Genomic DNA, 72,089 nt, shown 5'->3' with positions numbered 1-72,089 from the left:
TAAACCCCGCAATACACGAGTGTACAGACCCGTGTGATTGGAGGATAGAGATCATTTGTACTATCTGTTTCTAAAGTTGACATGCAGACCAACAAGCCATCTGAGGTCACTCTCACACATGGAGCCTATCAGCAGTAGGTGGCGGGGGTAGCCCAATGGGAGCACCACCCTACCTTGCACACTTCATGACATGAATTTTCTTATGTGCATGCAACATGCCACTACAATGGCAGTTTCATAAGAAGAAGTGTGCAAGGGGCGTGCCCTCTTTAAAAAACACCAGCACCTGGTGATTTTTGCGTAAAAGATGATATCAAATTACTCTCATATGGATCACTACAGTCTGTCCTGTCATCATGACTTCATGTGGAAAAGACTCTCGACCTGACATGTGTGAGTGTTCATTTAAAGTGTTATCTGTCAGCTGAGGAGTGAAATTCTACCAGAAACTAAGTTTCCTTTTCTAAAAGTCTTTTGTAATAAAATGTTATTCTTGATTCTAAACATTAGTTCATAGAGAGACATATGAGACACATGATGCCAAATATAAGATTGTTTGTGGTCATTTGCACTTGGTTTCTCATGTTTTTGAGATGTAGACCAGGCCTGGCCAACCTGCAGCCGCATGCGGCTCTTTGCCTGGTTTCATGCGGCTCTTATGTTCATAATAATCGCTTCTTTGAGCTTTTGGATGCCGGAACTGTTCACGGAAAAGAAAGACAAGGACTATCCCGATCGGTCGGACTCCAAGTAGAGTGTGGATCTGGCCTTTTTGGTCGACATGCTGTGTCACTTATACAGACTGAACCTGAACCTGCACGGTAAGTTCAAAATGCTGCTTGACTTGGTGCAAAGCGTGTTTGCATCTGTCAAAAAACTGAAGCTGTGCCAGATGCATATGCAGAAGGGAAATTTAGCGCATGTTCCCGCTCTGCCAAAAGCCAGCAGGTAAATCACCAGCACCTCCCTGAACAAGCAAACAGCCAGATATGCAACACTGGACGAAAACCTGCATGAAAGATCTGTGACCCGGTTCTGTGATGAACAACTGAAACTGAAAGCTCCACTAGTTACAGATGAGACTGCGGCTGAGTTAGAGATGATCAATCTTTGTAAAGAAGTCCTTGTGTGTAATGAGCTGGATATCAAAAACAAAGGAGTATTGTAAAGACTAAAGACAGACTGTGTGTGTTGGTTGTGGTACATGTGAGGACTGAACTGTGATCACATGACTCTTCACCTCTGTCTCCTCTCACAGGGAGAAGATGATCTGCAGGATCCTGCTGCTCATCAGCCTCAACTGTGTCTGTGGTTAGTTTACAGCTTCACTTTATTACACTGTGATTCAATCAATCAGTTATAGTCGCCCACTTAAGTAGAACACCATGATTCACACAGTGCCATCCTGGTCATCATTAAAATGGCCCCCAACGCCTGCAGCCTTAACCACTGTGGTGTTACAAGTCATAGTGGTGAAGCGTGTGGCACCTGTGGCTCAAGGGTAGAGCCAGCATCTTGTTAACGCAAGGTCGCTGGTTTGTGGCTGCCATGCAAGATGCCGTCCAGCACATCACATCATCTTACATTTTGCTTATTATTATAAATAATTTACTTTAAAGCTTCTGTAAAGAGTACAAGTATTTAACATAACTGTTCATATAAAAGCAGGACACAAGAAGCAATAACAAGTGAGACCGATGAGACATATGAGACCGATTAAATGACTTTTTAATCATGTTAACAAACATGGGCAAATCAGCATAAAAGAGACAAACATATTTTGACATCTTCTCAAGGGGGAATTGTACACATTCAGTGTCAGCACATCATTTCTCCTGTGTACACTGATCATCAGAGGATTCTTCAAGAATGTCAATTAAAGAGAGGAGGTGGGCTGTTGGATGTCTGAGCCAGTGGATCCTCTGATTGGTGCTTTGCTAGCAAATCAGCGCGGTGTGTGGGAGGGGCGGAACTGACGATAGAGATGGCTTTGTATCAACAAGCCAGAAAGCACACAATGCTACAGTCATCTCTCAAATATGCCAAGTATTTAGTCCTCAAACATCTTCTCAGGTCAGACAAATACTGAATCAATACTTTGTGCGCTTTGTTTTTCTATGCACTCTGTTCCTCACTTCGTTCAGTCATTTCCTGTTTTTGTGTGTTGGATTACTGACACGAGATGAGCGCCACTCGCTGTTGAGGAGCCTTACTGCATCTTGCACAGGCGCAGAACATACACGCTACAGTGGAGTCAGCAGCACGTTGAAGCAGTGTGTTCAATGCAACTTTTCTGCCGAACGGGTCAGACGAGGGGCAACAGAGTGGTCGGATAAGGCAGTTGGACGTCTGGGCGGTGTGTGGGGGCCTTTAAGGCACTGCAATGCCTGCAAGCCATCCCGCATGTCCTGCAATAATGCAGCTTTTCACCTGTGAGTTTTCATGTGATTGGCTAAGGCACTGTTTTGCTTGAAACTCTTCCCACATGTTTTGCAAGAATACGGCCTCTCATCGGAGTGGATTCTCACATGTTGCTTCAAGTCATCATGAGACTTGAAACCTTTCCCACATGTTTGGCAAGAATATGGCCGCTCATCTGTGTGGGTTCTCATGTGGACTGTCACGTGTGTACGTCGGCTGAAGGCCTTCCCACACGTTTTGCAAGTGAACGGTTTCTCGCCGGTGTGGGTTCTCATGTGTAGCTTCAATTCACCACAAGACTTGAAACCTTTCCCACATGTTTGGCAAGAATATGGCCGCTCATCTGTGTGGATTCTCATGTGGACGGCCATGTGTGTACGTTGGCTGAAAGATTTCCCACACGTTTTGCAAGTAAACGGTTTCTCGCCTGTGTGGGTTCTAATGTGAGCTTTTAAGTTACTGGATAGTGTGAAAGCTTTCCCGCATGTTTTGCAAGCAAACAGTTTCTCGCCTGTGTGGATTCTCATGTGGACGGCCATGTGTGTACGTTGGCTGAAAGATTTCCCACACGTTTTGCAAGTAAACGGTTTCTCGCCTGTGTGGGTTCTAATGTGAGCTTTTAAGTTACTGGATAGTGTGAAAGCTTTCCCGCATGTTTTGCAAGCAAACAGTTCCTCGCCTGTGTGGATTCTCATGTGTAGCTTCAATTCACCATGAGACTTGAAACCTTTCCCACATGTTTGGTAAGAATATGGCCGCTCATCTGTGTGGGTTCTCATGTGATAAGTTAAATGACAATGGCTCTCGAAAGCCCTCCCACAAATTTCACAGGGAAACGGCTTCTCACCTGTGTGGTTCATCATGTGACGTGTTAAGTTACAGTTTTGCGTGAAAGTCTTCCCACATGTTTTGCAGGGAAACGGTCTCTCACCTGTGTGGGTTCTCATGTGACGTATTAATTTATTGTTTACCATGAAAGCCTTCCCACAAATTTCACAGTTATACGGTTTCATACCTGTGTGGGTTCTTAGGTGTGAATTCAATAGGGACTTAAACTGAAAAGTCTTTCCACATGTGTCACAGTTGAAAGACTTTTCACCTGGGTAAGTGTTCTGTTGAGAGCCTGATGAAGTAGAGTTTTTTGCATTATAACTGGGACTTTTGCTTCCGTGATGTCTTTTCTTTTGTTTCCGCTCTCCATTTCCAGTTGATCCTGAGTCTCCATGTTTTCCTCCTTTCTGGTCTCGGCTCTCAGCTACATCAGAGTGGTTAGAGACGAGCTGGTGGTCACTTGTTGGTTCTGCTTCACTGTGGTCACTTTCTTCATAAGCTGGAGTCAGCATGACGGTATCCACCTCCACCTTCAGTACAAGCTGCTCTCCCTCCCGGCTGATGCAGAGCTCCTCCTGTTCCTCTTTAATCTGTGGAGGCTCTGGGTGCTCTTGGTTCAGACTGGAGTTCCTCTCCTGGTTACAGAGCTGCTGGTCAACAAGAACCTCCTCCTCCTCCTTCTTACAGACATGTTGCTGTGGAAGCTCTGGAGGGACAGAGAACAAAAGACAGAGAATATTCAAATCAACCAATTAACCTGTATTTATCCTCCAGAGATCATTGAGAGGCAACCCTCATTTACAAGGGCACTGAGGCACACAGAACAATGGCAGAATAGCAAAGAGTAGAAATACCCAAAGTTTCAATAGCTTCCAGGTCACGTGACTTATTGACTCCAAACCGATGCCGAATTGTGTTAATAGACTGGGTGATTCGGACACAAATTGTTAAAAGAACTTTAGTGCTCTTCGTATTGATGTGTTTAATGTAAAATCTACATTTTTTACAGTAGCTTCCATCTCATCTGACCCACTGCCTCAAAATCAATGCCGAAATGTCTTCCCAATAGGTTGAATGAGACACGCTTCTTTCTGTTGAGTTTAAGTGCTCCTCACATTTTTCGGTAAGTTTTGTGTGTGAAATCATCATTTTCTGAGCGGAGTTTCGCCGCGGTCTTCTATAGAACGGAGCTCAATCGTGCAGCGGACACTCAAAACTTCCGGAATGAATGAATGAACCAAAACGAGGGAAACAGTCGTATGTTCGCTCCTTGTAGTGAAACGTGGCTGCGATGCATATGTCCACCTCTGTGGCCACTCCAGGGCTCCGAACATTAGTGTTATTAAAATAACATACGTTTACTCACCTATCCTGTGTAAGTTTACTTGGGGTTTCCAGCAGATATCCAGCATGACGCGCTGCCGATCGATCTCTTCCTCGTACTGGACGATAGTTGTTTTAAAAACTCTGAATATTTCTTCAGCAGCAGCATTTAGTCGCTCGTTGACAAACTTTCTCAAACTCTCAGCTGAACTCATCGTTCTTTTATTATTCTTTCAATTATGAGCTGCGCTGTGACTCAGTAACGTTACCGCCTTCACTTCGTTCATTACACACAGGTAGCTACTGCTACTCGCTGCTACTGTTTACATCCGCTGGGTGCCACGCTCTTACGCTCCGACAGCGGAAGTGCGGAGGCTTTTAGTTCCGCTTGAGACAGAACATTTAATTCAGAACTTGTTTACAGAGAGCACTCTATCACTGGCTTGATCCACATTTTCACAATAAGAGCATCATCTTAATCCAATTATTGTCGGGACGGTCTAGAACAGATGGTGTAGGATTCTGATGACCCAGTTTGTGCTCCAGCTGCCAGTGAGTGTCAAACAGCAAGTATTGATCTGTGGTTGTAGGTTTTCTCTTCATCTCAGTGTTGAAGCGTCTGTCAAACAAAATAAGATTAGTGGCTGAAACCAAAGATGGATCAGCTGCAGGTTCTGGAGCCAGAAGGACATTGAGGTTACTGAGAAGAAGAACCTGTTCCGTTTGAACCCAGTTCTCTGAAAAATGGAGAATCGTGACCTTCCTCTGTTTAATCAACAAGGTTTTGACAGTCAAAACGAGACTTTTAATATTTTATTTATTTGTTTGTTTGTTTGTTTCTCAATTTGCACAATCTTATTGCTAGAATAATTATATTGTCTACTTATTCTTAACAATACAGCATTTAATGTGTAAATATCTTTTGTTTCCGTTTTTAATCTGCCCATCTGATTAAACACTAGCACTGTCCTGAAGCACCTTCAGCTTTTCAGCGGTTGCCCATTGTTCACCTTCTTAGTTTGGGTTTTGTTTCGAAGATGGCCATTATCTTACTTGCGTTAAAGTGTTGTGGGTTTTTTTGCTTTCCTTCAATTTGCAACTTAACTTCCCTTGTTTTTTTTCCATTGTTATTTCCAGTGGTGTGGTATTTGGAAGCGTGCAAAAGTGCAAATGCAATGTTTGAATATGATTACCTTACACCTTACCTTACATTTTTTGTTGTTAAAATCTTTGCAGGTGGTTAAATTGTTCCTTCTGACATTGCAGGCACTACAAGGACAACACAGTGGAGCTTGACATGCTGATCTGTTTGACTTCTTTGGATACTGTTTTTAAGGAATTCCTTGTGGTATTAATTGCATTGGGAAAATGAAGACTGTGTGTGATGTATTATGCATCAATGAGTAGAGAAAGTTTGGGATAAGTAAGAATAGTTAACAAATGGTGATAGAATTCCATTGATTTGAAATTAATTCAAATCAGATTGAATTTATTTACACTTCAGAAGAATTCAGAGATTCTTCTCTTCATTACAATTAAAACAATTAAGCACTGACAACAGACTACTAAACCGTATCTAAGCACCAGTGACTTCATTAAAACGTAGTATGGGTGGAATGTTTTAGGTTACATTTAATAACAAAACTGTCTGCACGGCTCCGAAAGCTTCCGACGCAGCTGAACACACCAGACAATTTGTTCCTGACCTTGTCCGAGTCTCTCCAAACGCATCAGACGTCCAACGGTTGGGCCGGTGTGTTCCTGCCTTTACATTAAAGGCACTACACGTTGTACATATGGCGAGTTGTTGCTCACTCTGCACAGTGACTTTGTGGTTGTGGACCGCTGAACGGAGCACTGGCAATTCCACAAATCTTCTTATTGGAGTGGGTCTTGGGGCAGTCAGTTCAAAATGTGGAAACGCTTCACGAATTTGCGTGTCATCCTTTTGCAGGGGCCATGCTAATCTTCTCTGTATCGATTCCAATTTATCATACGTGCTGCCTGAGCAAGCACATGCAACCCCTGCTCTCTGCCTACATTTTAATCTCCTGTTTGCAGGATGATCCTTGTACGGCAGTGCAGGCTAGAGGTTCCTAGTAGGCGGTACCCTGAAGAATCCCAAGTCAGGGTAACCAGGAGACAGTCCTCATCCCACTGCCTTGTTTATTTCAACATGTTGGAAATTAGTATTTGCTGGCTGCCAGTTCATTCCGCACATTGACAAAATTCAGTAAAAGGGGGCGAGGCCAAAAATGCTCTGACAATGAAAAGGGGGCTGTGCCCAAGTTTTGCCCTCAGACAGGAGTTTGAGCTTCCTGTTTAGCGCAGAGCGCTCATGTCTGTAGCAGTGCAGGTGCTAGATGTTGTAGATGAGGCGAGTTGTTGCTCGCACCACGCAGTGACTTTGGTTGTGGACCGTTGAACGGGGCACTGGCAGTTACAGACATTTCCATATCAGAGTGGGTCTTGGGGCTGTCAGTTCAAAATGTGGAAACGCTTCACGAATTTGCGTGTCATCCTTTTGCAGGGGCCATGCTAATCTTCTCTGTATCGATTCCAATTTATCATATGTGCTGCCTGAGCAAGCACATGCAACCCCTTCTCTCTGCCTACATTTTAATCTCCTGTTTGCAGGATGATCCTTGTACGGCAGTGCAGGTTAGAGGTACCTAGTAGGCGGTACCCTGAAGAATCACAAGTCAGGGTAACCAGGAGACAGTCCCCATCCCACTGCCTTGTTTATTTCAACAGGTTGGAAATTAGTATTTGCTGGCTGCCAATTCAGTCTTCACACTGACATAATTCAGTAAAAGGGGGAGTTGTCAAAAATGCTCTGACAGTGAAAATGGGGCTGTGCCCAAATTTTGCCCTCAGACAGGAGTTTGAGCTTCCCGTTTAGCGCAGAGCGCTCATGTCTGTAACATTGCAGGCGCTAGATGTTGTAAATGAGGCGAGTTGTTGCTCGCACCACGCAGTGACTTTGGTTGTGGATCATTGAACAGAGAGCACTGGCAATTCCAAACATCTTCTTATCGGAATGGGTCTCTGGGCAGCCAGTTCAAAATGTGGAAACGCTTCACGAATTTGCGTGTCATCCTTTTGCAGGGGCCATGCTAATCTTCTCTGTATCGATTCCAATTTATCATATGTGCTGCCTGAGCAAGCACATGCAACCCTTCCTCTCTGCCTACATTTTAATCTCCTTTTTGCTGGATGATCCTTGTATGGCAGTGCAGGCTAGAGGTACCTAGTGGGCGGTACCCTGAAGAATCACAAGTCAGGGTAACCAGGAGACAGTCCTCATCCCACTGCCTTGTTTATTTCAACATGTTGGAAATTAGTATTTGCTGGCTGCCAATTCAGTCTGCACACTGACAAAATTCAGTAAAAGGGGGCGGGGCCAAAAAATGCTCTGACAATGAAAACGGGGCTGTGCCCAAGTTTTGCCCTCAGACAGGAGCTTGAGCTTCCAGTTTAGCGCAGAGTGCTCATGTCTGTAACATTGCAGGCGCTAGATGTTGTAAATGAGGCGAGTTGTTGCTCGCACTGTGCAGTGACTTTGTGGTTGTGGACCGTTGAACGGAGCACTGGCAATTCCAGATATTTTCATATTGGAGTGGGTCTTGGGGCAGCCAGTTCAAAATGTGGAAACGCTTCACGAATTTGCGTGTCATCCTTTTGCAGGGGCCATGCTAATCTTCTCTGTATCGATTCCAATTTATCATATGTGCTGCCTGAGCAAGCACATTCAACCCTTCCTCTCTGCCTACATTTTGATCTCCTGTTTGCAGGATGATCCTTGTATGGCAGTGCAGGCTAGAGTTACCTAGTGGGCGGTACCCTGAAGAATCACAAGTCAGGGTAACCAGGAGACAGTCCTCATCCCACTGCCTTGTTTATTTCAACATGTTGGAAATTAGTATTTGCTGGCTGCCAATTCATTCCGCACATTGACAAAATTCCGTAAAAGAGGGCGAGGCCAAAAATGCCCTGACAATGAAAAGGGGGCTGTGCCCAAGTTTTGCCCTCAGACAGGAGTTTGAGCTTCCTGTTTAGCGCAGAGTGCTCATGTCTGTAACAGTGCAGGCGCTAGATGTTGTAGATGAGGCGAGTTGTTGTTCAGTTGTTGCTCGCACCATGCAGTGACTTTGGTTGTGGACCGTTGAACGGGGCACTGGCAGTTATCCTCCAGAGATCATTGAGAGGCAGCCCTCATTTACAAGGGCATTGAGGCACACAGAACAATGGCAGAATAGCAAAGAGTAGAAATACCCAAAGTTTCGATAGCTTCCAGGTCACGTGACCTACTGACTTTTTTTTTTTTTTTTTTGCTCTCCTTCAATTTGCAACTTAACTTCCCTTGTTTTTTTTTTCATTGTTTCTCAAAAATCTTGAACTTTCCAGTGGTGTGGTATTTGGAAGCATGCAAAAGTGCAAATGCAATATATGATTATCTTACACAAGTTTTTGTTGTCAAAATCTTTGCAAGTGGTTAAATTGTTCCTTCTGACATTGCAGGCACTACAAGAACAACACAGTGGAGCTTCACATGCTGATCTGTTTGACTTCTTTGGATACTGTTTTTAAGGAATTCCTTGTGGTATTAATTGCATTGGGAAAATGAAGACTGTGTGTGATGTATTATGCATCAATGAGTAGAGAAAGTTTGGGATAAGTAAGAATAGTTAACAAATGGTGATAGAATTCCATTGATTTGAAATTAATTCAAATCAGATTGAATTTATTTACACTTCAGAAGAATTCAGAGATTCTTCTCTTCATTACAATTAAAACAATTAAGCACTGACAACAGACTACTAAACCGTATCTAAGCACCAGTGACTTCATTAAAACATAGTATGGGTAGAATGTTTTAGGTTACATTTAATAACAAAACTTAATATAACAACAGCAGACAATGTCTGCACGGCTCCGAAAGCTTCCGATGCAGCTGAACACACAAACACATTTGTTCCTGACCTTGTCCGAGTCTCTCCAAACGCATCAGACGTCCAACGGTTGGGCCGGTGTGTTCCTGCCTTTACATTAAAGGCGCTACACGTTGTACATACGGCGAGTTGTTGCTCACACTGCACAGTGACTTTGGTTGTGGACCGCTGAACGGAGCACTGGCAATTCCACAAATCTTCTTATTGGAGTGGGTCTTGGGACAGTCAGTTCAAAATGTGGAAACGCTTCACGAATTTGCGTGTCATCCTTTTGCAGGGGCCATGCTAATCTTCTCTGTATCGATTCCAATTTATCATATGTGCTGCCTGAGCAAGCACATGCAACCCCTGCTCTCTGCCTACATTTTAATCTCCTTTTTGCTGCATGATCCTTGTACGGCAGTGCAGGCTAGAGTTACCTAGTAGGCGGTACCCTGAAGAATCACAAGTCAGGGTAACCAGGAGACAGTCCTCATCCCACTGCCTTGTTTATTTCAACATGTTGGAAATTAGTATTTGCTGGCTGCCAATTCATTCCGCACATTGACAAAATTCCGTAAAAGAGGGCGAGGCCAAAAATGCCCTGACAATGAAAAGGGGGCTGTGCCCAACTTTTGCCCTCAGACAGGAGTTTGAGCTTCCTGTTTAGCGCAGAGTGCTCATGTCTGTAACAGTGCAGGCGCTAGATGTTGTAGATGAGGCGAGTTGTTGTTCAGTTGTTGCTCGCACCACGCAGTGACTTTGGTTGTGGACCGTTGAACGGGGCACTGGCAGTTATCCTCCAGAGATCATTGAGAGGCAGCCCTCATTTACAAGGGCATTGAGGCACACAGAACAATGGCAGAATAGCAAAGAGTAAAAATACCCAAAGTTTCAATATTTTTTTTTTTCTCCTTCAATTTGCAACTTAACTTCCCTTGTTTTTTTTTCATTGTTTCTCAAAAATCTTGAACTTTCCAGTGGTGTGGTATTTGGAAGCATGCAAAAGTGCAAATGCACCACGCAGTGACTTTGGTTATGGACTGTTGAACGGGGCACTGGCGGTTATAAACATTTCCATATCGGAGTGGGTCTCGGGACAGCCAGTTCAAAATGTGGAAACGCTTCACGAATTTGCGTGTCATCCTTTTGCAGGGGCCATGCTAATCTTCTCTGTATCGATTCCAATTTATCATATGTGCTGCCTGAGCAAGCACATGCAACCCCTTCTCTCTGTCTACATTTAAATCTCCTGTTTGCAGGATGATCCTTGTACGGCAGTGCAGGCTAGAGGTACCTAGTAGGCGGTACCCTGAAGAATCACAAGTCAGGCTAACCTGTTACCTTTATAACACCATATAGCCATTTTAACTTGATGATGGATACTCTGCAGTGGCTGGAAGGTATCAAGGTCTTCATGGACGATATTCTCGTGTATCGGGTCACAGAGGGGGAGAATGACACCCACCTGGATAAAGTGATGCAGCGCATACAGGCAGTCGGCCTAAAGCTCAGAAGAGAGAAGTGCTCCACCAAACAGGGTGAGCTGCGGTTCCTTGGGCACCTCATCGATCGGCCCGGGATCTGGCCCAATCCAGACAAAGTGGAAGCTATTTGGCAGATGTCTCCACCAGCGAATGTACAGCAGTTGAAGATGATTCTGGGAATGATAAGCTATCTTGGAAGATTCATCCCGAACCTCTCAACAGTGGGACAACCGCTGTATGAGCTCCTGAAAAATAAGACTGCATGGTCCTGGAGTCATACACAACAAAACGCCTTTGAGCATGTTAAAGAACTATTAACAACTGCACCAGTGCTCGCCTACTACGACATGAGCAAACCTACTGCAGCGTCAGCTGACGCTAGTAGTTATGGACTAGGAGGTGTGCTACTTCAGCTCCACGGTGGCCAGTGGAAACCCATAGCATATTGTTCCAGGCGCCTTACTGAAGCTGAAACATGTTGCCTATGTGGACTGGAAAATTTCAAGCTAGTAAATGACCACAAGCCACTCGTGCCCCTCATCAACAGCCACAGCCTGGACGATGTACCTCTGCAATGTCAGCGGCTTCTCATGCGGTTCATGAGATTCAATTCAATAGCAGAGTATGCTCCAGGTAAAACCCTGATCGTAGCAGACACACTGTCACGCAGCCCGCTGACCAGCACATGCACTGAGACCGAAAAGGACACAACAAAAGGAACCTCTCATCTCCACACCACTTCCTGAGAGACCCTGGCGCCATCTTGCGTCAGCAGTACAATACAGCAGCTTAGCGTTTTACGTCTACGGCCATACGCTGGGATTTGGATCAACCAATAGGCCTAAAGCTGACTCACTGACCACCTGGTATGCATCATGAAGCAGAAATGTATCCAAAAAAAGTGTAAAAAGACAATACAGATATTAATTGTTTGTGGAAATTCATAGTGTAGAAATACAGCAGCCACAGCAGTAATAACAGCTTTACTAATTTAGGTATGACTATTGATAATACTAAAAGTGTAATATGATACTATAAACATATTATTATTATGATTATTATGATTATGATTATTATTATTATTATTATTATTATTATTATTATTATTATTATTATTATTATTATTATTATGCTATTATATAATTTAAACAAATAATATATAATAACAACAACAACAATAATAACAATAACAATAATAACAATAATAACAATTATTATTATTATTATTATTATTATTATTATTATTATTATTATTATTATCATAGTAGAAGTCAAGCAGGACTGCAGCAGCTGGGCGGACCACCATCCATGGGAACCTGTCAGATGAGGGAGCATAGAGACTCTGGAGAAGAAGCCAAGTCAGTGACAGATGATGAATGAGAGAAAAGCTTGGCACATCATGGGAAATCCCCCAGCAGACTGAACCTATGGCAGCATAGCTAGTGCATGCCCTAAAAATAGGTTCATCAAAAAGGAAAGTTTTAGGTCTACTGAACTCACACTGGTAGATGGTTCCACAGTTTTCACACTGACAGAAGTCAAATTCTGATGCTGAAGAAATCCTGTGCATTTATTTTTATTGGTTGTCTTTTGGTTCAACAGGTGTTCCCATAACTGAGACTTAATTAAATTATACATAAAAGGGGCTATACTGTGCAGAGGAAAGATCTTCTCAATGGTATTTTGAAGTTACCCTTTTCTTCTCTCAGAGTACTATCACTGAGTCACGAGCTGTAGTTCAGCGGGTAGAGCAGGTTGGCTACTGATCGGAAGGTTGCTGGTTCAAATCCCAACTCCAGGATAAGCTGAGCCGCATGTGAAACGACCTTGACCCTGCCCTCGCCCAGAGTCGGCTGGGATTATCTCCGGCAAAAACCCTGCAAACCCATAAAAAGGGCTGAAGCAGTTACTGACAATGACATGACATTTTCTACAATGAGAAAGAAACATCTTCATGTTTTAAATTTACTGCCGAGTTTACTGATTACTGATGTTAACGTCCCACAGCTCACACACTGCAGCTGCTCTAGAGTCAGTCACTGTAACAAGAAGTCATGTGACCATAAAGCACAACGGGGCCTCCATGTTTAATTCTGCTCACGTTATAGTGGTAAAAATTAACATGGTCAAATAAAATCATCTAGTTACATTTAAACATAAAGAAAACTTAAGATATAACTTCCACCAGGAGAAAAGTTGAGTGTTTCCCATAATGCACTGTGCTCTGTTGGTGGGAAGAGAAAAATCTGCAGCTGTCTTCATGTTTCAATTCTGATGTTTCAAACACATTTCGATATAAATTAGAGGAAGGTTCTAATGCTGTAAAAGACATAAAGCTGGAAGGAAACAACATAAACAAGTCTGATTTCACTCTGAACCTGCACAGGAAACTGCACACCAGAATACAATCATGTACTCAGACCATTCTGATGGAGGAATTAATTTACTGCATTAATCTTACTCTGCTGGGTTGTTGACCAACTGATTAAAGAGATGCATGTTTTGTTGTGCATGGATCATCACAGGTTGTTAAAATAGATGAGGAATGAAAATTCAGTGCCAACGGTGTGATTCAGTTATTCAGCTCTTGTAGTGTTTGAGAGAGTAGTTCAACAAGTTATATATCAGATATGGCAAAACTGAAAGGCAAGCATGTGGCATGTTCGACTTGAATATGTCTGTCCCCACAGGGCATGGCTGACATGGCGTTGAGAAGACTTGTTGTAGGATAAATTTATTATGTCTGTTATACTGGTCTGACTACTTTACTGTGTTGTGATGAGTAGGCTGTCAAGTTAAAATTGTCAGAGTGTCTGCTCCTTACTTTCCTTCTCTGTGTCTTCAACGGGAACATTTGCAGTGAATGTGACACAGACCTCCTATCAGGCAGAGGAGAACCACAACATCACACTGGAATGGACGTTCACAACCACAACTGACACTTCCCCGGGCTTTCTTTTTATCTTCTCTGAGATGAAAACTGATCACAAAGTTTGAGTCCTGTTTGAACTATGTAGAGGTGTTGTGGTCCCAGAGTCTCCAGATCAATAGTTTGTAGGACGAGTCCAGTTGGACAAAGATGTCCTCAGAGACGGACGACTCAGACTTCATGTGTCCAGACTCAGGACTCGGGCTGGTACCTGTGTGATGTGAGGACAAACTATGGTGTGGACCTCTTGACAATGGAGTCAGCGAGCGTCAGGTCTCATCATGTTGTACAGCAGCTGTCAGATCAAAGTGATTGATGTGAAAAGGATCCACTGCATTATGACTCACCTTAACTGAAACATTGCCAACAGAAGCAGTTCACCAGCAAATGAACCACTTAGTTTTACAATCATTTTTATAAATCCAGTTATATTTTGTGGGTATAAAACCACAGAATGATGAAACTTCACATTTGAACCTTTTGGTCATGTATTTTTCAAACTTGTTTTAACAGTTCACATCTGAATGTTTTATTCATGTGTAATAACGCACTTGGTGAATGTGTGTAATCCAGGAGTTGACTGCATTTCCAATGAAGATAAACATTTCTAATTTTTTGTTGTGTTTGATCTCTAATAAAGTCCAGCAGGTCAGCAGGCAGCATCGCCTCTTTGTGTCCTTCAGACCTCAAACACACAGCTTCTGTACAGAGATGGTTCATATGAGGAGTGTCCAGGGTCAAACACACTTCTTTTGACAGCCAACAGGAGTGTTTGATCGTAATAATACCTTAAAATAATGACCTGCCCAAAAACTGCTGGAGGAGAAGACAAAATCATGAAGACGCATCCAGTTCACTTCAAAATATCTTCCAGGCAAACCGCCAAATAATGAAATATAATGAACTCTGAAGTCACAAAAAATGACAGCATACATTTTATGTAATTTAGCTTTTTTTTTTTTTATGACTAATTAATACTCTGAACTGAATATTGGATTTCCTTATAAACAGACCACAGACAGTTCAGGTGTAGGAGTCCAACAAACCAAAAACTAGGCTGAGTATAATGTGATTGTTTTAAATTGAAGTTAAGTTTGTGGATCATAGGTAGCCTGTAAATATCAACACACTTCTTTTGACAGCCAACAGGAGTGTTTGATCGCAATGATATCTCAAAATAATGACCTGCCCAAAACCTGATTTCTTTAATTTGTGGGTGACAGTCCTGAATGTGGATCAAGTGATAAAGTCACCTGTAATGGCAGTATACCTATGAAATAAAGGTAAACATTGAGTGTTTCCCATCATGCACTGTGTTCTGTGGAGAGAAGAGAAAAGTCTGCAGCTGTCTTCATGATTTAATTCTGATGTTTCAAACACATTTCGATATAAATTAGAGGAAGGTGGAAGGAAACAACATTGTGATTGCACTCTGACCTGTGCACGAAACTTTACACCACATCAGTCAAGTAGTCAGAACAGCCTGACGGAGGAATTTCTCAAAATGAGGCAAGACTGACATGCAGTGAACTCTGAATGTTGGATGTGTGCCATGATAATTTGTGTACAAGAATTTCCTGTTGTGACAAACTTAGACACCAGAAGGTAACAACAGTCTCTGTGTGCCTACACACTCATTGTAGTATGTCTTCTGCTATTTTTAGAGTCGTCGGAATTGTGCCATCCTCTCACAGCCAACAGGTAATTCCATCAACGGGTGTTCTCCGATACGGTTATCAATGGTACTTTCTGATGTTCAGGCCACATGCCATCAGGATGACTGTTTCCAGATCATTATAATAATAGTCTGACTACTACTGTGTTCTGGTGTTTACTGCGCAGGCTCAGAGTATAACCACAGTTATTTATGTTGTTTACCTTCCAGCTTTCTCTCATATATATTGATATGTGTTTGAAACATCAGAATTCAATCGTAAAGACAGCTACCGTCTCTACTCTCCACAGGGCACAGTGCATGATGGGAAACAGTCGACTTCTCCCCTGATGGAAAGAAGCTTGATCGGAAGTTTTCTTCATGCTTAAGTGTAACTAAATGATTGTAATTGACGTATTCAGAGATTACCATGTTAATAAAAAACGAATTCCCTCATATCAAATGTATCATTTACAGAATGTTCACATCAAAAACAGAACATCAGGTAAAGGCATCAGAAGACAAATATTAAGATGAAATAAATAGAGAAGATGATATTCATATCAAAGAGATTCATATTATGTCATGAAAACAATAATAGTAACAAACTTTATTTTCAAATATAACAGTAATAAACTGATTTACAGGTCACATGAATTACTAGAATATGGAGAGACAGACGAGATACATTTTTATTGCATCAGTTTCTTGAATTAATAAAAATTGTAAACAGTTATAATATTGAAAATATTAAACAGCTGTGTAGTAGTAGTAGTAGTAGTAGTATCTGAGAATAAACTGTGTTGTTTTGTGTAACACCATAGTGATAAAAACTGTATCACAAGTCACTCGAATAAAACCCGCAAAAAACGAGTGTACAGACCCGTGTGATTGAAGGATACAGATCATTAGTACCATCTGTTTTGAAAGTTGACATGCATAACAGCGAGTCATCTGAGGTTACTCTCACACATGGAGCCTATCAGCAATAGGCGATTTGTTAATTTTTAACAGGGGGGATGGCCCAACGGGAGCACCACCCTACCTTGCATACTTTAAGAAATAAAGTTTCTAATTTGCATGCCACATGCCACTACAGTGGCAGTTTCTTGAGAAGAAGTGTGCAAGGGGCGTACCCTCTTTAAAAAACACCAGCACCTGGTGTTTTTGGTGTAAAATACGGATCACTACTGGCTGTCCTGTCATCATGACTTCATCTGGAAAAGACTCTCGACCTGACATGTGTGAGTGTTCATTTAAAGTGTTATTTGTCAGCTGAGGAGTTAAATTCTACCAGAAGTTTCCTTTTCTAAAAGTCTTTTGTAATAAAATGTTATTCTTGATTCTAAACATTAGTTCATAGAAACACATGTTAGACTATGAGACACATGATGCCAAATTTAAGGTTGTTTGTGGTCATTTGCACTTGGTTTCTCATGGTTTTTTTTGTTTGTTTGTTTGTTTGTTTGTTTTTTAATGTGTATGCAAATGCGTTTGGTATGGAAGCAACATAAAACTGCCCGCTCAGCTTGGAGGGAGGGAAAACCTTATTGATGAGTTAACAATTTGTGTCAAGCTCGTTCTGAAAATGGGCAACTCGGGTCCAAATCACTGAATTTAGACAACGTCATGTGATGGAAATCGTAAACCACATCCGCACACACAACCACAGGCAACTGAAGAATCTCATCGCCGAGCTGGACCAAAGGGCCTCCAGGTGACCACTATGAGGTGGCTGTTAAAAGGCGAGGCACTGAGACTTGCCATCTGTTAAGCTGTTTGCATGAGTGATTGTAAATGATGAATCTCCGACTAGAGCTTACCAAATTTCACATACTAATGCATGTATCTCGCAGTGAAAGTACAGAATAAGGTTAAGTCATTGACTTGTGGCATTTAATTTATCAGAATAAAAATGTTTTTTCACTATACACATTTGTAAGAGCTACTATCGACGTTATAAACGTACATGTTAATAAAGTAAAATGTGGACTAGAAACATACACTTAGTGCACTAGTGGTAAATAGATGAGTGTACTTGTTGTATACCTGAAAATGTACTTCTGGAAACTTAAAATAACCTTATAAAGTATACTTAGAATATAGTTTTATAAACTTAAAATCTTCCAATTTAGTCCGAAGAAGTATTAAATTAGTATACTTTCTATACTTATACTCAAGCATACTTAATAAAATGAACTTCAAGTATACTACTTTTTGCTAAGGGTCGACTGTGCTGTGTCACTTGGATAGACTGAACCTGAACCTGCAGGGTAAGTTAAAAATGCTGCCTGACCTGGTGCAAAGAGTTGTTGGCGTCTGTCAACAAACTGAAGCTGTTCCAGACGCATATTCAGAGAAAAGATTTAGCGCATGTTCCCCACTCTGCCAAAAGCCAGCGGGTGACTCACCAGCAACTTTCCGAATAAGCAAACAGCCAGCTACGCAACACCGGTTGAACGCCTGCACGAAAGATTTCTAACCCGGCTCCGTGATCTACAACTGATCTGCCACAGATTACGTTCCTCGTCGACCTGTTGAATGCGGAGACGGACTGTTTGAAAGCCCCACTAGTTACAGATGAGACTGCGGCTGAGTTGGAGATGATCGACCTTTGTGAGGAAGACTAACTGAAATCTGCTTTAAGGGAAGGGACCATTGAGTTCTGGATAAGTGTGCCAATGGATAACATACCCCAATGTCAAACGGGATGCGCTCAAGATACTGTCGGCATTTGGGTCAACATATGTCTGTGGGTATGTGTTTTCTACCCTGAAACACGTGAAATCAAAGCATCGATCTGTTCTGACTGACACACGTGAAAGAATTGCTTCAAGTGCCAACTACGGAATACAAGGCAGATTTGAAGAGGATTGTTCAAGGCAAGGAATGCCAGAAGTCCCACCAAGCAGAATGCATAGTAAGAGATAAACGCCATTGTAAATTGTTATATTTTTGTCTCCAGGCTTGGTTGAACTGAGTGTTTGTGTGTGTGAGACAGTGCAAACAATGTTCGATGTTGAAAATGACTGGGCTGTGGTCTTAGTAATGTCGGAGTCCTTCTCAGTCATTGTTGTATATTGAGATGTCTACACACTTTGTGGAACATGTTTTTATTATGAAGTTCAATTATTTTCTATTCTTTCAATTTAATCTGTTGAATCGAACCACTGCTAATGTGTTTTACTGAGTTGCCATCAAAGCTGTTGGACTGAAATCTGCACTTTCATGGTTGAACCACTGACTCCATCTTGTGTCAGAAGTACAACACAACAGCTTAGCATTACATTCAGGAAGTCCTCGTGTGTAATGAGCAGGATAATAAAGACAAAGGAGTATTGTAAAGACTGAAGACAGACAGATGTTGGTTGTGGTACATGTGAGGACTGAACTGTGATCACATGACTCTTCACCTCTGTCTCCTCTCACAGGGAGAAGATGATCTGCTGGATCCTGCTGCTCATCAGCCTCAACTGTGTCTGTGGTTAGTTTACAGCTTCACTTTATTACACTGTCATTCAGTGAATCAGTTAAAGTCGCCCACATGTGAGCAGACAGTTGATGTTGATGAGCCTCTGCAGCTCTGAGACGTCACTAAACTGTCCACAGAAACATGTAGATGGAGTTTAAAGGCTGCCATGTTAAAGCTGTCAGTGTGTCTGCTCCTCACTTTCCCTCTCTGTCTCCTCAACAGGAACATTTGTAGTGAATGTGACACAGACCTCCTATCAGGCAGAGGAGAACCACAACATCACACTGGAATGGACGTTCACAACCACAGCTGACACTTCCCCCGACTCCCTTTTTATCTTTTGTTATATGAGAAGTGATTACAAAGCCTCAAACCTGTTTGAACTGCGTAGAAGTGTTGAGGTCCCAGAGTCTCAAAATCAACAGTTTGTAGGAAGAGTCCAGTGGGACAAAGACGTCCTCGGAGATGGACGACTCAGACTTCATGTGTCCAGACTCAGGACTGAGGACTCAGGCTGGTACCTGTGTGATGTGAGGACAAACTATGGTGTGGACTTTGGTGAATGTTGGCTCAACGTCTCTGGTAAGTTGGTTGAGTAGAAATCAGTAGAACTTTATTAACAGGTTCAATTCAGCTTTTTTTTTTTTTTTTTTTTATCAATAAGAACCTGAAGAAAAGTATTGAAGATGACCACAATCCTTCACTTCATTCTCACAGTATCTGAGAAATATGTCACAACTTCAGCTGTTCTGTTGTTTGGTCTCTTTACAGCAGCGAGGGATTGGCCCGAACCTGAGAGACCCAACACAGCAAGTCGAGGAAGGATCAGCCTCTACTGTGTACTGGGACTCAAAGCAGCAGTTGTAGTTGTGTGGTTTGTTCATCGCCGTTTATTTATCACTGTCTGTCTGAGAAAGAAAAGTCCAGCAGAGGATTTAAGAAAAGCTCCAGTTCAGCAGGATCAGAGGAAACAGTTTCATCAGGACTGTAAATGAGACCGTTAAAACACATCCTGCCTTCATGTTGTTCAGTAAGTGTTTATGATATAAGAGTCAGAGGTAGATAGTTACAAGTGTATATATATATACGTTACATTTTTAATTTGCATGATGTACATTTTATCCATAACAAAAGAAGACATTATGATTCATCTCTCCTGTACTGGACTCCTACAGGAAGTCATGAAGCTTCAGGTTGAGCTGCTCTGCTTGTTCTCATGTGTTGTATGTTACAGGACACACATACAGGAAGTGATGTCTTGATCTTAATTTTTGTCTTCTAATGAACATTGTTACAATGCACTGCCTTTACCTGATCTTCTGTTTATAATGTGAATATGTGTCATGTCATTGTCCGTAACCGCTCATCCCTTTCCATGGGGTCGCGGGGTGTTGCTGCTGGAGCCAATCCCAGCCTTGTCTCAGGGCGAGGGCAGGGTGCTCCCTGGACAAGTGATGAGCAATGCGGGGTTCAGTATCTTGCTCAAGGACACTTCGACATGCAGCTCAGCCCTGCCCGGAGAAGGGCAGAATGTGAACATACTGTGAATAAATCCTTTGATATGATAAGCTATTTTTATTAACATGTTGGGCAAACAGTTTGGTCACTGGTCTCAATAAGATCTGCAGATAAGTATTTGTTTGCGTGTGAACGGATCTGGCAATGCCTGATTTGTAAGGGAATGTTTTGATTACTTTCCCAATCATCCAGGGATTTCTGGGGGCATTGGCACGTGCGATCAAAATGATGTCTCCTGTTGGAAGATTACGTTCTGTTTCGATGCACTTTTGTCTCTCCTTTAATGCAGGAGGGTATTCGTTGGGCTGTTTTTTTCAAAATAAATCTGAAATGTAATGTGCCTGTTTCCATCTTCTTCTTACCTACTGATCCATACGATCAAACAAGCTTAGGGGGGAAATAACAGTAGACGGTTTGGCGTCAGAGGTTCCATGTCATTAAGGTCCTCGGAGACTTTGGTAATTTGTCGGTCATTCAACATTTCCTCAGCTTCGCATAAGACGTTGATCAGGGCTTCATCAGTTGGGGCCTGTCGATGCCACACAGATACCAGCACCGTTCTGACCAGCCGTTCTGAAGCTGTGGGTGGGTTGAAAGTCCACTTGATGACATCATGCGGTAAAGCTCTCTCAATGGTCCCATTGTTCATTTCTGCAATCGCTTTTTTTCAGCTCCTTCTTTGCCCCCATGAAGTTTGTGCCATTATCTGAACAAAAGTGAATCACTGAATGGCACTGACGCAAGATTCTGTGGCCAGTAATGTACGTGATGCAAGCTAATGTTGCTTTATTAGTAAATGTAGAAACAATAAAGTACTATGTACAATACAATGCTTAAGCAGTTACAAAATGATTTAAAATATTGAGGTAGATAAAATAAAATGCTTAGCTGAGTGGAACTCAGAGAAATAAGGTCCAGTTTTATTTACAGAGATAATAATCTAAAGCTTAATAAATTATGTGTGTGTTTTTCGCACGAGTGCTGTAAAGTCTGATGGCACCATTTCCTTTACCATCCTTAAGGCAGCGAGGTTGGATTGGCCTGTAGCTGAAGCTGCTCTTAAGCTTGTCCAGAGTGTTGTGGAGGGGGTCAGAGGCACGGTCCGTGATCGCCGGCAGTTTTGCCAGCATCCTGTCCTCCACCACCTCCTCCAGGGTGACAAGCTCAGAGCCAACAACGGACCCTGCCTTTGAATGAGTTCAGTCAGTCTGCTTGCGTCCTTCGCTTTGATGCCCGCACCCCAGGACACCACAGCAAAGAACAACAGCGTCAATGTCAACTACACAAACCTGCCTCCTGTGAAAGCTACACAGCTGTTTAAGACTTTCACTCGTGCAAAACAAAATCCAGTTAATACAAGAACTTCTGCTGACCTTTACCTTTAACACCAGCGGTAACAAATCACAGCTTGTCTTTCAGACACACACACACAGAGACAGAATGACTATCAGTAACAGACAATGAATACCAAACACCAATCAAACAGCAGCACTTCATTTCAGTTCAAACTGCACATCACAACAAGAAAAGTTCCATTTACATTTAGCAGCTTTTGTCCAAAGTGACTGACAATAATTCATACATACACTGATGGTTGTGGCTGCCATGCCAGTTGCTGTCCAGAACATCAGCAGCAGTTTGGGGTTCAGGAGCTTGCCCAGGGACACTTTGACATGCAGAAGAGGGGAATTGAACTAGCAACCAGCCAGCAACAAGACACTGACTCTACCCCTGAGCCACAGTTGTCTCAACAGGAAGCTCCTGCAGGAGACCAGTACAGTGGAACCCCGGCTGACGAAGACCCCATTTAACGAAAAAATTCAAGTTACGAAGGCACTTAACGGCAATATTTCTGCCCGTGGTACGGCAAAATGCCCGCGTAACGAAATCCCACAAATACAGGAAAATTCACGTTAATTTCAAATTTCCCGCAACCGAAATTAAAAAAGAATTATAAGTTTTAAAAAAAATGTTTAAAAAATATCATTGCACTGTGTACGTACGTACATTAATTAACGTAAATGTAAGCTTTAGTTTAATGCTTAGAATTAAATTCCATAATATTATGTACATGTACATGTACACGTACGTATGTATGCATGCATACGTATGCTTTCTCCAGCCTCCGCCACCTCCTCCACCTCCTCCTCCACCAAGAACTTCGCCTTCAGCCAGCATCGCCTCACTCAAAAGGTACATACATAATTTATTTTATTGATATTTATTAATACATTTATAAATTATTTTCTTCATTTCAGATTGTAATTTGGAACATTCTTAGTGTTTTTTTTCAAATATCAAGTCATATTTGTTGAAGAAATACACGACTGGTAGGGGGCCTAGAACGAATTAGGCTATTTATAGGGAAAAAGGTGCTGCGACTTAGGAAAATTTTGACTTACGAAAGACCCTCTGGTACGAATTCATTTCGTAAATCGGGGTTCCACTGTACAGGATATAAGGGACATACTGTCAATGTTAATGTCATATCTTATGAAGGGCCAATTCAGAGCTATGAATGAAAAACAACATAAAATGCAGAGTCGTTACACGTGCTGTACAAGGTCAACATGTTTCTTAGACAGTGAATAAATAAAAGGCAACAAAGAAACCACACAACACCCACTGCTGCTGTCAGTCCACAGCAACTGACCCTGTTCAGCTATCATTGTTGTTAAGAATCATTAAGTTGTGGATCAAACAACTTGCTGCTGAGCTGTAACTTTCCTCAATGGACTTTGTTTCTTAGAAAAGACAGTGAATAAACACAGGTGATAAAGAAAACACACAATGACCACTGCTGTTATAAGTCCCAGTAGACAGTAGAGGACGATCATTCCCCAACTGACCCTGTTCGCTCTCTCACTGTTGGGTCTCTCAGGTTTGGGCCAATCCCTCGCTGCTGTAAAGAGACCAAACAACAGAACAGCTGAAGTTGTGACACATTTCTCAGATACTGTGAGAATGAAGTGAAGGATTGTGGTAATCCTCAATACTTCTCTTCAGGTACTTATTGATTAAAAAAAATAATAAAAAAATCTGCCGAAATGAACCTGTTAATAAAGTTCTCCTGACTTCTACTCAGCCAGCTTACCAGAAACATTGAGCCGACATTCACCAAAGTCCACACCATAGTTTGTCTTCACATCACACAGGTACCGGCCTGAGTCCTCAGTCCTGAGTCTGGACACATGAAGTCTGAGTCGTCCGTCTCTGAGGACGTCTTTGTCCCACTGGACTCGTCCTACAAACTGTTGATCCCGAGACTCTGGGACCACAACACCTCCACGTAGTTCAAACAGGACTGAGACTTTGTCATCAGCTGCCATCTCACAGAAGACAAATAGGGAGTCAGGCAAAGTGTCAGCTGTGGTTGTGAACGTCCATTCCAGTGTGATGTTGTGGTTCTCCTCTGCCTGATAGGAGGTCTGTGTCACATTCACTACAAATGTTCCTGTTGAGGAGACAGAGAGGGAAAGTGAGGAGCAGACACACTGACAGCTTTAACATGGCAGCCTTTAAACTCCATCTACATGTTTCTGTGGACAGTTTAGTGACGTCTCAGAGCTGCAGAGGCTCATCAACATCAACTGTCTGCTCACATGTGGGCGACTTTAACTGATTGACTGAATCACAGTGTAATAAAGTGAAGCTGTAAACTAACCACAGACACAGTTGAGGCTGATGAGCAGCAGGATCCTGCAGATCATCTTCTCCCTGTGAGAGGAGACAGAGGTGAAGAGTCATGTGATCACAGTTCAGTCCTCACATGTACCACAACCAACATCTACAGTCTGTCTTTACAATACTCCTCTGTCTTCCATATCCTGCTCATTACTAGGGGTGGATATCGTTAGGATTTTATCGATACTGATACTAATACCAATACTCCTTATCGGTATCGATACTCTTATCGATACTACAACATGTAATTTTGTGTAAAAAAAATCTGTAACTGGCCCTCCAGTATCTGTATCAATAAAACAATAATTAAAGACAAAAAAGTTGATATGTGATAATAACACATACTCTTCCACGCACGCACACACACCTGAATGTGCAAGTATGTTCTTGACATTGAATCATTATTGAAAGATGAAGATAATACTTACATGTAAAGTGCATGGTCCAAAATAAATAGATTCCTCTCAGCCACAGTTGATAAGAATCTATGGAAGCTTGGGGTTGTAATACACAAACTACAATTTTTAAAAATGTATAAAAGGTAAATTAAAATTTTCAATGGCATCATATCAACAACAACAACAACAAAAAAAGAATAACGGAATATGAAATTATGACAAATTTCAAAGCAATGTTACTGGATCATTCTTTACCCACATCTAAGGATTTCTGTTTTCTCCATTTCATTTGTTGGACCACAGAGCTGCTCATGTGTTTTTACTTAGTCACCATCGAAGCTGATGGACAGCAGGATGATAAAGACAAAGGAGGATTGTAAAGACTAAGGACAGACTGTAGATATTTGGTGTTGTATCTGCACAATCAGTGTCTTTGTTTTCAATTATTATTGTTGAAAATGTTTGAACATGTTTTTAAATGTTAAAAAGTGACGAATCAGAATAACTCGAGCATGAAATAATCTTGTGTGTACAATACGAAACATAACATAAATGATTATTCTTAATTTATATAAGAGTGTAGGGTCCAATCGCTCATATACAGACATGACGTGGTCAAAAAAATAAATAAATAAATAAATTGTGGCCACAATATAGCTGGTGTCCCTAAGGTGATAACTGCCTAAATGCGGGCGCTCGATTTGCTTACCCAGCTGTCCAGGAATGATATCAATATTAATATCCTTAGTTAGTATTTCGTGCGCACGCCTTTTTTTTTTTTTTTTGACCACGTCATGTCTAGGGCTCCGCACTCATGCATCTATGGGTCATAGAATGAAGCTGACGTATAAAACTAATATCATGATGTGAACATGTAACACTGATACATTTGACAAACATATAAACACTGTCTGCATAAAAAGCCATGAGAAAACAACTGCAAATAAACCCAAACTCACGTTAGTGTTCATGCAGATGAAAGCCGAGGCGAATATCTGATTCTGTTTAATTTCAACAATTAGTCTTTACGCACACAAGAGTCACACAAGCAGAAACGGAATTTCTGGTTGAAGATTTCGTCATGCAGATGTATATTTTATTATTTTTTACTAAACCAGACTGCTTTTAAAGAGAAAGGTCAGTTACGTTCTGATGCTCCTTGAAACCTGCGAAAATCAAAAATTACCTGGCTCTTCCGTCCGATCGGACAGTGGCGACTCAGATGCTTCTCATTGTATAAACCAACAGTGGCAAACAGCTGACAAATCTATGTGACTGTCGACTGTCTCAGGGACACAATTTTGTCACACCCTGTCCCTCATCTCCTCTTCCATTCGGGCATGACTACTGAGTGCGTTGTGGTCCACGTTTTCTGCGTTTTCTGCGCATGTTCAGAGTGAAATCACATGCGGTTGTGTTTGTTCCTTTCCAGCGTCCTCTCGCATTTATCATTATGTGTTTGAAGCATCAAAATCGCAGCATTAAGACAACTGCAGATTTTTCTCTTCTCTCCACGGAGAACAGTGCAAGATGGGAAACACTCGACTTCTCGACAGATTGAAAGATGTTTGATCTCAAATTTTCTTTTCGTTTAAATGAAACTACATGATTTATTTGAACTATTCTTTTTTTTTCTTTTTTCTTTTCTTTTTTTTTTTTTTACCACTAGCCGAATTAAAGACGAAGGCAGAAAAAGATGAGAATATGTCATAGACAGCGTTTCACAAAATGTATGGAGTTTCTCTCACCGCTACAAGGCTCAAAATTGAGCGTTTTTCTAATGAAGTCTGGTGACATTTTCCCTGGACCACGAGAAGCAGTGTATCGTGGTAAGTTTACTGTATCTGTGAAATGTGACATGTTTCCAGTCAATATGTTTTATTCTTTGGTGCATGTAGTGTAATTGCTGAGGTAAAAGCCGCTGGGATGGAAGAAACTCTTCAGACAGGCAGCAGACAGGCAGCAGAAAGGCTTTGACGACGATGAGGTGGCAAAAATGACATTTTATTTTATTTATTTATTTTTTTTTTACAAAGAAAGAGATATCTTTTGCATTCAAACAAAGTTGTGTATTTAACGCCGAATTTACAAGAACGTATCAGTGATGTAGAATTGTCGTGGCCGTTTGACAACTTGTAATTATTTACTTTCTCCTCATGTACCGACTCTTAAAATCACGAAAACTTTCAAGGGAGCCTGGTGATGGTCTCCTGGTCCTGCTCCTCCGCTCTGCGCTCGGGGCGCCCTCTGCTGGTCAAAGTTTTCCAGGACCTGGAATAGGGTCACACTGATAGTGGTGAAGTTTAAACTCTGAACAAACCACTCATGAAGTGAGAGATGTATTGATGGAAAGCAGATTAAAGACAGACAGAGTTGTTCTCCTTGTGACAGGGTGAAACACCAGAACTGTCTCAGTAATAAAACAGAGCTGTGCAGTGGGTATGTGGAGCTGTGTGTGATGAATTCAATGTAAATAAAGTATTCTGTGATTCTTCAAACAGTGTTCTGGGACGTTACTTTCCAACTTATTTATTCACTTATGGAAAACAAACACATTGCCAAGTTTGTCATGACCTCACTGAATACAGCCAATACAGCTGATTCAACTTCACTTTCACTTTCACCAAACCAAAAAACACTGTAGCCTCATCATCACAAGTTGAGCTCATGCAACAGCACATAACAACAACTCCTCCTCATTTCAGACACGTGGTGCTGTAAAGAGAAGCAGTTCTTCCGTCCAGCTCAGAATTAAATACTTCAGGTGACACAAAGTGGAGACAGCTCGCTGACTAAGTAACTAAAAACATGCTGTGTGGTTTAGTTTGTATTTTTGTGTTTAGTCCACAAATACTCAGCTAACATTTTCACTATCTTCACATTCACATTCACATGTTCAATAGATTAGAAATGCAGGGCTCAGGGGTCACTAATACATCACCTGCAACCATTATTTTAGTCGCAAATGATGAACTTTTCAATGTAATGAGCCATTTTCACAGTGCAGAACACACCGCCCCATCCGTTGAACGTCTGAAGCGTTTGGGAAGATTCATCATATGTGTGATTCATGACAAAATTCAAACAGGATCACTAAGTATGTGAATGTGTCTGACAGCAGGCAGCCTCTTGAAACTGGAGTCAGTGAACATCAGGTCTCATCATGTTGTACTGCAGCTGTCAGGTCAAAGTGCAGATTGATGTGAAAAGGATCCACTGCATTATGACTCAACATAACTGGAACATTAACAACAGAAGCAGTTCACCAGCATGAACACATTCAACACTGTTTAAAACAAATGACTCACTTAGTTTTACAATCATTTGTGTAAAATCACAGATATATTGTGTAGGTATAAAACCACAGAACTCTGAAATTTCACATTTGAACCTTTTGTCGAGGTATTTTAAGATTTGACATCTGCATGTTTTTCTCATGTGTAATAATGCACTTGGTGAACGTGTGTAATCCAGGAGTTGACTACATTTCTTATTAAGATAATCATTTCTCAGTATTTGTTGTACTTGATCTCTAATAAAGTCCAGCAGGTCAGCAGGCAGCATCGCCTCTTTGTGTCCTTCAGGCCTCAAACACACAGATTCTGTACAGAGATGGTTCATGTGAGGAGTGTCCAGGGTCAAACACACTTCTTTTGACAGCCAACAGGAGTGTTTGATCGTAATAATATCTTAAAATAATGACCTGCCCAAACCTGCTGGAGGAGAAGACAAAATCATAAAGATGCACCCAGTTCACTTCAAAATATCTTCCAGACAAACCGCCAAATAATGAAATATGATGAACTCTGAAGTCAAGAAAAATTACAATGTAAACTTTGAGTTGATCTAATCAAACTTTGTTTATACCTATTAACACTCTGAACTGAATATTGGATTTCCTCATAAACAGACCACAGACAGTTCAGCTGTAGGAGTCCGAAAAAAACAAAAACTAGGCTGAATACAATGTGATTATCTGAAGTGAATTAACTTTGTGGATCATATGTAACTAATAAACATCACAGCAGACTGCTGTATTGTACTTCTGTCACAAGATTGTGCTGGTAGTTGACTTGTCTGCCAGCTGCTAATAGCATCTAGCTGCCACATGGAAACACTGCAGAACTGGTGCTGCTCCTGCAGACAGATGGAAGCTGTGAATCTGGGACATGGTGACATGTTGTCAGTGTTGTAACACTGATACATTAGAAATACATAGAAACATCCATATAAAGTCATGAGAAAACAACTGATAATAAATACACACAATCTTGAATGCAAACTTATCAAGACAGACTACTTAGTGTTTATTATTAAAATCTTCTCATATGCAGGACTTCCACAAAGGGCAATGATGTTTTTTACTTACATGATTTCTACTAACCTCTTCTGTGATTACATTGCTTAAAAGTGTCCTCAGTTGGCTGAACAACACTTTACCTTCTTGTTTAACCTTAGCTTTCCAACAGCAGACTTCCCATTAAAATATTACAAGACAACTGTTTCTTCTTCTTTTCATCCTTAACTGTCACTATTGAGCTTCTGTTACCACATAGGACTTCCCTGTTTATCCTGAGCAGACTCTTCAGTGTGTTGTGGTCTAAGTTTCTGTTGCACATTTGTCAAATGACATTTTAAGTTGTCCCCTTCCCAGCTTCCTCTCTTCCATACTGGAATGGACGTTCACAACCACAGCTGACACTTCACCCGACTCCCTTTTTATCCACTGTGAGATGAAAACTGGTCACAAAATCTCAGTCCTGTTATGTCCACATGAAGGTGTTGAGGTCCCGGTGTCTTGGGATCAACAGTTTGTAGGACGAGTCCAGTGGGACAAAGACGTCTACAGAGACGGACGACTCAGACTTCATGTGTCCAGACTCAGGACTGAGGACTCAGACCAGTACCTGTGTGATGTGAGGACAAACTATGGTGTGGACTTTAGTGAATGTCGGCTCAACGTTTCTGGTAAGTTGAAAAGAGTAAGAGTAAAAAGAGTCAGTTTGTGGCCTCATGGCTGTCGAAGCCTGTGTGAAGTGTTTGTGTTGTCAGTCTTTTACTGATATATCACATTTTCACCATAAACGTGCAATTTTACAAATTACAGCGAACAGCAACTAATATAAGCAGCTTCTCTTTCCATCAGGGGAAAAGTTGAGTGTTTCCTATCATGCACTGTGTTCTGTGGAGAGCAGAGAATAATTTGCAGCTGACTTTATGGTTTCATTGTGATGTTTCAAACACATCTGGATATAGAGGAGAATAAATGTTAAATATTTGTTAAATAACTTAAATGCCTGTGGTCTGAGTTGCTAGAGGTCAACCATGACACAATCAGATGTTGAAAAAATAAAATAGGAAGCTGGTGATTGCATAACCAGCAAGGCCATCCTTTTTCTTTTGAAAAACAAGTATTATACAATTTCCCTTCCAAGAAGCTTTAACCTAAGAATTGCAAATCTACGAGTAACAAAGAAGTCAGCTGGTGTAGAGCTCCTGAAGGTAAGTACCTTAACATGTAACCAGCTGGTCCGTCCAATGTATTTACGACAATATACGTGTGACATTACTTCTAGTTGAAGTAGTCAGTTGTTTGTCTAGATTAGACTTGTGAAACTTACCAGGCAGAGCGTTGCCTCGACCTTATTATATCTACCTCGATTAATTCGTGTGACGTCATCATAGCAGCAGATACATTCAAATACAAGTACAATCAAAACACAAGGGCCAAAAGAAACAATGACCAACAATTAAGTATTATATACGTATTATATACCATATGCAAAAAAGCAATAAAGTACTGTATACAATAAAATGCTTAAGCACTTATAAAATAAGTTAAAATACTGAGGTAAATCAAATAAAATGCTGAAGTAAGTGGAACATAATGTGTAACAGTCAGTTGTGAGCTCCTGATGTCCTGTGTGACAGTGACGTGAATGATGTATCAGTGTCATATGTTTACAACATAATATAAGTTTTATACATCTTGGATCACTGAAGAAGTGAAATATAAATGGGAAATGTATGTGGTCACCATCGCAGACATATGTAGCACACTGTGCTGTAGTTTCTGTTCTTCACCACTAGATAGCGCCATTGTTGCTTTTGGAGTTGTCCACGTATTTACTTTGTTGAGCCACAGAGCTGCTGATGTTTTTTTTTACACCGTCAAAGCTCTTGGACTGAACTCTTCATCTCCACAGTTTGATCACATGCGCCATCCTGTGTCAGAAGTGCAATACAGCAGCTTAGCGTTAGTAGCAAGACTGAGTCCAGTAAAGAAGTCCTTGTGTGTAATGAACAGGATAATAAAGACAAAGGAGTATTGTAAAGACTAAAGACAGACTGTAGATGTTGGTTGTGGTACATGTGAGGACTGAACTGTGATCACATGACTCTTCACCTCTGTCTCCTCTCACAGGGAGAAGATGATCTGCAGGATCCTGCTGCTCATCAGCCTCAACTGTGTCTGTGGTTAGTTTACAGCTTCACTTTATTACACTGTGATTCAGTCAATCAGTTAAAGTCGCCCACATGTGAGCAAACAGCTGATGTTGATGAGCCTCTGCAGCTCTGAGACGTCACTAAACTGTCCACAGAAACATGTAGATGGAGTTTAAAGGCTGCCATGTTAAAGCTGTCAGTGTGTCTGCTCCTCACTTTCCCTCTCTGTCTCCTCAACAGGAACATTTGTAGTGAATGTGACACAGACCTCCTATCAGGCAGAGGAGAACCACAACATCACACTGGAATGGACGTTCACAACCACAGCTGACACTTCCCCTGACTCCCTTTTTATCTTCTGTGAGATGAGAACTGATCACAAAGTCTCAGTCCTGTTTGAACTACGTGGAGGTGTTGTGGTCCCAGAGTCTCGGGATCAACAGTTTGTAGGACGAGTCCAGTGGGACAAAGACGTCCTCAGAGATGGACGACTCAGACTTCATGTGTCCAGACTCAGGACTGAGGACTCGGGCTGTTACCTGTGTGATGTGAAGACAAACTATGGTGTGGACTTTGGTGAATGTCGGCTCAATGTCTCTGGTAAGTTGGTTGAGAACTTTATTGACAGGTTCAATTCTGCAGCTCTTTTGGATCAACAAGAACCTGAAGAAAAGTACTGAGGACGACCACAGTCCACAATCCTTCATTTCATTCTCACAGTATCTGAGAAATATGTCACAATTTCAGCTTTTCTGTTGTTTGGTCTCTTTTCAGCAGTGAGGGATTGGCCCGAACCTGAGAGACCCAACAGTGAGAGACCCAACAGGGTCAGTTGGGGAATGATCTTCCTCTACTGTGGACTGGGACTGACAGCAGCAGTGGTTGTTGTGTGATTTCTTCATCACCTTCATTTATTCACTGTCTTGTCTAAGAGACAAAGTCCAGTGGAGGCTTTGAGAAAAGTTACAGCTCATCAGGATCAGTGTGAACAGTTTTAAGCATGACACACCATTAAAACACACCCTGCCTTGATGTTGTTCAGTAAGTGTCCATGACATAAGAGTCAGAGGAGGTTAATGGAGTTGATGAAGGAAACCTTGTTCTTCACCTTTGTTGTCCATTATTTTGACAGGACGTCTCATCAAACTTTGTCACTTATTAGACAGATCTGAAATCTGCTCTGTTGTACGGCATGTGTAACTCTGTGCATTTGTTGCATCTGATTGATAAGATATGACAACTGTCAACATTGACAGTATAACCTGTATATTCTGTACTGCAGGATGTAAAGAAGAATTAGGTGAAACTTAGAGCAGAGAACATTCACTTTGTGTTGTATGTTTGTTATGTTCACATTTCTGTTTGTGTTGTTTTATTATCAAGATTTTATTTACTGTCTAGATTTTAAGAACAGATTTAACTTTCCCTCGTGGAACTTTAACGTCTTCTTGTTGTAATGCTGCAGTTCAAACTGAAATGAAGTGCTGCTGTTTGATTTGTGTTTGTCCATTCAACATCCTTCACTGTCACATCTCTAAATGTCACAGCTGGTTCAGTAAATCACTGTATGGAGAGTTTTCACTCTGTGCCTTCTGATCGTTACAGTACACTGCCTCTCCTAATGTTCTGTTTATAATGTGTACATATTGTAAATAAATCTATATTTATATGAGAGATGTTGTTTTGACTCCTCTCTAAGTCTGTTAATATCCCAGGAGATGTAAAGTCAAAGAGTTTATCAGCAACAAAGTTTAAATAATAAACTTTATTAACACTCTGAAACAGTTACAAACTGACTTTCAGGCCACATTAATGAATAGAATATAAAAAGACAGACAAGAGATGAATCAATGTGCTTTTATTGCTTCAGTGTGTCACAAATCACATAATGAAAAGTACAAATGGTAACATATTTTCAAATGGCGTCTTTGAGTTCTTGGAGACATTTATTAACTTAATATAAATCTGATATACAATGTTTTCTACAGGACGCACCAGGAAGAAGAAGAATTACACTTAAGCTGTTTTAGTGAGACGTTATTAACATGTTGACTGCAGACAGTCTCCAGATGATTCTTAGTGTTGCTGCTTTACATTCGTCTGGGTTAAACTTTACATTTCTCTCTCGTCACAACGCTGTGCTGATGCTCCGGTGAGGTTCAGGTGCCAAACTCACTCAGTCAGGATTCAGAAAACATCTCGGTTTGGTTTAAAATATCTGTTTTAGTCGACCATAAAACAGCTGATGTGCCCAGGTGTCCTGACAGAAACACCTTGTTCTCCCACAGACATTTAGGTAACTGTGTTAAAACTGTGTTCGCCATGTTGTTTCTGTCGGATGTCGATGTATCCGGTTTGCAGACACATGAACTTCTAGCAATATCTGCTGTTCTGTGACATTTAACACATCAGCTGTCAGCACATTACTTAACACTGAAATAAGAACAAACTAGTTTAAGTGGACAAGAAAAATGAAAATATACAATATGTTTTTCTAATTTCTCACAATATCTGAAAATGATCCAGATGCAGATCTGCAGTTTTTAGGTGTAATAATATTTATAATTAGCAAATATTGACCATATACAATGTTCATTTTCCCATTTACTTACATTGTAATATTATTTTTTTGAAAAAGCTGAATATTTGAAAAGTACAAGGCTGAAAGAGCTTAAAACGCTGAACATTTTGATTGTTTCTCTAGCTGAATGTATGCTGAATTAGTAGCAGAACGAAATTTGAAAAATTCCCCATAAAAATAAATGGGAAAGATTTTTTCGCTCGTCATCTCTGGAAACACAATTTTCAAACTCAACCGTTCACTGATTGGGTTGAGAAATAAACTGCTGCTCCGTGCAACACAGGACGTATCACACTGCAGACTTCTCTCAGCTAAATCTTTGATACTGTACCTCAGGCGAAGCACAGATCATGGTATTATCACAGATAAACACGGGAAAGAAAATGAATACGCTGCCAGACGAGAAATGAAAGAGCAGAAAAAAGGGCCATATTTATCCTAAAATTAACACAATCCTTTTCAATCCAATTTCTGCGTGATGTCACCTGTGTAAACCTGTTAGCACGTGTACGCGACAATCACAACAACAGATAACAGCAGAGACCAGCTGCCTCGCTCATCATCCCAGTGTACGCTCATTTCCACAACGTTTCAGCAAATTTTATAGACCCTGTTGGTGAAAAATCCCGAAGTCGATCTCAGGTTGAAAACTGCTGGACAGTCGCACAACTGCACTTCATACCCACCGTATTAGTTTCATCTCAGTCTCAGACTTCCGCTTTCAAAATAATCCAACAATCCATTCAGAGCGGTTTGGTTTCTGCTGTGGTCGTTCCTCTCAAACTGCACTGCTGTCCTGGTATTTATGTGGATGCAACTTGACTTGTATATCTGACCCAAACGCTGCTCAACCACCAGAATGTGACAGAGAGCTTAGGGTGTCGACCTGGCCTCCAAATTGTCGTGCACCCAATTCGACTGAGCATCCATCGAACGTGCTGGAACAAGTCTGATCCATGAGGGTCCCACCTCGCATCCCAGAGGACTCAAAGGACCCAGACACCTCTGGATACCCTCAGAGGTTCCGTGTCCATGACCCGACAGGTCAGAGCCAAGTTCACTCCACAGTGTCGCCTCCAGGGATCCGACATGTTCCGTCACATCGTAACAGATGTTCAGATGGAATGGCATTCTTATTTATTTTTTATTTCTTGTATGTAAAAACCACAGGAGCCGATGAAACAGGTGTCATATTTATCATTGATCAGAGCGTAAGAGATGTGTTTGACAGGTACTTTATATTTCATACTTGTTCTGTTAGCACCAGAAAAGCTGCGAGCAGGGACAGTAAAAAAAATAAATAAATACAATAAAAATATAAAAATAAAGTGGATTTGAGACCGAACAATTCTTTGCTCAGCCATTTTTTATTTGGTTACTGAAACATCTATAAGAGCTTTGTTGGTTCTCCACTGTGTGCTGTTAGACAAGGAATCAGTTGTGTGTGTGCGTGTGTGTGTGCATGTGTGTGTGTTTGAGATCAAAGCAACAGAATCAGGCCAATAGAATCGAACTAATAGCATCCAGCCAATAGAATCAAAGCAATAGAATCAAAGCCAAACAGAACCTCCGTTCCATCAAAGCAACATTCCATTCTGATTTAACAGTAGGTCAACAGGACAACATCTCTTCAGTCCAGCTCTTAGTCTACCACTGACACAGCTGTGAAAACGTGAGAGCACTAACACAACGAGAAGCGCAAAGAGAAAGACGTCTGATACGGACAATTCTTTTCAGAGACAACAGCATTTTTCTGAGTCAGATTATACCAGGCGAATAAAATAGACTCTAAGGAGCACCACAGAGAAATGTCTTGGCAAGGTCTTCATCAAGAGGAAGAAGACACAAAGTCGAGGCAGAAAAGGCCGATAAATGTATATGAAATCCCTCCCAACAGGGTAAAAGAAATAACCACTGAGATAGAGAAGCGATTAAAAAGCAGCATTGATGAAACTGTTAGCAATCCAAAGATAGCTACTCAGCTGAGAGCTAACACCAGGCAGAAGTTTCAAACTGACCTCGAGATGGAAAACGAGCTTCTTAGAGCTGAGCTCCAGGTGGAGAAGCAGAAGAACAACCTTCTCCAAGAAAAACTGGACAGAATCAGTGACCATCAGCCAATGGTATGAAACTGAAATCATGACGGTGAGACAACACGCTGAAACTCTCCAGCAGGAGCTTGACGAGGAAGCCAAGGCTCACAAAAAAAAATTGCTGAAATGCGTGGGGCTGCTTGACAGCACTGTACCCTGAACTTTCAGACGAGACTCAAGTCCTTGAGGAGGAGCTGTGTGACAAGCAGGCGTCCACCTCCACTGCAGCATTCCTTAATCTGATTGATTTGTCTCTGGACTCTGAGGAGGAGCTGCTGCACCAGTGGCCGTTGACTTATACAGCACCGGCCCTTGAAGAGTTTGACGTGCCTCTAGACTCTGAGGCGAAGCTGTGGGACCAGCAGGCGTCCACCTCCAATGCACCGGCCCTTGAAGATTTTGACTTGTCCTTAGACTTTGAGGACGAGGACCTGTGTGATGAGTGGGGGCTCCCCTTAATACCGCCGGATCTTCAACAGCTTGACGCGCCTCTAGACTTTGATGAGGAGGAGCGGTGTGACCAGCAGCTGTCGACCTGGCCAGGATCAACAGTTTGTAGGACGAGTCCAGTTGGACAAAGACGTCCTCAGAGATGGACGACTCAGACTTCATGTGTCCAGACTCAGGACTGAGGACTCAGGCTGGTACCTGTGTGATGTGAAGACAAACTATGGTGTGGACTTTGGTGAATGTCGACTCAACATCTCTGGTAAGTTGGTTGAGAACTTTATTAACAGGTTCAATTCAGCAGCTTTTTTGGATCAACAAGAACCCAAAGAAATGGATATGGATTACCCTCTACTGTGAACTGGGACTGACAGCAGCAGTGGTCGTTGTGTGGTTTCTTTGTCACCTTTTATTTATTCACTGTCTAAGAAACAAAGTCCTGTGGAGGATTATAAAAAGGTTACAGTTCAGCAGGATTGGTGGAAACAACTGAAACACATCCTGCCTGTTGTTCAGTAAGTGTCTGTAATAAAAGAGTCAGAGAAGATAAACATGAATGGAGTTGATGAAGGAAACCTTGTTCTTCACCTTTTTTGTCCATTATTTTGACAGGATGTCTCATCAAACTCAGTCACTTATAAGACAGATCTGAAATCTGCTGTGTGTTCACTTTACTGAAATAATGCTGAGAAACATGTCGACCTCATACAACACGTGTAACTCTTTGCATTTTATGTTGTTGCCTATATGATTAATAAGATATGACATTAACATTGACAGTATATCCTGTATATGTATTGCTCACCTCTTAACTGGAGCACGTAAGAGGGAGCACATTACTCCCATTCTGGCCTCCCTCCACTGGCTGCCTGTGCACTGTAGAGTTCATCTTAAGATTCTTTTATTTGTTTTTTACAGATGAGCCCCCTCACTGTCCATTTTTAAAACTAATCTAAAAACCCATCTTTATTCTTCAGCTTTCAACCCAGCATGAGACCCTGCTCTTGTTTTAGTGTCTTAATGTTTTTATTGTCATTGTTTTTTATATTGTCTTTTATGTTTTTATGTATTATGTTGTATTTCCTATTTATGTACTGCACTTTGTCCCAGCTATGTCTGCTTTAAAGTGCGTTATAAATCAAGCTGAGTTGAGTTGAGTTGAGTTGAGTTTAGTTGAGTTGAGTTGAGTTGAGTTGAGTATATCCTGTACTGGCCTCCTGCAGGATGTAAAGAAGAATCAGGTGAACTATAGAACAGAGAACATTCAGTTAAATTTAAAACATGAAATGAACTGAAGAACAGTGAACCACTGAAAACATTAGAAACATTTGTAAAGACATATTTGTCATATTTTCAGCTGCAGTCATGTGTTAATGTCAGCAGGTGGCGCCAGTGGTTTCCAACCTGTGACAACATGTGGATCAGCTGCTGCTGCAGAGAAGATCAGATACATCATCAGCTGTGAGCTCCAGTTAGATTTACTCACAGTCTGTGCAGGAAGAGGAGGAGAACTGAAACATAAAGAGTGTGTTGGTCTTGTTTTCTTTACCTTAATGATAGCTCACAACATTTTGTTTTTTATTAAATAGTTTGACACAAAGTCTCTCTGAGTCTTCTTGAGAAAACATAAACTGAAGACAGTTACAAACTGCTTTACAGGACACATTAATAACTGGTAACATCACAGTGGTGATTCTGAACGTAACTTAGCCCGATGACCTGTCTCCATTTTCAGTCCTGTCATTCAAATTGAAAGCACGTCATGCATGAGAAACAGTTTGTACAAGAAGCTAAAGTGAAGAGTTATTTTTACAAACACCCTCTACTTTTACCTGAAAAACCTAAATGAGGAGCCAGCTGGCTGAACGGAAATCACCAGGCAGCGAATCTTTATAATGAATAAAACGTCTCAAATGTATTTAAAGGTGCAATATGGCTGAATTTGGCCACCTGTCAGATTCATACCCAAACTGCTAACTGCTGCTAACTGTAGCTGTTGTTGACTCATCCACTCAGGTAGCTGTGCAGTGTTCGAAGCACCGGGGGAGTGTTGGTGTTAACAACGCCAGAACAGGAGCAATAGACCGGGATGGGTCGTTGGATTTTGAAATTGATGTGACAAAATGTAACTTCCTGGAGAAAGATTGGTTGATGTTGAGTTTCATCTCTGGGTCGTCTAATAATGACACCTTTGACTGGCAGCTCGGATCAGATGTTAAAACAAAATATCAGAATCTGATGACCTGTAGATGAGACGTCAGAATCAACAAACTTTCTCCAGGAAGTTACAGTTTGTTGCTTCAACGTCACCATTTGGAATTTTAAATATATCACATAATCCACTGTACTGTTTGGTTAATATGAACTTAATATTTTAATCTATTTTCAGATCTCTGTACACTAGGAATGTTTGATGAATGAGTTTGACATTTGATGTAGAGTCTAACAAATACAGTTAACAGTAACTAATACCGCCGCTGTATTGTACTTCTGTCACAACATGGCTCTGGTAGTTGAACTTTCCAACCAGCTGCTAATAGCATCCAGCTGCCACATGGAAACACTGCAGAACTGGTGCTGCTCCTACAGACAGATGGAAGCTGTGAATCTGGGACACGGTGACATGTTGTCAGTGTTGTAACACTGATACATTAGAAATACATAGAAACAGTGTGTCCATATAATGTCATTGCAAAAACACAGATGATTAACAGAAACAAACTTGAATACATACTTATGAACACTGACACTATATAGTAGGTTGCATTTTTAAAATCTTCTCAAACACACAAGATTTTCACCAGGGGACATCATGTTAGTCGTGAGATTTCCTCTATCAGTTTAATTTTTCATACAACCTTGCCAGATGGATTTGTGAATTACAGGATTAGAGTCAACTGACAAGTTATCTGTTGAAATTCTGTTTTAAATCTGTCTGTACACTTAAAAGTTTAAACTGTTATTGTTTCACATTCATAATTATGCTCCTCCTTCAGGAGCCTCTACAAATCTAACAGTGGTTGTCACTTCCCCTTTTTTTCTTTCCTACATCCTGTTTTAAAACGCTTGCTGCTATTCATGCAGATCAGATCAGACACCTCAGTGTGTTCTGGTTTAGGTTTCCTGTGCACTTTAAGTATTAGGATGTATTAGTCAAATGACATTTTCAGAAGCTTCCTTCCCAGCTTTCTCTCGTATATATCAATATGTGATTGGAGCCTCAGAATCAAATCATACAGACATCTGCAGATTTGTCTCCTCTTTACACAACGCACAATGCATGATGGGACTCGACTTTTCCCGATGCTGAAAAAGCCCGCCCACCTGAGAGGTTTGTGCCAAACATGCGCTAAAGTCTGAGTGTAGAGAGAGAAGCAGAGTGGAGGGAACCGTAAACAAAATAACACATTATCACAAGACTAAAAGACCAATACTTTACACTATTTGACAAATTATTTGATTGCAAGTTTTATTTTTTAAAATTAGTTTTATGTTCTCTCAAATTCCTATTTTTGTTTGACGTTTAAGAAGTTTTGTTTGTTTCTTCTGGCACAAATCAGTGATGTGCGAGTCGTGAACGAATCCTTCAAAACTCCAGATTCTTTTTACTGACTCGGGAGTTACGAGTCATTGTCTCCATTAACTCGTTCACTGACTCACTGCTGCTACCGCCAGCTAACTGTAAAGAGGAGACATGCCACACAACTGTTATTCTAACTGCACTTGCATAAACGCATCAAGCTAATTGCTGCATTAGCTCTGTGGTTGAAGCAACGGCTCTTGTCATTATTTCAGCTCAACTCCCCTGTCTGCTCTCCTTTCTGCCCCGAGCTGAACTGTATCACAGGCTGATACAGAAAAAGAGTGATTGACTGAGCCAGTAGCTCCAGTTCACAGCTCTCTCTCTCTCTCCCTCCCTCCCTGCTCCCGAGCTCTCAGAGAGCCGCTCCCTCACCTGAGCAGTGTGCTGCTCCGCTCCATTCACGGGAAGTCTCTGAGTGACGGCGCAGACATTATTCTCAGTACAAAATCAGGTATGTCTTGCAAATGTATGTAAATAAAAACTGAAAATAAACTACAAATGTGTTGCTGTCCCTCTCCAGCAGTTCCTCCCCATCATGTTATTAATTGACATTTAGAAAATTATAGAGTGTGTTTCACACTCTGGGTGACTGACTCCAGTGACTCGAAAAGTCGATTCACTTAAATGGGTGACTCAAACAAACTCGAGTCAGCAAAAAGGAATCGAGTATCTCATCTCTTGCACAAATCTAATTCCATAAGTAACAACTGATGATAAACACAATGAATCTTGAGTGTTAAGGAGTTAAGGAGTATTTAGTTTTTGTTATAAAAACCTTTTAATGGGGGCGCCGCATAGCTCAGTCGGTAGCGCGCGCGACCCATGTTCGACTCCCGGCCCGGGTCCCTTTGCTGCGTGTCACTCCCCGTCTCTTACCCTGTTTCCTGTCCAACTCTTCAGCTGTACTGTCAAATAAAGCCAGAAAAGGCCAAAAAAAAATATATTAAAAAAAAAAAAAATCTTTCAATGTAGAACTACTTCTCAGTTTCAGAAGTCTTCAGTTACTAAAAACACCTCTTCCTCAACCACATCCTTCCCTCAAAATGTGGTTTGAAACAAACAGTAGATAATTGCAATGCAAAACAATGTCTTCCCAAACAGGATGTCTAAATTATGTATTGGGACTACATAATTTATTCAGATGGTACATCTTAGTGAGTCCTGGTCCAAGTTTCCTGTGCATATTTAGTATTAGTATGTATTTGTCAAATCATGACATCATCATCAAGTTGTTTCTTTCCCAGCTTCCTCCCGTATATATCGACATGTGATTGAAGCATCAGAATTAAATTATACAGACAGCTGCAGATGTAAAATGATCTAAATGTAACTACATGATTTTACTTGACCTATTAAATGATACCATATTGAAATACAAAACAGCTTCTGTCATATCAATGGATCTATTAACAGTATGTTCACATTATAAACAGAACATCAGGTAAAGGCAGCGCATCCTAACAATGTTCATCAGAAGGCAAATATAAAAAAATATGAATGAACACGTCACTTCCCGAGTTGATGTCTGCAGTCTGTGTTTGAGTGTTGGCCAGTGATGAAAGTCACAAGTTGAGCCAAAGTTACTTCCTCATCCTCACAACACACACAGTGTGTCTGGAGTTCACAGATTTTAACACAACAGGACGAAGACTTGTTCTCATTTCTTCGTCCACAAATGACTGAAGACTCACAAGCTCATATATGTAAGATAAGACAAGATGTTTCTTTATTGATCCACCTTGTGAGAAAATCACATGTAAATCGCAGGGAAATAAGTAACAAGGAATGAAATAACAGTTTCAATAAAAAATATAACAAAAACTATTAGAATACAAATAAGTATACTTTACACAGTAACTAAAGTCACCAGAAACAGCAGTATGCCAGACTCCCTTAAAAAAGTCACGTGATTTTGAGAGTTAGTGCATGAGGAGAAACTTTTGGAAACAGCTACAGCAAAATGTACGTCATAGATGCTTTTTGTAAATGAAATACAAAACACAACATTAAATACAAAACATTAAGATGTTTCTTTCCATGTAAAAGAGTCAGTTTGTGGCCTCATCGCTGTCGAAGCCTGAGTGAAGTTTTTGTGTTTGCTTTCTTTTAGCCATGAATCACATTTTTTTACCATGAACATGTACAATTTTACAGATACAGTTAAGAGTACCTAATATAAACTGCTCCTCTTTTGATCAGGGGAAGTTGAGTGTTTCCCATCATGCACTGTGTTTTGTGCAGAGAAGAGAAAAAAACTGCAGCTATCTTTGTAGTTTAATTGTGATGCTTCAAAATGTATCTGGATACACAAGAGAACTCTGTTTAGTAAACAACTTAAATGACCCAAGTGGGAAACCATGACACTGTCACATGGTCACCAATGAAAGTAGGAAGTTGATATTAGCTCTAACTTGAGGTTTCTATTTCTGCTTTTTTAGATGGCTCAAAATAGATATGTGGTATTGAATGTCATTGACAAACTACATTTGATAAACATGTGCTCGAGGATAAGCAGCAGTCGTCACCAGCTCAGCAGACTTGATATGTAAGTACTATACGGTTTGTATGTCCTGACAACCCAGTTGTTGTAATCACAACATTTTACTAGAGTTAATCTCAATTCGTGTTTTTGATGTGACGATGTGACGTTTTTTCCGTTCAATTTGTTTAACCAAACAGCTGCTGATATGTTTTACTGAGTCACCGTCAAAGCTGTTGGACAGAACTCTCCGACTTCACAGTTTAAACACTGGCGCCATCTTGTGTCAGTAGTACAATACAGCAGCTTAGCGTTGGCGTCAACACCGTGTTCAGTCAGGAAGTCCTTGAGTGTAATAAGCAAGATAATAAAGACAAAGGAGTATTGTAAAGACTGAAGACAGACTGTAGATGTTGGTTGTGGTACATGTGAGGACTGAACTGTGATCACATGACTCTTCACCTCTGTCTCCTCTCACAGGGAGAAGATGATCTGCAGGATCCTGCTGCTCATCAGCCTCAACTGTGTCTGTGGTTAGTTTACAGCTTCACTTCATTACACTGTGATTCAATCAGTCAGTTAAAGTCGCCCACATGTGAGCAAACAGTTGATGTTGATGAGTCTCTGCAGCTCTGAGATGTCACTAAACTGTCCACAGAAACATGTAGATGGAGTTTAAAGGCTGCCATGTTAAAGCTGTCAGTGTGTCTGCTCCTCACTTTCCCTCTCTGTCTCCTCAACAGGAACATTTGTAGTGAATGTGACACAGACCTCCTATCAGGCAGAGGAGAACCACAACATCACACTGGAATGGACGTTCACAACCACAGCTGACACTTCCCCCGACTCCCTTTTTATCATCTGTGAGATGGTAGCTGATTACAAAGTCTCAGTTCTGTTTGAACTACGTGGAGGTGTTGTGGTCCCAGAGTCTCGGGATCAACAGTTTGTTGGACGAGTCCAGTTGGACAAAGACGTCCTCAGAGACGGACGACTCAGACTTCATGTGTCCAGACTCAGGACTCAGGACTCAGGCTGGTACCTGTGTGATGTGAGGACAAACTATGGTGTGGACTTTGGTGAATGTCGGCTCAACGTCTCTGGTAAGTTGGTTGAGGAGAAGTCAGCAGAACTTTAACAGTTTCAATTCAGCTGCTTTTTTTGATCAATAAGAACCTGAAGAAAAGTATTGAAGATGACCATTATTCTTCACATCATGTTCACAGTATCTGACAAATATGTCACTTCAGCTGTTCTGTTGTTTGGTCTCTTTGCAGCAGCGAGGGATTGGCCCGAACCTGAGAGACCCAACACAGTCACACATGAGAGACCCAACAGGGTCAGTTGGGGAATGATCTTCCTCTACTGTGGACTGGGACTGACAGCAGCAGTGGTCATTGTGTGGTTTCCTCATCACCTTCATTTATTCACTGTCTTGTCTAAGAAACAAAGTCCAGTGGAAGATTTAAGAAAAGTTACATCTCAGCAGGATCACTGTGAACAGTTTGATCAGCGTAGCAGAAGGTTAACTCATCCATAAAACACATCCTGCCTTCATGTTGTTCAGTAAGTGTCCATGATATAAGAGTCAGAGGAGATAAACAATAATGGAGTTGATGAAGAAATGTTGTTTTTCACCTTTGTTGTCCATTATTTTGACAGGACTTCTCATCAGACTCTGTCACTTATTAGACAGATCTGAAATCTGCTCTGTGTTCACTTCACTGAAATAATGCTGAGAAACATGTGGACCTCATACACCACGTGTAGCAACTCTGTGCACTTTATATTGTTAACATTTCCATTTCTAGCTCTATATGATGAATTAGCCCTTAATAAGATATGACATTAACACTGACAGTATATCCTGTATATCCTGTACTGGCCTCCTGCAGGATGTAAAGAAGAATCAGGTGAAATTTAGAGCAGAGAACATTCACTTTGCGTTGTATGTTTGTTATGTTCACATTTCTGTTTTTTTTTTTATTATCAAGATTTTATTTATTGTCTAGATTTTAAGAACAGATTTAACTTTCCATGTGGAACTTTAACCTCTTCTTGTTGTAATGCTGCAGTTCAAACTGAAATGAAGTGCTGCTGTTTGATTTGTGTTTGTCCATTCAACATCCTTCACTGTCAGATCTCTAAATGTCACAGCTGGTTCAGTAAATCACTGTATGGAGAGTTTTCACTCTGTGCCTTCTGAACGTTACAGTACACTGCCTCTCCTAATGTTCTGTTTATAATGTGTACATACTGTAAATAAATCTATATTTATATGAGAGATGTTGTTTTGACTCCTCTCTAAGTCCGTTAATATCCCAGGAGATGCAAAGTCAAAGAGTTTATCAGCAACAACGTTTAAATAATAAACCTTATTAACAATCTGAAACAGTTACAAACTGACTTTCAGGCCACATTAATGAATAGAATATAAAAAGACAGACAAGAGATGAATCAGTGTGGTTTCATTGCTTCAATGTGTCACAAATCACATAATGAATAATGAGACATTTATTAACTTAATATAAATCTGATATACAATGTTTTCTACAGTATGTATAGTGTTAAATGTACAGAGATGAAGGGGAAAAAAAAACACTATACAACACTGCACGTGGAGCCACGACAAGGCGGTATGTTTAAGTCTGTCATTCATTGGAAGTACACACCATGTACCTGGTCTACATACTGTACATTCATGTACATGAATTAACGTACATGACATGTGTTTGTACCGGTGCCGGAGAGGACGAGGAGAACCACGGTTAGACAGGTAGGAGAACAGAAGTAGAGAAGAGAAACACACTGTGCATCAGACCACAGGATCTGTGACATTTAACACATCAGCTGTCAGCACATCACTTAACACTGAAATAAGAACAAACTAGTTTAAGTGGACAAGAAAACTGATTTCTAATTTCTCACAATATCTGAAAATGATCCAGATGCAGATCTACAGTTTTTAGGTGTAGATTTCAGCTTATAAAATGGTGTAAATGAAACATCAGGTTGTGATGTGTTCTCTCCTGCAGACTGTGATCGCAGCAGACGAGCTGTACAAAGTCATCTGATGATTCTTTATCTTTTCACTGTCAGCTGAACTGTTTCTTCAACACATACTTGAGATCAGTCCACTTTATTAATGAGGCTCCAACAATGAAATCTGCCAAGTCACGTAGACAACTTTGAGTCCACAGACGCCGACACCGACTCGCTCGTCATCTCTGGAAACACTTTTCAAACTCAACCGTTCACTGATTGGGTTGAAAAACAAACTGCTGCTCCGTGCAACACAGGACGTATCACACTGCAGACTTCTCTCAGCTAAATCTTTGATACTGTACCTCAGGCGAAGCACAGATCATGGCATTATCACAGATAAACACAGGAAAGAAAATGAATACGCTGCCAGATGAGAAATGAAAGAGCAGAAAAAAGGGCCATATTTATCCTAAAATTAACACAATCCTTTTCAATCCAATTCCTGCGTGATGTCACCTGTGTAAACCTGTTAGCACGTGTACGCGACAAACACAACAACAGATAACAGCAGAGACCAGCTGCCTCGCTCATCATCCCAGTGTACGCTCATTTCCACAACGTTTCAGCAAATTTTATAGACCCTGTTGGTGAAAAATCCCGAAGTCGACCTCAGGTTGAAAACTGCTGGATAGTCACACAACTGCACTTCATATCCACCGTATTAGTTTCATCTCAGTCTCAGAATTCCGCTTTCAAAATAATCCAACTATCCATTCAGAGCGGTTTGGTTTCTGCTGCGGTCGTTCCTCTCAAACTGCACTGCTGTCCTGGTATTTATGTGGATGCAACTTGACTTGTATATCTGACCCAAACGCTGCTCAACCACCAGAACGTGACAGAGAGCTTAGGGTGTCGACCTGGCCTCCAAATTGTTGTGCACCCAATTCGACTGAGCATCCATCGAACGTGCTGGAACAAGTCTGATCCATGAGGGTCCCACCTCGCATCCCAGAGGACTCAAAGGACCCAGACACCTCTGGATACCCTCAGAGGTTCCGTGTCCATGACCCGACAGGTCAGAGCCAAGTTCACTCCACAGTGTCGCCTCCAGGGATCCGACATGTTCCGTCACATCGTAACAGATGTTCAGATGGATTGGCATTCTTATTTATTTTTTATTTCTTGTATGTAAAAACCACAGGAGCCGATGAAACAGGTGTCATATTTATTATTGATCAGAGCGTAAGAGATGTGTTTGACAGGTACTTTATATTTCATACTTGTTCTGTTAGCACCAGACAAGCTGCGAGCAGGGACAGCAAAAACATAAATAAATACAATAAAAATATAAAAATAAAGTGGATTTGAGACCGAACAATTCTTTGCTCAGCCATTTTTTATTTGGTTACTGAAACATCTATAAGAGTTTTGCTGGTTCTCCACTGTGTGCTGTTAGACAAGGAATCAGTTGTGTGTGTGTGTGTGTGTGTGCATGTGTGTGTGTTTGAGATCAAAGCAACAGAATCAGACCAATAGAACAGAACCAATAGCATCCAGCCAATAGAATCAAAGCAATAGAATCAAAGCCAAACAGAACCTCCATTCCATCAAAGCAACATTCCATTCTGATTTAACAGTAGGTCAACAGGACAACATCTCTTCAGTCCAGCTCTTAGTCTACCACTGACACAGCTGTGAAAACGTGAGAGCACTAACACAACGAGAAGCGCAAAGAGAAAGACATCTGATACGGACAATTCTTTTCAGAGACAACAGCATTTTTCTGAGTCAGATTATACCAGGCGAACAACCTTCTCCATGAAAAACTGGACAGAATCAGTGAGCCACAACATGATATCAGCCAATGGTATGAAACTGAAATCATGACAGTGAGACAACACGCTGAAACTCTCCAGCAGGAGCTTGACGAGGAAGCCAAGGCTCACAAAAACTCATTGCTGAAATGCGTGGGGCTGCTTGACAGCACCGTACCCTGAACTTTCAGACGAGACTCAAGTCCTTGAGGAGGAGCTGTGAGACCAGCAGGCGTCCACCTCCACTGCAGCATTCTTTAAACCGATTGATTTGTCTCTAGACTCTGAGGAGGAGCTGCTGCACCAGTGGCCGTTGACTTATACAGCACCGGCCCTTGAAGAGTTTGACGTGCCTCTAGACTCTGAGGCGAAGCTGTGGGACCAGCAGGCGTCCACCTCCAGTGCACCGGCCCTTGAAGATTTTGACTTGTCTCTCGACTTTGAGGACGAGGACCTGTGTGATGAGTGGGGGCTCCTCTTAATACCACCGGATCTTCAACAGGTAGACTCTTGGAAAAATCTCCCAGTCAAAACAAAAAAATCTTTCTGGAAGAGAATATCTGACTTTTTCCAACGGTTGATGAAGTTTAAGAAATAAGATGCAAGCTGTCACATTTGCTCATCAAAACATGAGCTTGAGTTGATCAACCATCAAACTGAAGACCTCTCTACTGTGGACAGCCAGTAGATACCACATGTCACCTGTGGTCGGGCATGAGGGGGGCAGTACATCACCATTACCTCCCCCAGAAGAACACATATAACTTGCAGACATTGCACAGGGAGCTAATCAGAAATGTTCCCCCCACTGTGTCAGTAGCTCTGAGCTGTATGTGTGCCGTCTGTGTGGAGTCAACATGTCCTCCCCAGGTCTCTGTGGGTCTCCTCCGGGTGCTCCGGTTTCCCCACAATTTTTAAAATAATCATTGAAATTTGGATTTGAATTTTAAGAAATAAAGAAATAAAATTCTTGTGCAAATTGCTTTATTTTGTAGTATGTAGCAGTTGTACAGTAATGTATGGAAAATGTCAGACATAGTCTTTCTTGAGGTGAGAACACATTTTACCCCTCAAGAGGAATTTAAGTTTTTGCACACTGTCAACATGGTCTGTCTAACACCCTGATCAAGAGGGACGTAACATTCATTCAGTGATGAAAACCAGCTGAGCGAAACCTCTCCGAGCTTTGATCGCTCTTTGAAGATGTACTTAGGCAGCGCTGTACATGAAACACACTTATCAATATCAGCACACGCTCAGAAGGAGAGGGCTAATATGTCAATGCAAAGTTAATTTTATTATGTTCAAAATTACTTTAATAATATTAATAATAAACTTTATTCATATAACACCTTTAAAAAGAGAGTTTTCAAAGTGCTTTGAAACTCAGCAAGACAATATTACAGAATAAAGTCGAGCCAAACACAAAGAAGCCGATTTGAAAGTGTGTTAAAACAAGAAGGCAGAACAGAGAACATAAAAACACAGAAAGACAAAGCAAAGCATAATTACGACGTGAGCGCAACTTTTAAGATTGACCGTATTTTCGTTTTCGGGTCAAATTCATTTTCCATGGAGTACTAGGAGCAAATACTATGTTAGCATCAAAATCACTATTTTTAAAACAGTAAGAAGGCTCGACAAAACATGAAACTTTGTTGGTAGTATCACCAGGGTCTCTACACATGAACACCAGCATTGAGAACATTGTTTATGTACACAGAGTTTACTAAAAAGAAGGTTTTTGAACAACTCACGTTAGCAGTAGTGTTTTCTAACAAGTATCGATCTCCGAATGCAACATAACACTGCGGACAGCTCAGGTGGAACGCTCTTAAAGCTTAGTTCCATATAAATGCACATATAATTTGTTGTTTTGTCGTTTGTGAAAAACAATATTGACCTTAAAGTTGAAGAAGGAGCCTCATATAAGAAACAATACTAAAATCAAAAGCCAGAAAAGTCACGTGAGATCTCGCGTGGATAGTTGTTGCCGGAAGAAAGTAGCATTCCACCTTAATGCTAAGCTGCTGTATTGTACTTTGACACAAGATGGCGCTGGTAGTTGAACTTCCCAGCCAGCTGCAAATAGCATAATCTAGCTGCCACAGGAAAACACTGCAGAACTAGTGCTGCTCCTGCACACAGTTGAAATCTGTGTATCTGGGACATGTTGTCGTGTTGTCAATATTGTAACACTCATACATTAGAAATGCATTTAAACAGTGTGTCCATATAAAGCCATAAGAAAACAACTGATAATAAACACAAACAACAACCTTGAATATGTGATAAATATCAAAACTGATTCTATTTAATTTCCATCAGCAAAATCTTCTCACACACAGGAGTTACAACAGGGAAACAATGTTTCTCGTAGAATATCCCTCGTACAGCTGACTTACTTATGCAAGTTTGACAAGTTTGGCACAAAAAGGGAAAAACAAAGGTTCCACACTCACTTTGCCCAAATTTTTCCTTTTGTTCTCATGTTCACTATGTCCTGTAATATCATACAACACATAAGAACATGAGGCAGCTGCTAACAAAAAGACATCATAAAGGGAACTTTTGTACATGAATTTAAAATAAGAGTGTATCCTCATGTTTTCATATCACATCTTGTTCTGTCACTTTTGACCCAGTTGTCACTGGGATCAGTCACCTATGTGAGGGCATTCCTAAACGAAACAGCCTCTACTTTTAAAGACACAGTCTTATTCTTGACTCTAACCACTGATTCATATAGAAACACGTTAAACTATGAGAGACACCTGAAACCACCTCAGCTGGAATAAAAGACATTTTAGACATTTTTCCATCTTAAACTGTCAGACCAGACAAATTAGTGTATTTGAGAATGTTTTTCTAATGAATATCTCTGATATAAATATATTCTCTATTCATATGTATCTAATATTTTCATTATTCTGGTTGTGGTTAAACTTTACTACAGTCGATGTAAACGAGTAGATGTCAGCAGTCTGTGTTTGAGTGTTTCAGTGGTGAAAGTCACAAGTTGAGCCGAAGTTACTTCCTCATCCTCACAACACAGACAGCCCGTTTGGAGTTCACCTTTTTTAACACAACATGACGAAGACTTCTCATTTCTTGATCCTCAGGTGGTGAAAGTCTTGAATTTTTAAGGGAGGAGTTAGCTGCTCATTCCTCAGTGCTGTAACCAACAGCACCCCTTAAAAACCGCCCTTGTGGACCTTGTAGCTGAGGTGTGACGGGCCTGTCAGCTCAGGTCCCTCACACAGAACACTGTACTCTGTTGTCTCATCACAGTTTCATCCACACACCACCGATCACTTACAAGCTCGTCTGTGTCAGTATTTAAGTTTCCATCACAGCAGGGTGATCTGACACTCCATCATGTTCTGTGCTCAACACAAGGTTTGGTTTAGTTGGTCTTTAATGACCTAAAAGAAAAAAAAAAAAAAAAAAAAGAAAGAAAAGATTTAAGTTGATGTCAGGATTAAGGATGTGTTATGATATTTCACTCTGTCCTCTCTCTCTCTCTCTCTCTCTCTCTCTCGTTCTCCTTGTTAATTCTGCTAACGTTACAGCGGTAAAAAATAACATTGTCAGATAAAATCATCAAGTTACATGTAAACATAAAGAAAATTTCAGATCAAATTTCTTTCCATCAGGAGAAAAGTTGAGTGCTTCCCATCATGCACTGTGTTCTGTGTAGAGAGAAGAGAAAAACCTTCAGCTGTCTCTATTCTTTAATTTTGATGCTTCAAACACATATGAATATAAAGGAGAGGAAGCTGGAAAGGAAACAACTTGAAGCACTGGGATTTCACTCTGAACCTGCGCAGGAAACATTACACCAGAACACAGTCAAGTACGTAGTCAAAACTAGTGTTATGTCGGTCGGATATTTGATATGTCAGCAGACCATTCTTATCAGTGAGTAAACTAAAGTTGCCACTTCATGGGCCGATTCATTCGGCCGGGAGTGTATTTTCCGCGACCCACTCAGAGAGTTGTCCGGGCGTGATTCTGCAAACATCAGTGTAGCATTATCTAAAGTGGTTTTACTGCGCAGTAAAAGTAACTCACGTTCGCAAACGTGCTTCTCAGCAGCTGCCGTCACTCAAGTTTGCGAACGTGATTCTCGTTCACGCTGTGATTCATTCATGATTGGCGAACCTACTGCAGGCAGAGAACTGACGCTGAGAGCGTGACTCTCGTTCACGCATTGTGCTGAAAGTGATGCCGAGTCTCTCACTCAGCCAGGGCAGAGGAGATGATTCACGTCCAGTAACTGTATTGCTAAAATTAGCGCTGTGTTGCCAACATCCGTGTAGCATCATGTCAAGTGATTTTACTGCTCACAGAGGACACTTTCACCGTGTAATAATTTTAGTGCATGTGTACCACTCGGAGCAGTGCACCGTCCCTCAGTAAGTGAACGTGAACCTCAGGGCTGAATTATTGACTGAATGACGGGTCGTTTGGCTGTTTATCAGTTCAGGGAGTTGGAGAGCACTGAACAATTCAGAGAACGAATCTTTTGAGCGAATAATTTTACTGAACGGATTCTAGAGATTCAGTTCAGTAAGAATAAGTGCCATTCCTATCACTAGTGAGCGTCACAGCTGAGTTTCCTATGTTTTGCATTCCATTTGAGAGACTTGTTTTCTTCTCTGATGCAAAAGATCATTATTGAGATTATTAGAGAGAGAACAAGAGACAGGATGAGACATGAATAAATCTTGCAAGGCCTTACTTAGATCTTGTCTGATCTGACTACTTGACTGTGTTATGGTTCTCCCAGCTCAGGCTCAGTGTAAAACCACAGTTATATTGCTTCCTTTCCAGCTTCCTCTTGTAATTAACGATATGTATTTGAATCATCAGGATCAAATCATAAAGACAACTGCAGATTTTTCACCTTCTCTCCACAGAACACAGTCCATGATGGGAAATGCTCGACTTTTCCCCTGATGGAAAGAGAAGCAGCTTATGTTAGTTACTGTTAACTGTGTTTGCAAAATGTATGTTTACTGTGAAAATGTGATATATAGGTAAAAGAAAAAATTTTTTGATAGGCTTTGACAGCGATAAGGCCACAAACTAAATCCTTTTACAAGGAAAGAAACATATCAATGTTTTGTATTTAATGCAGAATTTACAGAGAAACAGTAACATACATTTTGCTGCATGATGGGAAACACTCAACTTTTCTCCTGATGGAAGGAAGTTTGATCTAAAGTTTTCTTAATGTTTAAATGTAACTAGATGATTTTATTTGACCAGTTAAAAGATTACCATATACATTTTTTACCACTACAACATCTTATGTTACCCATTATCAAATGGGCCTAAATAGTGATGTGTTGCTGACAGCCTTTAACAAAGTTTATACACTTTCTCTTAACTTCATAAGTCCCAAATTTTAGTGTTCTTTTTCTTGTGGAGTCTGGTGACTTTCTCCAAGGGTCTTTAGAAGCACTTTATTGTAGTTAATTTGGTGTATTTGTAAAATGTGACATGTTTACCATCGATTTGCTTTATTCTTTAATACGCATTGTGTAAGAAGGGGCTGGTGCCATGTGATTTGGGTAGCAGACATGGGCGGGGGCTCTGACAACCCAATCCTTGGAAGGTGACTCTGGCCATGGGGACATGGAATGTCACTAGTTAGAAAAGGATGGAGCGCGAGATTGACAAGCAGATTGGTGCAGCGGCCACAGTAATGCAGTCGTTGTCTCAGTTTGTCATGGTTAAGAGAGAGCTGAGCTGAAAGGAGGCCGAAATGAGTTTCCTCCGCAGGGTTTCCTCCACATCGAGAGGAGCCAGCTGGGGTGGCTCAGGCCCCAGGACACGCTGGAGTGACTATGTCTCACAGCTGGCCTGGGAACACCTTGAGATCCAACTAGAGGAGCTAGAGGAATTGTCCTGGGTGAGTCTGGGCGTTCCTGCTCAGACAGCTGCTCCCGCGAATCGGCCCCGGATAAGCAGAAGATAGATGGATAGATGGATGGCATGGTGGAACCACTAATTTACCAAACACATGCCCTGTCATGCTGCTCGTTAATTGAGCTTAATTCTCTCTCTTTTATAACTGTCTTGAAACCCCCGAGAGCTACAAGATATGTCAATTGCTTGGACTGCTAAAACAGAAAGGAACTCAGGGTAATCACAAGATCACAGAAGTTGGGAAAGGACTGTTCTCTGCAGATACTCATATCAGATTCTTCTGCCCCAATACACCCTTATTGCTATCTGTAATACAAAAACATGACTTCACAAGTCAATGTTTTGTTTTGCTGAACTGTGCCAGTTCCAAGGAATGGGAGTTATCTCAAAGACACCTGCTCTAGTTGGGGTAGAAGTTCTTATACTGATCTGACCAATTGACTGCGTTGTGATATTTCCTGCTCAGCCTCGGAGTAAAACCACAGTTATGTTGTTTCCTTTCCAGCTTCCTGTTGTATATATCGACGTGTGTTTGCATCTAAATTAAATCATAAAGATAGCTTCAGATGTTTCTCTTCTCAAAACAGAGCGCAGTGCATGATGGGAAACACTTGACTTTTCCCCTGATGGACGGAAGTTTGATCTTAAGTTTTCTTAATGTTTAGATGTGACAAGATGATTTTAATGGACGTATTCAATGATTACCATGTTAATGAAAACAACTTCTCTCATATTAATGGATTTATTTACAGTTGTTCACATTATAAACAGAACATCAGGTAAAGGCAGGGCATTGTAACAATGTTCATCAGACAACGATAAAATAACTAAAGAGAAAGGATGATATTTATATTAAGGAGATTTATAATATGTCATATAAATAATAATTAAAATCAACTTCATTTACAAGTCACATCATTACTAGAAGAAAATGCATCAGTTTCTTGAATAAGATCCTCCAATTAATAGAAATTGTCAACAATGACAATCTTAAAAAAATATCTTTCATGACAGCATAAAGCGTCAAGCATTAAATGCCTCATGAAAGTCTGACAAAATGAAAAGTTCATGAAAACCTGATTTGAGATGTTTTACAGCATTTGAATAGTACAACTCAAACAACTCACACACATGCTTCATATTACTTAATTCTGTCTGAACCAGTTACACACTGCTGTTGCTACCACTTTTAGGAATTCTACTTCTCAGTGATTAGAGTACTGAGAAAGTGCAAATATACAATACAGTTTTTTCTCGAAAGTTAACACACATTTTCTGAGAGCATGCCTCATACTCTATCGAAATATCGCCTAGCATGGAGAATCCAGCCATGAAAAGCATGAACTGCTGTATCTCTACATGTATCTTCCATAGCTTGGATAAGGGGTAAACGCATTTCTATCTCCAGGCAAAAAAAAAAATTCTCAATAGGACTGAGGAATAAAGAATATGGAGGGAGATAAACAACTAAAAAGCGCAGTTGGGCAGTGAACCAGTTACGAACCAGAGCGGACCGGTGAGAACTTACGTTTCAACATAAGAGCTGATCTGACAACGCACCTCAGCTGATCTGGTGGAATGAGTGTGTTCTGTAGGGTGTCCAGGTGTTTGCCCATGTGGTGAGTCGGTATGCATGGTCTTATAAAACGTGTCATACATTGTTTGTAGGTCTGTAGTCGATTTTCCAACACATCACTTTGTGTTTCCAGTTTGACACAAAGTCTCTCTGAGTCTTCTTGAGAAAACATAAAATGAAGGCAGTTACAAACTGCTTTACAGGACGCATTAATGACTGATAACATCACAGTGGTGAAGACTGCAGGTTTATAAACCACCATTTTACTGCTGTGTGTCCAAACATCACTGATGTTAACGTCCCTAAAGCACAACTCAAGAGACAGAGGGGTACAGTTAAAGATCAGTTTTAGACCTGGACGATAGCAACAGGCCAGCAGCCTTGACACAAACTGAGAGGGACACTCCCTTCAATCAACACTTTTACTGTTAGAGGGCTGGGTCTGAGCCAAGAGTTCTGACTCTTGGCTCAGACCTAAACTGACACACAATCCTCAGGTGGTGAAAGTCTCAATGTTTTGAGTTAGCAGTTCATTCCTTAATGCATTAACCAACAGCACTCCTTAAAAACTGCCCTCGTGAACCGTGTAGATGAAGCGTGACAGACCTGTCAGCTCATGTTCCTCACACAGAACACTGTACTCTGTTGGCTTTTACCTAGATGGAAAATGATGTTTTTTACAAAGAAAGAAACATGTTAATGTTTTAAATGTACTGATGATGATGTTTGTTTATTGATTACTGATGTTAACATCCCACAGCTCACACACTGCAGCTGCTGTAGAGTCACTCACTGTAACAAGATGTCGGTGTGTCTCTAAAGTACAATTGGGCCTTTTTGTTAATTCTGCTCAGGTTATAGTGGTAAAAATGAACATGGTCAAATAAAATCATCTAGTTACATTCAAACAGCAAGAACATTTCAGATCAAACTTCTCTCCATCAGGAGAAAAGTCGAGCGTTTCCCATCATGCATTGTGTTCTGTGGAGAGAAGAGAAAAATCTGCAGCTGTCTGTATGGTTTAATTCTGATGCTGTGAACACATATCGAAATATTAGAGGAAGCTAGAAGGAAACAACATAAACAACTCTGATTTCACTCTGAACCTGTGCAGAAAACTGTCCACCAGGACCCAGTCAAGTAGTCAGAACATTGTGTTTAATAAATTTTATCCCATTAACAAAACTCTTATCCTCCTTTCTTTCAAAATACTAGTTAAGTACAGCATCTTTGCCAGTAATTAGGGTATCCAGCACATGATATGACTTTGTAACAGCTTATTTTCTCACTCATTGTTGACATGCCTCAGGTTTTTTTCTGCCACACCAGTGAATAACATTCTATCAGATATGAGCAACATACAACTCAGGTATGTTATGTGGGCTACCATTTTTATAAGCAGAACAAGCCCATTGTCCGGGCAGAATGCTTCAAAGATTAAACAAAAAGCTTGACAATTTATTTGTTCACTGATTTCAGTTATGTACTGACCTGACCACTATGGTGGTTCTTGCTCAGGTTTCTGCTCAGGCTCAGAGTACAACCACAGTTATTTATGTTGTTTACCTTCCAGCTTCTTCTCGTATATATCCATATGGGGTGGAGGATCAGAATTACATCATGAAGACAGCTGCAGATTTTTCTCTTCTCTCCACAGAGCACAGTGCATGATGGGAAACACTCAACTTTTCCCCTGATGGAAAGAAGTCTTATCTGAAGTTTTCTTAATGTTTAGATGTGACCAGATGATTTTAATTGACGTATTCAATGATTACCATGTTAATGAAAACAGCTTCTCTCTTTTTAAAGGATTTATTCACAGTATGTTCACATTATAAACAGAACATCAGGTAAAGGCAGTGTATCGTAACAATGTTCATTAGAAGACAAAGATTCAGATCAAATGAATAGAGAGGATGATATTTATATCAAACAGATCCATATTATGTCATAAAACTTTTCACAGATATAACAGTAACAAACTTATTTACAGGTTGCATAAATTACTAGAATCTGGAGAGACAGACAAGAGATACATTCTTATTGCATCAGTTTCTTGAATCATAATATTGAAAATATTGATCATGACATCACAAAGCTTCGAGAATTTAATGACGTCATCAACAACATTTAAAAACGTCATGAAATCCTGATTTTTAATTAAAAGTACTTGTGCAGTGCAGAAGGCAGATCTTCTCAAGGTTTGTTATACATTACCTGCACGATTGGGCCTCCTTGTTGATTCTGCTAATGTTATAGTGGTAAAAATGAACATGGTCAAATAAAATCATCTAGTTACATTTAAACAGCAAGAAAACTTCAGATCAAATTTCTTTCCATCAGGAGAAAAGTCGAGTGCTTCCCATCATGCACTGTGTTCTGTGTAGAGAGAAGAGAAAAACCTGCAGCTGTCTCTGTTGTTTAATTTTGATGCTTCAAACACATATGAATATAAAGGAGAGGAAGCTGGAAAGGAAACAACTTGAACCACTGGGATTTAACCTGCGCAGGAAACATCACACCAGGACACAGTCAAGTAGTCAGAACATTCTCAATAAGGAATTTTGCATGACAAGGTTTAGGCTGGTATGAGAAAAAAAATGTCATAAACAAATGACAAACTAGCTTGCAACAATGGCATTTCTGTTTTTATGAAAGGACAGTCACAGCCAGGCGAGTGCCTTGGGCTGATTTGCTGTACTTTGAATTCCATGCACGGGGCTTGCACTGCTATCTGGCATCAGACATCATAACTGAGATTTCTCAGTGACAGAACAACAAGTATGAAAGTATTCCGATGCCTGTTTTGCACCCTTACTTAGCTCTGATGTGAATACTTGACTGTGTTATGGTTCTTCCAGCTCAGGCTCAGTGTCAAACCACTGTTATATTGCTTTCTTTCCAGCTTCCCTTTGTATATATCAATATGTATTTGAAGCATCAGGATTAAATCATAAAGACAGCCGCAGATTTTTCCCCTTTTCTCCACAGAACACAGTGCATGATGGAAAACACTCGACTTTTCCCCTGATGGAAAGAAATTTGATCTGAAGTTTTCTTGCTGTTTAAATGTATCTAGATGATTTTATTTGACCAGTTAAATGATCACCATGTACATTTTTTACCACTATAACATCTGCTGAATTGTCAAATGGGCCCAATAGTGATGTGTTGCTGACAGGCTTTGACAAAGTTTATACAGTTTCTCTTAACTTCAAAAGCCTCAAGTTTTAGTGTAATTTTTTTCTTTTTTTTTTTTTTTTTTGTGGAGTCTGGTGACTTTCTCCAGGGGTCACAAGAAGGTATGTTGTTTCCTTCCACCTTTCTCTCATTTATATCTCTCATCGAAAGGAAACAACATGAACAACTGTGATTTCACTCTGAACCTGTGCAGGAAACTTCACACCACAACTAGGTCAAATAGTTATAGGACTGAGGAATTTCAGTGTTCAAACTTATGTGTTATGATATCTGCCAGTTCAATATACTTTAATTAACCAGGTAAAAAAAAACTCATTGAGATTTAAAACTTCTTTTCCAAGAGTGACCTGGCCAAGACGGCAGCACAAAAGCAGAATGGTTACACCAAACACACAAGACACAAATAAAATACGATCACACACTCTACAGGAAAACAAGAGTGGGATTACATGATTACACAGTGCAATGACGGGAAGAGAAGATTTGGGAGGACAGGGAGTTTTCCGAGTCATAAGAAGCTTCTTCATAACAGATCTTTATCAGGATTTCACAACCCACAGATATCAAGGGCTAAGCTACAAGACAGACCATGACAGTGCAATGTTTCCATCAGGAAGGAGTTATACATCTGACATATTAACTGACAAAACCTCTCATCTTGTAACCATAGTTAATAGGGGTGTATTAACTTAAATGAAATGTAAACTCATATCTCTTTTCCACAAACATTTGGGGTACAAGTTCTTATACTGATCTGACTACTTGACTGTGTTCTGGTGTTTCCTGCTCAGGCTCGGAGTAACCGCTGTGTGTCCAAACATCACTGATGTTAACGTCCCTCAAGCACAACTCAAGAGACAGAGGGGTTCAGTTAAAAGAAAACTGACACACAATCCTCAGGTGGTGAAAGTCTCAGTGCTTTGAGGGAGGAGTTAGCAGTTCATTCCTCAATGCATTAACCAACAGCACTCTTCAAAACTGAGCTTGTGGACCTTGTAGATGAGGCGTGATGGACCTGTCAGCTCAGGTCCCTCACACAGAACACTGTACTGTTTTCTCAGACACGGAAGCAGACAGGCTTTGACAGGAATTTCATTCCATTGTGATGGTTTAGGCTTCAAAGTACTACCAAATCACAGCGGCTTCCACAAAAACAACTAGGATTTTCAAAACATTTTTCAAAACGTGTATATATATAACAGTAGCAAACTGATTTGCATGTCACATTAGTTACTTGAACATGGAGAGACACACAAGAGATACAAGATACAAGAGATATTTTATTGCATCAGTTTCTTGAATAAGATCCTCTGATTAATAGAAATGATCAACAGTCATAATACTGAACATATTGTTCATGACATCATAAAGCTTCAAGCAAATGCCTCATGAAAGTCTGACAACATTTAAAAACTTCATGAAATCCTGATTTGAGATGTTTTACGGCATGTAAAGAATAAAACTTAAACTATGTTGTTTTGTTTAAAGTGAAAATAAAGTAACATCATAGTGTTAAAAACTGTGTTAACCAACGTGAGTCACTCGAATAAACCCCATAATACGCAAGTGTACAGACCCGTGTGATTGGAGAATAAAGACGATTCGTACCATCTATTTCTAAAGTTGACATACATAGGTCTCTGAGGTGTGCAAGGGGCGGGTCCACTTTATAAAAACACCAGCACCTGGTGAGTTTGGGCGTAAAAGATGGTATAAAAACACTCATCATACAGATCACTCCAGTCTGTCCTGTTATCATGATTTCATCTGGAAAAGACTCTCGACCTGACATGTGTGAGTGTTCATTTAGGTTGTATTTGTCAGCTGAGGATTTAAATTCTACCACAAACTTTCCTTTTCTCAAAGTCTTTGGTAATGATTAATTCTTTTTGACTTTAAACGTTGGTTCATAAAGAGACATGTTAAACTAAGAGACACATGATGCAAAATTCAAGGTTGTTTGTGTTTATTTGCAGGTGTTATCTCATTTCTTTACATGTAGACACTGTTAACAACACTAATATTTTCACCACAGCTAGACACTGAAGTCTGATGTACCACTTGTTGTGTGTTGTTCTCACTAGATTGCGCTGTTGTTGCTTACTGACATGTCCACATACTTTTAAGAATTTCATTCTTTTTATTATGAAATTAGATGATTTTCTGTCCCTTCACTTTCATCTGTTGAACCAAACAGCTGCTCATGTGTTATTGACTCACCATCAAAGCTGTTGGATTTAACTCTTCGTCTTTACAGTTTAAACACTGGCACCATCTTGTGCCAGAAGTCCAATACAGCAGCTTAGCATGAGCATCAAGACTGTGTCCAGTCAAAGAATCCTTGTGTGTCATGAGCAGGATAATAAAGACAAAGGAGTATTGTAAAGACTAAAGACAGACTGTAGATGTTGGTTGTGGTACATGTGAGGACTGAACTGTGATCACATGACTCTTCACCTCTGTCTCCTCTCACAGGGAGAAGATGATCTGCAGGATCCTGCTGCTCATCAGCCTCAACTGTGTCTGTGGTTAGTTTACAGCTTCACTTTATTACACTGTGATTCAATCAATCAGTTAAAGTCGCCCACATGTGAGCAAATAGTTGATGTTGATGAGCCTCTGCAGCTCTGAGACGTCACTAAACTGTCCACAGAAACATGTAGATGGAGTTTAAAGGCTGCCATGTTAAAGCTGTCAGTGTGTCTGCTCCTCACTTTCCCTCTCTGTCTCCTCAACAGGAACATTTGTAGTGAATGTGACACAGACCTCCTATCAGGCAGAGGAGAACCACAACATCACACTGGAATGGACGTTCACAACCACAGCTGACACTTCCCCTGACTCTCTTGTAATATTCTGTGAGATGAAAACTGGTCACACAGTCTTAGTCCTGTTTTTACTACATGGAGGTGTTGTGGTCCCAGAGTCTCAGGATCAACAGTTTGTAGGACGAGTCCATTTGGACAAAGATGCCCTCAGTGACGGACGACTCAGACTTCATGTGTCCAGACTCAGGACTGAGGACTCAGGCTGGTACCTGTGTGATGTGAGGACAAACTATGGTGTGGACTCAGGTGAATGTTGGCTCAACGTCTCTGGTAAGTTGGTTGAGAACTTTATTAACAGGTTCAATTCAGCAGCTTTTTTGGATCAACAAGAACCCGAAGAAAAGTACTGAAGATGACCACAGTCCACAATCCTTCATTTCATTCTCACAGTATCTGAGAAATATGTCACAACTTCAGCTGTTCTGTTGTTTGGTCTCTTTACAGCAGCGAGGGATTGGCCCGAACCTGAGAGACCCAACAGTGAGAGAGCGAACAGGGTCAGTTGGGGAATGATCTTCCTCTACTGTGTACTCGGACTAACAGCAGCAGTGGTTGTTGTGTGATTTCTTCATCGCCTTCATTTATTCACTGTCTTGTCTAAGAAACAGAGTCCAGTGGAGCAAATTTTACAGCTCAGCAGGATCAAGGAAAGAGTTTGATCCACAACTTAATGATTTTTAACAACAACCATAGCTGAACAGGGTCAGTTGAATATGGATTACCCTCTACTATGAACTGGGACTGACAGCAGCAGTGGTTGTGTGGTTTCTTTGTCGCCTTTTATTTATTCACTGTCTAAGAAACAAAGTCCAGTGGAGGATTTTAGAAATGTTACAGCACAGCAGGATCGGTGGAAACGGTTGAAACACATCCTGCATTCATGTTGTTCAGTAAGTGTCCATGATGAAAGAGTCAGAGGAGATAAACAATAATGGAGTTGATTAAGGAAACATTGTTTTTCACTTTTGTTGTCAATTATTTTGACAAGACGTCTCATTAAACTCTGTCACTTATAAGACAGATCTGAAATCTGCTCTGTGTTCACTTTACTGAAATAATGCTGAGAACCATGTCGACCTCGTACAACATGTGTAACTCTGTATATTTTATGTTGTTGCCTCTATGATTAATAAGATATGACATTAACATTGACAGTATATCCTGTATATGTATTGCTCACCTCTTAACTGGAGCACATAAGATGGAGCACATTACTCCCATTCTGGCCTCCCTCCACTGGCTGTCTGTGCACTGTAGAGTTCATCTTAAGATTCTTTAAATGGTCTCGCCCTGCCTTACCTCTCTGAGCTGCTCCATCCCTACAGTCCTGCCCGGTGCCTCCGGTCAGCTGACCAGCTGCTCCTGGAGGTACCGAGAGAAGCTCAGATGAGAAAGAGCTTTTTCTTTTGCCAGTCTCAAACTATGGAACGTCCTCCTGCTACACATCAGACGAGCCCCCTCACTGTCCATTTTTAAAACTAATCTTAATACCCATCTTTATCCTTCGGCTTTCAACCCAGCATGAGACTCTGCTCTTGTTTTAGTGTCTTGTTGTTTTTGTTGTTATTGTTTTTTTATATTGTCTTTTATGTTTTATGGTGTATTTCCTATTTATGTACTGCACTTTGTCCCAGCTATGCCTGCTTAAAGTACTTTATAAATAAAGTTGAGTTGAGTTGAGTTGAGTTGAGTTGAGTTGAGTTGAGTTGAGTTGAGTTGAGTTGAGTATATCCTGTACTGGCCTCCTGTAGGATGTAAAGAAGAATCAGGTGAACTATAGAACAGAGAACATTCAGTTAAAGTTAAAACATGAAATGAACTGAAGAACATTGAACCACTGAAAACATTAGAAACATTTGTAAAGACATATTTGTCATATTTTCAGCTGCAGTCATGTGTTAATGTCAGCAGGTGGCGCCAGTGGTTTCCAACCTGTGACAACATGTGGATCAGCTGCTGCTGCAGAGAAGATCAGATACATCATCAGCTGTGAGCTCCAGTTTGATTTACTCACAGTCTGTGCAGGAAGAGGAGGATAACTGAAACATAAAGAGTGTGTTGTGCTTGTTTTCTTTACCTTAATGATAACTGAGAACATTTTGTTTTTTATTAAATAGTCTTATAAAACATGACATATGGGTTGTAGGCCAGCCGTCAATTTTCCAACACATTACTTTCTGTTTCCAGTTTGACACAAAGTCTCTCTGAGTCTTCTTGAGAAAACATAAACTGAAGGCAGTTACAAACTGCTTTACAGGACACATTAATAACTGGTAACATCACAGTGGTGATTCTGACCGTAACTGAGCCCGATGACCTGTCTCCATTTTCAGTCCTGTCATTCAAATTGAAAGCACGTCACGCATGAGAAACAGTTCATACAAGAAGTTAAACTGAAGAGTTATTTATACAAACACCCTCTACTTTTACTAGAAAAACCTAAATGAGGTTTTGGCTGAACGGAAATCACCAGGCAGCGAATCTTTATAATGAATAAAATGTCTCAAATGTATTTAAAGGTGCAATATGGCTGAATTTGGCCACCTGTCAGATTCATACCCAAACTGCTAACTGCTGCTAACTGTAGCTGTTGTTGGCTCATCCACTCAGGTAGCTGTGCAGTGTTTGAAGCACCAGGGGAGTGTTGGTGTTAACAACACCAGAACAGGAGCTATAGACCGGGATGGGCTGTTGGATTTTGAAATTGATGTGACAAAATGTAACTTCCCGGAGAATGATTTGTTGATGTTGAGTTTCATCTCCGGGTCGTCTAATAATGACACCTTTGACTGGCAGCTCGGATCAGATGTGAAAACAAAATGTCAGAATCTGATGACCTGTAGATGAGACGTCACAATCAACTATCTTTCTCCAGGAAGTTACAGTTTGTTGCTTCAGCATCACCATTTGGAATTTTAAATATATCAAATAATCCACTGTACTGTTTGGTTAATATGAGCTTAATATTTGAATCTATTTTCAGATCTCTGTACACTAGGAATGTTTGATGAATGAGTTTGACATTTTGGAGACACAAACTGAAAACTGCCCAAAACCTGCTGGAGGAGAAGACAAAATCATAAAATTGCACCCAGTTCACTTCAAAATATCTTCCAGACAAACTGCCAAATAATGAAATATAGTGAACTCTGAAGTCAAGAAAAATGACACCGTAAACTTTGAGTTGATCTAATTTAACTTTGTTTATGACTAATTAACACTCTGAACTGAATACTGGATTTCCTCAGTCATGAACGTGGATGATGTGATTATTTTTTTTGTTTTGTTTTTTTTTTTAACCCATATTTCACATTTTCACATTAAAAATGACAAGTCTAACAAATACAGTTAACAGTAACTAATATAGCTGCTGTATTGTGCTTCTGTCACAGCATGGCTCTGGTAGTTGAACTGTCCAACCAGCTGCTAATAGCATCTAGCTGCCACATGGAAACACTGCAGAACTGGTGCTGCTCCTGTAGACAGATGGAAGCTGTGAATCTGGGACATGGTGACATGTTGTCAGTGTTGTAACACTGATACATTAGAAATACATAGAAACAGTGTGTCCATATAATTTCATGAGAAAAAAGAGATGATAAACACAAATGAATACATACTTATGAACACTGACTCTATATAGTTTGCAATTTTAAAATCTTCTCTCACACACACACACACACACACACACAATTTTAACCAGGGGACATCGTGTTTGTCATGAGATTCCCTTTATCAGTTTATTTTTTCATACAACCATGCCAAATAGGACTTAAGAATTACAGGGTTAGAGTCACATGACAAGTCTGTTGCTTTTCTAAATACAATCTTGTTTTTATGTAACTTCACTTAAAGTGTGTCGGTCAGGTCTCTTCATTCTTTTCACTTCCTGATTTCCACAATTGCATTTTTCAGTTGTTCCTGTTTTCTTAGGTCTTATTTGATGACAGTTTCTTTTCTGTCCTCAACAGTACACTTGTATCCACTTTCGAATTTAAACTGACCAGACACCTCACTGTGTTATGGTTTGGGTTTCTTGTGCGCATTAACTATTAGTATGTATCTGTCAAATGACATTTTCAGATGCTTCCTTCCCAGCTTTGCTCAACCAGCACTTTTATCTGCTAACATGGACTTTATTGCATATTATTTAAAGTACAATGTAGTGGTCAGTGTCTGTATATATTTCACATTTAACTTGGTAATCATACATGTACATGTGAATGTGTCTGACAGCAGGCAGCCTCTTGAAACTGGAGTCAGTGAACATCAGGTCTCATCATGTTGTACTGCAGCTGTCAGGTCAAAGTGCAGATTGATGTGAAAAGGATCCACTGCATTATGACTCAACATAACTGGAACATTAACAACAGAAGCAGTTCACCAGCATGAACACATTCAACACTGTTTAAAACGTATGATTCACTTAGTTTTACAATCATTTGTGTAAAATCACAGATATATTGTGTGGGTATAAAAACACAGAACTGTGAAATTTCACATTTGAACCTTTTGTTGAGGTATTTTAAGATTTGACATCTGCATGTTTTACTCATGTGTAATAATGCACTTGGTGAATGTGTCTAATCCTGGAGAAGGGCTGCACTTCTTATGAAGAGAATCATTATTCAGTTTTTGTTGTACTTGATCTCTAATCAAGTCCAGCAGGTCAGCAGGCAGCGTCGCCTCTTTGTGTCCTTCAGACCTCAAACACAGATTGTGTAGAGATGGTTCATGTGAGGAGTGTCCAGGGTCAAACTCACTTCTTTTGACAGTTAACAGGAGGGTTTGATCGTAATAATATTTCAAAATAATGATCTGCCCAGAAACTGCAGGAAGAGAAGACAAAACCATAAAGATGCAGCTGTTCACTTCAAAATATCTTCCAGAGGACTGCCAAATAATGAAATAAAATGAAGTCTGAAGTCAAGAAAAATGACAACGTATACTTTGAGTTGATCTAATCAAACTTTGTTTATACCTATTAACACTCTGAACTGAATATTGGATTTCCTCATAAACAGACCATAGGCAGTTCAGCTGTAGGAGTCCAATAAACCAAAAACTAGGCTGAATACAATGTGATTATCTGAAGTGCATTAACTTTGTGGATCATATGTAACTAATAAACATCACAGCAGAGGAGAGGAGACCTAACCCAATTTTACAAATACAGTAAACATCAACTAATATAGCTGCTGTATTGTACTTCTGTCTCAAGATTGTGCTGGTAGTTGACCTGTCTGCCAGCTGCAGATAGCATCTAGCTGCCACATGGAAACACTGCAGAACTGGTGCTGCTCCTGCAGACAGATGGAAGCTGTGAATCTGGGACATGGTGACATGTTGTCAGTGTTGTAACATCGATACATATAAAGTCATGAGAAAACAACTGATAATAAATACAAATAAGCTTGAATACAAACTTATTATTAAAATCTTTTCGCATGCAGGACTTCCACAAAGGGCAATGATGTTTTTTGCAGGATAGCTCTCACAGAGTTGACTTGCTTACACAACTTCTACTAACCTCTTCTGTGATTACATTGCTTAAAAGTGTCCTCAGTTGACTGAACAACACTCTACCTGCTTATTTAACCTTAGCTTTCCATCAGCAGACTTTGAATGAAAAAAATTACAAGACAATTATCACATTTTCTTTTCATCCTTAACTGTCACTGTGAAGCTTGTATTACCACCTAGGGCTTCCCTGTTTATCCTGAGCAGACACTTCAGCAGTTCACTAACGTCCTCCTTCCTCCAGAGTCTGGCCCCTCCCCGCTTACAAAGCTATACCCACAACAGGGTAGAAAAGGGCAGACGCCCTGTGCTACTCCACCAGGCACAAGAGCTCTCGACTCGACTCGACCGAACAGGAAGGTCTACTCCATGTGCCCGCAAACTATTAAGTGTATTTCGGATGACCTGTGTCCTTATAATTGTCCAGTAACGTGATATTAGACAGTCAGTTGAAGAAGAAGCTCTGAATGTAAGTACCTTTTCATGTCTAAACTAGCTAATACTGTTAATTGTATTTGACTATATTAAACTACACTTCCAATTGCGTCGGTACTTTGACTGTCTGGGTTAAACTGGTGAAACTAGAAAAGCTGACTGTTGAGTTTTACCTCGATTTCATTATATCTACCTCGATTAATTCCTGTGACGTTGTCATAGCAGCAGATACATTCAAATACAAGTGGTCCACGTATTTTCGGGGCATTTCAAGAGTTTTCATTGTGGAAAACAGAAGAAACAAAAAACGTGTTTTTATGGTGAAGTTAAATGATTTTCTGTTTTCTTTATTTACTTTGTTGAGGCACAGAGTTGCTGATGTTTGTTTGTTTTTGTTTTTTTACACTGTCAAAACTCTTGGACTGAACTCTTCACAGTTTGATCACGTGCGCCATCTTGTCTCAGAAGTGCAATACAGCAGCTTAGCGTTAGTATCAAGGATGCATACAGTAAAGAAGTCCTTGTGTGTAATGAGCAGGATAATAAAGACAAAGGAGTATTGTAAAGACTAAAGACAGACTGTAGATGTTGGTTGTGGTACATGTGAGGACTGAACTGTGATCACATGACTCTTCACCTCTGTCTCCTCTCACAGGGAGAAGATGATCTGCAGGATCCTGCTGCTCATCAGCCTCAACTGTGTCTGTGGTTAGTTTACAGCTTCACTTTATTACACTGTGATTCAGTCAATCAGTTCAAGTCGCCCACATGTGAGCAAACAGTTGATGTTGATGAGCCTCTGCAGCTCTGAGACGTCACTAAACTGTCCACAGAAACATGTAGATGGAGTTTAAAGGCTGCCATGTTAAAGCTGTCAGTGTGTCTGCTCCTCACTTTCCCTCTCTGTCTCCTCAACAGGAACATTTGTAGTGAATGTGACACAGACCTCCTATCAGGCAGAGGAGAACCACAACATCACACTGGAATGGACGTTCACAACCACAGCCGACACTTCCACAGACTCCCTTTTTATCTTCTGTGAGATGAAAACTGATCACAAAGTGTCAGTCTTGCTTGAACTAAGTGGAGGTGTTGTGGTCCCAGAGTCTCAGGATCAACAGTTTGTCGGACGAGTCCAGTGGGAGAAAGACGTCCTCAGAGATGGACGACTCAGACTTCATGTGTCCAGACTCAGGACTGAGGACTCAGGCTGGTACCTGTGTGATGTGAGGACAAACTATGGTGTGGACTTTGGTGAATGTCGGCTCAACGTCTCTGGTAAGTTGCTTGAGGAGAAGTCAGCAGAACTTTAACTGTTTCAATTCAGCAGCTTTTTTTGATCAATAAGAACCTGAAGAAAAGTATTGAGGATGACCATTATTCTTCACATCATTCTCACAGTATCTGAGAAATATGTCACAACTTCAGCTGTTCTGTTGTTTGGTCTCTTTACAGCAGCGAGGGATTGGCCCGAACCTGAGAGACCCAACACAGACACACCTGAGAGACCCAACAGTGAGAGAGCGAACAGGGACAGTTGGGGACTGACATTCCTTTACTGTCTACTGGGACTGACAGTAGCAGTGGTCGTTTTGTGTTTTCTTCATCGCCTTTGTTTATTCACTGTCTTGTCTAAGAAACAAAGCCCTGTGGAGGAAAGTTACAGCTCAGCAGGATCAAGGAAAGAGTTTGATCCACAACTTAATGATTTTTAACAACAATGATAGCAATGACACAGGCTGAACAGGGTCAGTTGGATATGGATTACCCTCTACTGTGAACTGGTACTGACAGCAGCAGTGGTCATTGTGTGGTTTCTTTGTCGCCTTTTATTTATTCACTGTCTAAGAAACAAAGTCCTGTGGAGGATTATACAAAGGTTACAGCTCAGCAGGATTGGTGGAAATGGTTGAAACACATCCTGCCTTTTGTTCAGTAAGTGTCTGTAATAAAAGAGTCAGAGGAGATAAACAATAATGGAGTTGATTAAGAAACATTGTTTTTCACTTTTGTTGTCCATTATTTTGACAGGACGTCTCATCAAACTCTGTCACTTATAAGACAGATCTGAAATCTGCTGTGTGTTCACTTTACTGAAATAATGCTGAGAAACATGTCGACCTCGTACAACACTTGTAACTCTGTGCATTTTATGTTGTTGCCTCTATGATTAATAAGATATGACATTAACATTGACAGTATATCCTGTATATGTATTGCTCGCCTCTTAACTGGAGCACATAAGACGGAGCACATTACTCCCATTCTGGCCTCCCTCCACTGGCTGTCTGTGCACTGTAGAGTTCATCTTAAGATTCTTTAAATGGTCTCGCCCTGCCTTACCTCTCTGAGCTGCTCCATCCCTACGGTCCTGCCCGGTGCCTCCGGTCAGCTGACCAGCTGCTCCTGGAGGTACCGAGAGAAGCTCAGATGAGAAAGAGCTTTTTCTGTTGCCAGTCTCAAACTATGGAACGTCCTCCCGCTACACATCAGATGAGCCCCCTCACTGTTCATTTTTAAAACTAATCTTAAAACCCATCTTTATTCTTCGGCTTTCAACCCAGCATGAGACTCTGCTCTTGTTATAGTGTCTTATTGTTTTTATTGTTATTGTTTTTGATATTGTCTTTTGTGTTTTTGTGTTTTATGTTCTATTTCCTATTTATGTACAGCACTTTGTCCCAGCTATGGCTACTTAAAGTACTTTCTAAATCAAGTTGAGTTGAGTTGAGTTGAGTTGAGTTGAGTTGAGTTGAGTTGAGTTGAGTTGAGTTGAGTATATCCTGTACTGGCCTCCTGTAGGATGTAAAGAAGAATCAGGTGAACTATAGAACAGAGAACATTCAGTTAAATTTAAAACATTAAATTAACTGAAGAACAGTGAACCACTGAAAACATTAGAATCATCTGTAAAGACACGTTTGTCTTTAATATTGTTGTATATGATCCCTCTATATGCACTTTGAGTTATCTGTGTTTTGTTATTTTACTTTTTCTGTTTTTTTTTAAATCCTTCATATTTGACCAACTGTCCACAATTTTTTAATAGATGTAACTTTTTCCTGCAGAGCTTTAACCTTTACTTGGTGTAATGTGCAGTTTAAACTAAAATGAAGAGCTGCTTTTTCATTTGTGTTTTTTCATTTATTGTTATTGATTGTCATTGTGTCTGTGTATGTGTGCTTGAATGAAAAACTGTTTTTTTTTGTTAATGCTGGTGTGAAGGACAAAGGTCTATATAATAAAGGTGTTATATAATAAATAACACTTTGATGAAAGGATTCCTGCTTCTCTTTTTTCCTTAAGACATCTAACGAGACAGTAAAAAAAAACCTTCTCAGCTGCAGTCATGTGTTAATGTCAGCAGGTGGCGCCAGTGGTTTCCAGAGTCTTCTTGAGAAAACATAAACTGAAGGCAGTTACAAACTGCTTTACAGGACACATTAATAACTGGTAACATCACAGTGGTGATTCTGAACGTAACTGAGCCCGATGACCTGTCTCCATTTTCAGTCCTGTCATTCAAATTGAAAGCACGTCATGCATGAGAAACAGTTCATACAAGAAGTTAAACTGAAGAGTTATTTACACAAACACCCTCTACTTTTACTAGAAAAACCTCAATGAGGAGCCAGCTGGCTCAGAGGAAATCACCAGGACATAATCATAAAAATGCACCAAGTTCACGTCAAAATATCTTGCAGACAAACTGCCAAATAATGAAATGTAATGAACTCTGAAGTCAAGAAAAATGACAACATAAACTTTAAGTTTATCTAATTTAACTTTGTTTATGACTAATTAACACTCTGAACTGAATATTGGATTTCCTCATAAACAGACCACAGACAGTTCAGCTGTAGGAGTCCAATAAACAAAAAACTAGGCTGAATATAATGTGATTATTTTATATTAATGAAGTTCTTGGTTCACATGTAGCCAATAAATATCACAGCAGAGGAGATGACACCCAATCCACCTGCAGTACCTCCATCCATCCATCCATCATCTGTACACATTATATGTACGCCGCTTAATCCTCTGCAGGGTCGCGGGGGGGCTGGAGCCTATCCCAGCTGACTTAGGGCGAAGGCAGGGGACACCCTGGACAGGTCGCCAGTCTATCGCAAGGCTACACATAGAGACGAACAACCACACTCTCATTCACACCTACGGACAATTTAGAATGATCAATTAACCTCAGTATGTTTTTGGACTGTGGGAGGAAGCCGGAGTACCCGGTGAAAACCCACGCTTGCACAGGGAGAACATACAAACTCCACACAGAAAGATCCCAGGCGTCCCAACCGGGACCTGCAGTACCTGATTCCTTCAATTTGTGGGTGACAGTCATGAACGTGGACGATGTGATGAAGTCACCAGTGAGGGCAGTATACCAGACTCCCAAAGTATTTATGTGATTTTTTACCCATATATCTCATTTTCACAGTAAGCATGTAGAGCAGGGATACTGGAATACAAATCTTAAAGAGCCATAAAGATTTTTTTCAGTGACTCAAAGGTCCATGTATTGAGGTTGGTCAGTCCACATACTGTAATGTTCAAAACCAAATGTCCTTTTCATTCAAAACAACAGGAAAAATATGAACTAAAATAAGCAGTTGTGGGTTAATTCCCGTCTTTTGTTCTGTGATTAATGGTGTTGAGTTTTAACATGGATGATAAAAATTTTGGCACTGTCAGTGAGAGGGTGTTTGCTGGGAGAAACTCCTCATCTGTTACAGGATACATTAATGTGAAAATGCATGATGTATGCCATTCAAATGTGTTAACAATAACTGCATCTTTGTGTCATCTTACTCTGTCAATGAATTTGTGCCCATATTGAGGCAATTTTTAATGAATTTAGTAAAGTTAAACTTCAATAAGTTGCACATTTTTGCTGTCCACTTTCTTCTAGCTGTTTGATTGCAACACTCCTATTTTTAATTGTTTACAACAGGCAAAATGAGAATACAGGAACTTCTCTGAAAGCGAAAGTTAAAGGTTGCGCTCGCAGCAGTGAGTGATCCAGCTGTCTGTGTATCGTTTGCATGGAGACAAGTCCTGGTGTACACGAGCTGAACCAACCAAAGTACATAGTGAAGGAATAACAGTTCGGGGGCCGCAAACAGGAGGCCGCCGGGTCGGGGGCCGCCCATCGCGGACCGCTGATGTAGAGTCAAACAAATACACTTAACAGTAACTAATATCGCTGCTGTATTGTACTTCTGTCACAACATGGCTCTGGTAGTTGAACTGTCCATCCAGCTGCCACATGGAAACACTGCAGAACTGGTGCTGCTCCTGCAGACAGATGGAAGCTGTGAATCTGGGACATGGTGACATGTTGTCAATGTTGTAACACTGATACATTAGAAATACATAGTAACAGTGTGTCCATATAATGTCATTGCAAAAACACAGATGATGAAAAGAAATAAACTTGAATACATACTTATGAACACTGACTGTATATAGTAGGTTGCATTTTTAAAATCTTGTCACACACACG

General features: G+C 40.6%; 2 protein-coding genes, 5 long non-coding RNA genes and 6 other non-coding genes across 14 annotated transcripts in view; 5 read left to right on the top strand and 8 right to left on the bottom strand.

The window, feature by feature from the left end:
* LOC119027750 (zinc finger protein 26-like) overlaps positions 1-4,915 on the bottom strand; it is a 31,163-nt gene extending 26,248 nt beyond the window's left edge. The window contains 3 exon segments of the mRNA XM_037113183.1: positions 2,388-2,432; positions 2,434-3,958; positions 4,619-4,915. Of these exon segments, the coding sequence (XP_036969078.1) occupies positions 2,388-2,432; positions 2,434-3,958; positions 4,619-4,790 (1,742 nt within the window). The 5' untranslated portion in view covers positions 4,791-4,915.
* A 1,569-nt stretch (positions 4,916-6,484) lies between these two features.
* Positions 6,485-6,591, bottom strand: LOC119027904. Its single transcript, XR_005077517.1, has one exon. It is a non-coding gene; the product is annotated as a U6 spliceosomal RNA (small nuclear RNA).
* Positions 6,592-7,060: 469 nt separating this feature from the next.
* On the bottom strand, positions 7,061-7,167 carry LOC119027901. The gene has a single exon (XR_005077514.1). It is a non-coding gene; the product is annotated as a U6 spliceosomal RNA (small nuclear RNA).
* Positions 7,168-7,638: 471 nt separating this feature from the next.
* LOC119027900 lies at positions 7,639-7,745 on the bottom strand. The gene has a single exon (XR_005077513.1). It is a non-coding gene; the product is annotated as a U6 spliceosomal RNA (small nuclear RNA).
* Positions 7,746-8,217: 472 nt separating this feature from the next.
* LOC119027899 lies at positions 8,218-8,324 on the bottom strand. Its single transcript, XR_005077512.1, has one exon. It is a non-coding gene; the product is annotated as a U6 spliceosomal RNA (small nuclear RNA).
* Positions 8,325-9,759: 1,435 nt separating this feature from the next.
* Positions 9,760-9,866, bottom strand: LOC119027897. Its single transcript, XR_005077510.1, has one exon. It is a non-coding gene; the product is annotated as a U6 spliceosomal RNA (small nuclear RNA).
* A 750-nt stretch (positions 9,867-10,616) lies between these two features.
* On the bottom strand, positions 10,617-10,723 carry LOC119027896. The gene has a single exon (XR_005077509.1). It is a non-coding gene; the product is annotated as a U6 spliceosomal RNA (small nuclear RNA).
* A 12,113-nt stretch (positions 10,724-22,836) lies between these two features.
* On the bottom strand, positions 22,837-25,992 carry LOC119026678. 2 transcript variants are annotated; one of them, XM_037111142.1, is made up of 5 exons: positions 25,835-25,992; positions 24,679-24,765; positions 24,231-24,283; positions 23,661-24,020; positions 22,837-23,468 (listed from the first exon to the last, which is right to left on the bottom strand). In XM_037111142.1, coding segments are annotated over exons 2-5 (621 nt in total). In that variant the 5' UTR covers positions 24,681-24,765; positions 25,835-25,992; the 3' UTR covers positions 22,837-23,262. The 2 variants fall into 2 exon arrangements, with proteins under 2 accessions (XP_036967037.1, XP_036967038.1); XM_037111143.1 differs by lacking the exon at positions 24,679-24,765 and having other exon boundaries at positions 25,835-25,990.
* A 5,644-nt stretch (positions 25,993-31,636) lies between these two features.
* Positions 31,637-32,769, top strand: LOC119027448. The gene is made up of 2 exons (XR_005077380.1): positions 31,637-31,695; positions 31,870-32,769. It is a non-coding gene; the product is annotated as an uncharacterized LOC119027448 (long non-coding RNA).
* A 10,560-nt stretch (positions 32,770-43,329) lies between these two features.
* LOC119027643 lies at positions 43,330-44,560 on the top strand. Its single transcript, XR_005077454.1, has 2 exons — positions 43,330-43,381; positions 43,556-44,560. It is a non-coding gene; the product is annotated as an uncharacterized LOC119027643 (long non-coding RNA).
* A 2,419-nt stretch (positions 44,561-46,979) lies between these two features.
* Positions 46,980-48,057, top strand: LOC119027626. The gene is made up of 2 exons (XR_005077437.1): positions 46,980-47,130; positions 47,359-48,057. It is a non-coding gene; the product is annotated as an uncharacterized LOC119027626 (long non-coding RNA).
* Positions 48,058-60,540: 12,483 nt separating this feature from the next.
* LOC119027647 lies at positions 60,541-62,299 on the top strand. The gene is made up of 2 exons (XR_005077458.1): positions 60,541-60,889; positions 61,064-62,299. It is a non-coding gene; the product is annotated as an uncharacterized LOC119027647 (long non-coding RNA).
* A 5,512-nt stretch (positions 62,300-67,811) lies between these two features.
* LOC119027645 lies at positions 67,812-69,855 on the top strand. Its single transcript, XR_005077456.1, has 2 exons — positions 67,812-67,852; positions 68,030-69,855. It is a non-coding gene; the product is annotated as an uncharacterized LOC119027645 (long non-coding RNA).
* The last annotated feature ends 2,234 nt before the right edge of the window (positions 69,856-72,089 follow it).

Source organism: Acanthopagrus latus, chromosome 10 (assembly GCF_904848185.1).
Source record: "Acanthopagrus latus isolate v.2019 chromosome 10, fAcaLat1.1, whole genome shotgun sequence".
Taxonomy (NCBI): domain Eukaryota; kingdom Metazoa; phylum Chordata; class Actinopteri; order Spariformes; family Sparidae; genus Acanthopagrus; species Acanthopagrus latus.
This window is presented reverse-complemented; position numbering and strand designations above follow the sequence as displayed.

Bases quoted from the DNA above. Each gene is read 5' to 3' on its own strand.
- LOC119026678 (XM_037111142.1), bottom strand. The intron at 24,021-24,230 runs GTTAGTTTACAG...TCTCCTCAACAG, and splicing joins CAGCCTCAACTGTGTCTGTG to GAACATTTGTAGTGAATGTG. The intron at 23,469-23,660 runs GTAAGCTGGCTG...GTCTCTTTACAG, and splicing joins ATGTCGGCTCAATGTTTCTG to CAGCGAGGGATTGGCCCAAA.